The sequence below is a fragment of the Diadema antillarum genome, unplaced genomic scaffold (genome assembly GCF_040938485.1).
Source record: "Diadema antillarum isolate AM-2024a unplaced genomic scaffold, OU_Dant_1.0 seq00002072_RagTag, whole genome shotgun sequence".
In the NCBI taxonomy this organism is placed as follows: Eukaryota; Metazoa; Echinodermata; class Echinoidea; order Diadematoida; family Diadematidae; genus Diadema; species Diadema antillarum.
In genome coordinates, this window is record NW_027272719.1 from 34,003 (window position 1) to 95,719 (window position 61,717).

Consider the following 61,717-nt stretch of genomic DNA (forward strand, 5'->3'; position numbering starts at 1 on the left):
AACTTCTTGCATTCTTACACTGAATATCATGAACGCGACCGAGCCCGAGCGAGGGGAGCGAGCGATGGGGTTGGGGGGGGGGGGGGGGGGAGGGAGTGGGAGGATGGTGTCCCCCCTCCCACTGTGAAAACTTTCTTTTCATTTTGATGTTGTACATGATGCACTTTGATGCATGTTTTTGCGCGTTTTGTCGACTTGAAACAGTTTCACTTGTTTAAGGTAGCAATATATTTTGATGTCGATGATTATTATACAATTTCGGTGCGAAATGATATATTTAAATAAACTTCTTGTATTTATTCTAACACTGAATATGATGAATGCGACCGACCCAGAGCGAACGGAGCGAGCGGGGGGGGGGGGGGGGGGGGGGGGGGGGGGGTGGAGGGGGAGGGTGTGTTCCCCGGCCCTCCCACGGAGAGAACTTTTTGCATTTTGATGTTGAACATGGTGCACTTTGATGCATGTTTTTGCGCGTTTTGTCGACTTGAAACATTTTCACTTGTTTAAGTTAGCAATATATTTTGATGTCGATGATTATTATACAATTTCGGTACAAAATGATATATTTAAATAAACTTCTTGTATTAATTCTAACACTGAATATGATGAATGCGACCGAGCCAGAGCGAGCGGAGCGAGCGGGGGGGGGGGGGGAGGGTGTGTTCCCCGGCCCTCCCACGGAGAGAACTTTTTGCATTTTGATGTTGAACATGGTCCAATTTCATGCATGTTTTTGCGCGTTTTGTCGACTTGAAACATTTTCACTTGTTTAAGGTAGCAATATGTTAAATTATGTTTTGATGTTGATGATTATTATACAATTTCGGTACAAAATGGTATTATTCAAATAAACTTCTTGTATTCATTCTAACACTGAATATCATGAACGCGACCGACGAGGGGGTGTTCCCCCTCCCACGGTGAGAACTTTTTGCATTTTGATGTTGTACATGGTGCAATTTGATGCACGTTTTTGCGCGTTTTGTCGACTTGAAACATTTTCACTTGTTTCAGGTAGCAATATATTTTAATGTCGATTATTTTAAAACAATTTGACTATAAAATGGTATAATTTGAATGATCTTCTCATATTAATTTTTATACTTAATATCATGAACGCGACCGAACCCGGGCGAGCGGAGCGAGCAAGGGGGGGGGGGGGGGGGGGAGGGCGAAATTTTTGGAGGGGGATGTTCCCCCTCCCATGGTGAGAACTTTTTGCAATTTGATGTTATAAATGGAGCAATTTGATGTATGTTTTTGCGTGTTTTATCGACTTGAAACAGTCCTACTTGTTGAAGGTAGCAGAATATTTTCGACGTAGATTATTATTGAACAATGTGCCTTAAATGGTATAATTCAGTTAAACTTCTGGTATTAATTCTTCCACTGAATGTCATGAGCGCGACCGAACCCGAATGAGCGGATGGGGCGAGGGAGGGGGTGGCGAGCGTGTGGGAGAGGGTGTTCCCCCTACCACAGTGAGAACTTTTTGCGTCTTGATGTTGTAAATGGTGCAATTTGATGCATGTTTTTACGTGTTTTATCGACTTGAAACAGTCTCACTTGTTAAGGTAGCAGAATATTTTGATGCAGATTACAATGAACAATTTGCCTATGAAATGGTATTATTTGAATAAACTCAATGTATTAATTTTTACGATGAATAATTATCATGAACGCTGTCTGTTAAGCAATTCAAACAGAAAGATGCAAGCACACGAGGGTGTAGATAACGGGCATTTCTCCTCCCACACGAAGGTGATTTTGCATTTTCAGACCTCAAATTCAGTGATCTTTTGCAAACTTTTGGTGCATTACCTGGAATTTTTTTTCCCAGCGCCCCCCCCCCCCAAAAAAAAAAAATAATTGAAGAAATAAATTAGGGAGTGTTAAAATCATGGAATTTAGCACTAATTCCGAGCGTGCACCATCTTTGTGTTGTACAAAGTCTAGTGAGGTAGAGCTTATACATAGGGCGGATGTGGAAGGGGGAACACAAGACGGAGCTTTTGCGTTATTAGAATTGAAATAAAGCGATCTGAAGCACACTTTTTGTGGAAAATTCGGAAATTGTCATTCCCCAAAGTATACTGAGTACTAAGTCTGTAGAAGGGAACAAGCAATGGGAGGGTGGCAAGATACGTCTCCCATATTCGAGGGAGCTTTTTTTTTTCAGTTTTAGAACTGAAATTCAACAATCTGTGCACACTTTTGTTGGAATATCTGGAAATTTGTCAATCAGAGAAGGTGGGAGGGGATAAGCCCTATTCCCTATTTGTCGTTCCTGCACGAGGGAGATTCTGTATTTTATGATTGCATTTAAACGTTTTGGTGCACACACTTTGTGGCATATTTGGAAAACTGTCTATGTTCAAGTGTAACCACAGTCTACTTGTATGCATAGGGGCGGGGGGGGGGGGGGGGGGGGGGGGGAGTGAGGGGACGGGCAAGCAAGGAGAAGGCGTGAGCGAGTGCTAACACCATCCTTCCAGTTTTCTATCAAAAAAAAAAAAAAAACGCAAGAAAATTTTCCTCATTTCGGGAATCATTGGGAATCATAATGATATGTTTGCCCCTCCCCTCTTCCCCCGTCCGCGCTCTCCGTCCTCCATCAGGATCGACGCCCCTGCATACGAGGGTGCTTTTGCATTTTTAGAATTCAGTTGAAAATATCTCGTAAACACATTTATAATGTAATCTGGGAAAATTTAAATCCCAGAAGTGTATACTATTTTTTTTTTAGGGGGGGGGGACCCTCCGTTAATAAAAGTATATAGATATCTCCTCCCACCAACGGAACATTTGCATTTTTTTGAACTGAAGTAACAGACCTGGTGCACACTTTAGATGAAACATTTTAAAATCTGTCAATCTAAGTGCATTAAAGTAGAAAGGACTGAACGGGGAGGGTATGGAAGGGGTTAGGCATATTCCCCTCTTACGCGAGGGAGATTTTGTATATTCAGAATTGAAATTCAGCCATTTTTGGGTGAAATATTTAGACAGATTTCTATCAAAAAAGTAAAAACATTTCCACATCTCGGGAGTTACGAGGAGGACCAAAATGATGTTTGTCCCCAATACTTTTATGGGGGAACCACCCCCCTCCCCCTCCATCGACACCTCTGCATAATGAGGGAACTTTTGTAAGTGAAAGATCTCTGCTGCACACTCATAAGGGCTTTTTACACTTGTAAATTTTTGCTTAGCCCCGGACCAACGGTGGGGCTAAGGGGGGTGGGGGGGGGGGGGGCCTTAGCCCCACCGTTGGTACGGGACTATCCTTAGCCCACTTTCTGTTTACACTCGTTTTTGCCAAAGTGGGCTAGCCCCACCGATAGTACGGTACTATCTGGCCCTGCAAAATAGCAGGGGTTAGCACCGCAATTGCGGTGCTAGCACCGCAATTGCGGTGCCAAGCAAGTGAGTGTAAACAGAACGAAAAAATAATCCTGGGCTAAGCGACGGAGACGAAGTGCGACCCTCACTGACCAATCAGAAACGAGGTAATCAAGTGCTGCCGGTGCGTGCGTGTACGTGTACAGTACACAGCGTAATTATGAATATTCATGTGGTTTGGAAAGTCCGGGGCTAAGAAATACGAGTGTAAAAAGGTCAGTTTTCTCCTTAGCCCCGGACAAGAGATAGTACGGGACTAATTGGCGAGTGTAAAAAGCTGAAAAAATTGGTACGGGACTAACGATAGTCCTGGGTCAGAGAAAGTCCGGGGTTAAGAAACACAAGTGTAAAAAGCCCTTTTGATAACATGCCCTCAATCCCTCGTTTGAGGCGAGACCCCACTTTAACGAAGCTGATGGGGTGCTATACCCCCCCCCCCCCCCCTAACGATTCTTCGTTTGAGAGTTGGGAGTCGAAGTATTTGTCCATTGCAAATTAACTTTCAGCTCAGGCGTGACAAACCTGGAGGCCAAGCCAGGGTTTAATGACTACAGTAGCTGTCGTATTACGTAAGAGCATGATAAGGATATCTGCCTGTGGCAGACCATTCAAAGTGAACTCAATTTTCTCTATCCTTTCTAAAGTTTTCAAATTTATATTCTATTGAGAAATTCTATGGTCATCTATTTTACATTTCGAACGAAAAAAATTGACCCGTAAATAACGAAAATACAGGAATAAGAAGGAGCTACATACTCCATGCCAAAACCAAAACAATCTCCTCCTCTCGCGGTGCCCCCCCCCTCCCCCCCCCCCCCCCCCCCCTGTGGCGCTGTGGCGATGACTGATGCTTAGATTAGGCCAGGGTCAAGAAACAGGTGTTTTATATCTTTGGTTTTTAAGTCATTGATTGCAAAGATATACACTGGCATTATTTACCGGGGTGTAGCCTCTTCAAACGAGAGATTTGCGTCATGAAATAAGGAAATACGTCAATCTCAAAAGTGTACAAAGTCTATCGAAAGGGACCCAGTAGCGGAGCTTTTGCATTTTTATGATTGCAATTCAACGATCCGGTGCATAGTTCTGGTGGTAGTTGGACAATTTTTCATAAAGAAACTTCGAGATTTGTCCTCATCTCGGGAATTGCTTGGGGGACAAATGATTCGTCTGCCTCAAACATTTCCGTAGGGGCGGGGCAAATGCCCCCCCCCCCCCCTCCGAGATAGATTTGACACCCCTGATCATCCCTGGGTATGCCCATAGATGTATCAGAGTCATCATCGTTTCAGGAATGATTCAGGAAATGGAGGTTCAATCATGCTATGGCGGTATAGTTTTTGTTATTGTTTGTTTGTATTCGTACATAATTTGCAGATGATCCCGAGTTGCTCGCTTCATAGCATGTTTACATGTAGGCCTAGGCTATTTTGACGTTGTCAACGTCTGGACCATACCTTGTGTCGATATTACTTTCTTCGCGAGCGAGCGCTTTAAAAAATGATGTATACATTATCCTACAAGATAGAATACTGTTCAGCTCTGTTACCTGTCTGAAGGCGGGCGTACGAACGTCATGCAATATGCCAACATTGATACAATCACATTTCTGCTTCCTCCATCTTTTTTCTCAAATTTCAGGGAGGATGATGTACAGGCTATCCCCCTCTTCTCCATTTCGGGGGGGGGGGGGGGGATATATCCCCCCATTCCCCGGGATTTACGCCCATGCTCCCATACACTCTTCTGCTGTCACCCTCTTTTTTATACCAGTACCTCTATATCTCGATCTTTTGCATTCATGCATACAGTTATTGCACACACAGACACACACATCCCCTTCTCTCTCTCTCTCCCTCTCTCTCTCTCAATATACATGTACATCTCTTAATTCCATACATCAAATTTTGAGAAATAATGAAAGCATCCACATATTTGATATTTATACCAGAAATATACTTTTTGGTATAAACTTTAATTTCCATTTTCAGCCAGTCCTCATTATTCATGTAACACTGGTAGCTCCTTGAGGACTGCATGATTAAAGGGACGCAGTCCTCACGAAATTAAAAAAAAAAAATTGTTGTTGTTGGTACCTCCAATGAACTACTTTCACCAAAAACAAACTTTCAAATAACCAAATAAGCTCGTACATTTTGGTTGAAAAAGTGTGACTCTGCATGGTGAATATGATAATGAGCAAGTCCTGGCGGAGAGTCAGACGTCACCGAGGCACAACTCTTCCCAGCCGTGTTCTGCTCGTTATCCGTACGCTCCCTAGTTACCCAGATGCATGAAGACGTCGGTGGCTACTAGTACTACTAGTAGTATTTGACATTGTTTCTACATTGTGTGTGTGTGTGTGTGTGTGTGTGTGTGTGTGTATTGGGTATTATATTCGCACAGTACACGTGTGGACGGTACAACTAGATCTACGGTAGATACCCGGTAATCCAAATTTTGGAAAAAAGGTACATTAATCATGATAACACCACGTCTCATCAACGAACACTGAAGCTTTCGAGATGGTTTGATTTTTGGGATGGTAACACTAGAAATTACTGATAAACAACAAAAATAACAGAAAAAAATCCGTCAATGACACCAATACAGTATGTCCCAAAAAAAATTACAACGGGGCTCACCGCAATATCTTCAAAAATAGTGAATCAATCTTAATACAAATTTAGGGTATGAAACTATAACTCATTGCCCACATCTTACAGAAAACCCCATTCGATTTGCTTCAGTGGTCAAAGAGAAATGAGGAATTTTGTAGAGGATGTCGGGAATCTCTTCTGTCCAAATTCTGTCTATATTGTTCGCACACAAGAGCATTGAATTGCTGAAATTGGAAGAATCAGACTCATGACATGCTTTACAACAATCCACTTTTCTCTGTGACCGCTAAACCAAATTGAATGGGGTTTTCTGCAAAATAGAGCTAAGATGTTATATTTCAAGACCCTGAAGTAGCACTTGGACAGGTCGGTCATATTGGGTGTTATCAATTCGAAAATCTAATTGTAATTTTTGGGGCGACTTACTGCAGTATATCCCCCAAAAATTACAATCAGATTTTCGCATTGATAACACCCAATATATAATTCTTTTAAATGCTACTTCAGGGTCTTAAAATATAAAAATTTCACCATCGCGCTTGTGTAGCCTTTTTGAAAAAAAAAAAAAATCCAGGATATTTTTGTAGGGTCAGGAGGTTTTATTACTTATTCCAGGATTGACTTTGGGTCACTAAAAGAGAGACACAGGATCTGGCCTGCTCTTGCTAAGCAACTGACACAATATGCCTAACTGCTAGCGAGTACTAGTATTATGCCTGAATTAAAAAAAAACAAAAACAAAAACAAAAACAAAACAAAACAAAAAAAAAACGATTACCGAATGTGTAATTCTTGATTGAAAAAAAAATTGATCTAAAGAAATCTAAAAGAAAATCATCAACAAGAACCAATCTGAGTCCTCTACATAGCCGCCACAAAGCCTATTCACAGGGCATATTCGAACATTGACTAAGCAAGAAGGGTACTGATTCATTCGAACATTCATGAAGCACGGTGCTCTTTGTAGCCATATGGTCTCGTAGATGTTGGGAATGGGGACACGCATTTGACATGTTTCTAGTTGAGTTGACACAGTGGACTCGTATTATAACAAAGTCCTCAGGACCGGCAATTTTCTCATGGTTTGTCATTCCTTTTACCTGCAACTGTGAGACACTTTGTATTGTATGGATGGATGGAGTTACAAGGGGGAATATCTGTGCCCATTTCATGGTCGGATTTTGCTTTATCACAGTCTCTTGGCACTTTGATTTGCATATAGGATTGCTTGTTCCAGAGACAGAATGCTCATGCCCATTCAGAACAGGGTTTTCTTGTTGTACATATGTAATAAAAAAATTACACAAAACTTGTATCACTAGCACAGAGACATTTGTATGCCAACATTTAAGAGTAAGTGTTAATGGGTTTCTCCACAGCATGATAATCAGTGTTTATACAGTATACCCAGGCTGTTATCCTTACGAAGAGATTATTTACAACTGGAGTAGGTGACATCATCTGATATTTCTATGGGGAGAACCACATGGGTACTAAGCTGAAACAACTCTGCAACGTGTGTGTAATAAAATTCTTTGTGCAGGATTGCTTGCAAAATGCATATGAAAATAGCTACACTGTACATTTCAATACAGCAAAACCTTCTAGGACAGACTACATGTACAATGTACTGTACATGGAATTCACCATGCACGACGTTCACCTCGGTTGAACTAAAGAAAACTTTCATGTCAGAACATCAAAGTGTTCGATTTTATGAGATAGATTCTTTGACATGATACAGTGTAATTACATGTAAGTAATCAATATTGTTCAAACATTTAATTCAAATAGAGTCTTCATAAATGGGTCAGAGTTATCATTCATTTCATGATCAATCACAAACTCTCACTAGATAAAACAACGCTGTCATTATACATGTACACTAGGAAAATGAAATTGATCTGCCACAGCCACAGCACTTTAATGTGGAGATATAAACTGTGTAATCATGAGTTTTGCAGGCTTAACTGGACAGAAGCCTCATACATTGTATGCCACCACTGGCAAGCTAGATATGTGTTGGCACGTGAAGAATAGAAGCGGTAACATTACAGCAACCTTAACAGCCCCATTCTTTTTTTTTCAAGATTCCCCTCAACTGCAAAGAGAATACGTTAAGAATGAAGTTCACCAGGGCAGATTGTCATTTTGTGTGTGTGTGTGTGTGTGTGTGTGTGTGTGTGTGTGTGTGTGTGTTGAAAGACCAGCTGGCAATGTGTTCCATTTGTCCCTCATATATCTAAACAGTCAAAATACCATTACAAGTACATGTATTTGGAAGTCATACACAACAAACAGACATATACACATAGTCCATGGGCCAGGCCAGATATTGGTACCACCTGAGGTGGCAAAACCTTTTTGGTGTCATTTTGTTTGCTGGGCATAGATATGCTTATCAAGCTATGATAGCATTTCCAAATGAGTAGCTTAGTCATAATAAATGAATTTTTAACCAATTTGGTCTCGTTGTTATTTCCTTATACTTCTGAATCGAAACTAACCGCTATACAAAGAAGAGCACTGTCTTCTGTATGTCCACAGGTGTTCTGTTGTTAACGCGGTGCACTTAGTCTTTATTCAAGGCAGCGAAGGGAATATCCAAAGGTTATGATGTCCACAGTGCTTAGTCTAATATTCAAGACGGCGAAGGAAATATCCAAAGCTTATAATACAGTGTATATCCCTTCATCTAAAAACAACAATAACAACAAAAAAGCAATTCCTCGTGAATTTTACCGTATTTTTCTATTATTTATTATTTTCCGGTGAAAACGCTACGGTGAAAACGCTAATACCACGCCAATGTCGATTTATTTCCATCCAAAATGAAAGATAATGCAAAAACAATATACCGGTACACTACAATACATTATAATAAAAATGTTGTAAATGAACAGAGTGATTTTTGTTTAAAACTGATGTATTTGTTGAGAGGGTAGTATAAAAACAGTATAGAATACTATAGATAATCCCTTTTGTTAGGAACTTTAGATATGATAACGGTACATTGTTCTAGATAAAGACTAAGCGCACTGCGTGACAGCTGTTGACATCATAACCCTTTGGATATTCCCTTCGCTGCCTTGAATAAAGACTAAGCGCACCGCATTTACAACAGAACACCTGTGGACATACATTGTACAGAAGACAGTGCTCTTCTTTGTATAGCAGTTAGTTTCGATTCAGAAGTATAGGGATATAAAAACGAGACCAAATTGGTTAAAAATTCATTTATTATGACCAAGCTACTCATTTGGAAATGCTATCATAGCTTGATAAGCATATCTATGTCCAACAAACAAAATGACACCAAAAAGGTTTTGCCACCTCAGGTGGTACCAATAACCCATTTTTCGGGTCTTGGCCAATGGACTAATATCAAGATGAAAGTTAAATCAAACATATTATTTATTACTCAAATTCACAGATGATGTATTCTGAAAAGAAAATGTAACGACTGATAAAGATAATGGAGATACAGCAGGCCTTTTATCAACTACTGCACATAATTTCTTCAGGAAACAAAAGCAGTTCACATTTTCAAACATGTTGTTAAAACTTGTTTTGTTGAAATAAAGATCATTTGAAAGCATGTTTGACCGTTTTCATTACCAGTGTTTCATTATGCTTTCCACCTTTGACATATCTATAGGATGTCCAATTTAAGTCCAACCGTCACATTTCTCCCTTGCCTGTGTCCCACTTTACCCACGGGTGGGTCAAATTCTCCCCAAATGTAAGTTGTTTTTTTTCTTTTCATTAACAGCAGAAAATTTAAAACAGCGCCACCCCCAACTTATATGGCTCCTTATGTAACCTACTACAAATGTATATCAACCTTCATGCAAGCCCGAAAGGAAATGTAATCATTCTCTTCTATAAAAAGATATCAGAAGAAAATCGGCGAACTTGAAATTATGTCCATCTTCTCCCCGCTCTCCCTTACAGATTTCCCGCACACTTTGCACTACTCTCTTACATTAAGTGCTAAGGATTATGCAAAGACATGTGCCGGTTGAGGGAACCTTTCTGTGTGAAGCACCTTGAACAAACTTGACATCGGAATGGCTTCTCCCTGTGTGTACCCTTATATGGACCCTCATATGGTGCTCTAATACAGATTTCCCACAGACTTTGCACTGCTCTCTTAATACATTAACATGCTTAGGATCATGCAAAGACATGTGCCGTTTGAGGGAACTTTTTTTGTGTGAAGCACCTTGAACAAACTTTACATCAGTGGGCTTCTCCATTGTGTGTACCCTCATATGGACCCTAATAGTCCTTTGATACGTGTACAGATTTCCCACAGACTTTGCACTGCTCTCTTACATAAACATGCTTAGGATTATGCAAAGACATGTGTCATGTGAGGGAACCTTTCTGTGCAAAGCACATTGAACAAACTTTACAGCAGAATGGTTTCTCCCCTGTATGTACCCTCATATGGACCCTCATATGGTGCTCTAATACAGATTTCCCACAGACTTTACACTGCTCTCTTAATACATAAACATGCTTAGGATCATGCAAAGACATGTGCCGGTTGAGGGAACCTTGCTGTGTGAAGCACCTTGAACAAACTTTACATCGGAATGGCTTCTCCCCTTTGTGCACCCTATGGTCACGCATAATGTGCTTTACTATAAATTTCTCACACACTGTGCACTTCTCTCTTAGAAATGAGCGCTTGTGTTTCTTAAATTGAGGCTTGCTTTGGTGTTCATATTTTATCCTTTTGACACATCAAGAGAGGTTGCCCTAACTGTCTCCACTAAATGTATTTGGGTTAGTCGTATCACAACTGTGCATGGGACCGTGCAAACATATGTTCCGTTTGAGGGACCATCTGTGTGAGAAGCACCTTGAACAAACTTTAAATTGGAATGGCTTTTTCCCCGTGTGCACCCTCATATGGATCTTCATCCATCTCTTTAATGTGGACTTCCTGCACACTTTGCACTGCCCCTTTTTTCGAAAGAGTGCTTGGATACCTCTCCCTCAGGCTTACTCTGGTGTTCATGTGATTTCACCCTCTTCTTTGACAAATCAAGAGAGGTTGATCTCACTGTCTCACCAAACGAATTTGGGTTAGTTGTATCACATCTGTGCATGTGACCGAGCGAAGACATGTGCTGTTTGAGGGAACTTTTCTGTTTGAAGTACCTTGAACAAACTTTACATTGGAATGGCTTCTCCCCCGTGTGCACCCTCATATGGACCCTCATATAGTCCTTTGATACAGATTTCCCACAGACTTTGCACTGCTCTCTTAATACATAAACATGCTTAGGATCATGCAAATACATGTGCCGTTTGAGGGAACTTTTCTGTGTGAAGCACCTTGAACAAACTTTACATCGGAATGGCTTCTCCCCCTTATGCACCCCCATATGGACCCTCATATAGTCCTTTGATACAGATTTCCCACAGACTTTGCACTGCTCTCTTATTTGTACATAAACATGCTTACATGTAGGATCATGCAAAGACATGTGCCGTTTGAGGGAACTTTTTTGTGAGAAGCACCTTGAACAAACTTTACATTGGAATGGCTTCTCCCCCGTGTGTACCCTCATATGGATCCTCACACATTCCTTTGATATGGACTTCCTGCACACTTTGCACTGCTCTCTTTTTTCAAAAGAGTGCTTGGATACCTCCCCCTCGGGCTTACTCTGGTGTTCCTGTGATTTCATCCTCTTCTTTGACAAATCAAGAGAGGTTGCGCTCACTGTCTCACTAAACGAGTTTGGGTTAATACTTGTATCACTTTTGTGCATGTGACTGAGCAAAGATATGTGCCGTTTGAGGGACCATCGGTGTGAGAAGCACCTTGAACAAACTTTACATTGGAATGGCTTCTCCCCCGTGTGCACCCTCATATGGATCTTCATCCATCTCTTTAATATTGATTTCCTGCACACTTTGCACTGCTCTCTTTTTTCAAAAGAGTGCTTGGATCCCTCCCCCTTGGGCTTATTCTGGTGTTCATGTGATTTCATCCTCTTCTTTGACAAAACAAGAGAGGTTGATCTAACTGTCTCACTTAACGAATTTGGGTAGGTTGTATCACATGTGTGCATGTGACCTTGCAAAGACATGTGCCGTTTGAGGGAACTTTTCTGTGTGAAGCACATTGAACAAACTTTACATTGAAATGGCTTCTCCACCTTATGCACCCTCATGTGGACCCTCATATAGTCCTTTGATACAGATTTCCCACAAACTTTGCACTGCTCTATGGCATAAAAGTGCTTAGAATCATGCAAAGACATGTGCCGTGTGAGGTTACCTTGCTGTGTGAAGCACCTTGAACAGACTTTACATTGGAATGGCTTCTCCCCTGTGTGCACTCTCATGTGTAGTTTGAGGGACCAACTCTTTGCAAAGCACATTGAACAAACTTTACAGCGGAATGGCTTCTCCCCTGTGTGCACTCTCATATGGTCATGCATATTGTGCTTTAATATAAAATTCTCACACACTTTGCACTGTGCTCTTAGATGTGGGCGCTTGCGTTTCTTTAATTGGAACTTGCTTTGGTGCTCATGTTTCATCCTTTCTTGGGACACATCACGATAGGTTGCCCTCATAGTCAAACTAAACAAATCTTTGTTACAGGTATCATATGCCTGCTTGGGACCGTGTACAGACATATGTCGTTTGAGGTACTCACTTCGTGAGAAGCACCTTAAACAAACTTTACATCGGAATGGCTTTCTTGCATAAAAGTGCTTAGGATCATGCAAAGGCATGTGCCGGTTGAGGGAACCTTGCTGTGTGAAGCACCTTGAACAAACTTTACATTGGAATGGCTTCTCGCCCGTGTGCACCCTCATGTGGACCCTCATATCTTTCTTTAATACAGATTTCCTGCACACTTTGCACTGCTCTCTGGCATAAAAGTGCTTAGGATCATGCAAAGACATGTGCCGGTTGAGGGAACCTTGCTGTGTGAAGCACCTTTCTCGTCTAACCAGCCCCTCCTTATCCTCTGCTGATACATCTTGCCCTGTTGAAGCTGATGGGGCTGTATTAGTCTTCTCACTGTCCACTGGTGGTGTGTCATTCATCATCCCTGCAATTGCCAGGCACTTTGCATTAATTGTTGCAGAGTTGCAATGTTGGTCGGATCCTGCTTCATAAAAGCCTCTCTGGATCTCATTTTGATTCAGGGTGCTTGTGCGCAACACAGAATCCTCATCATCATTCAGAACAGGGTTCTTTGTTTCACCTGTTGGTATAAAGAAATGACATGAAACTACGCAGTTTGTATTGCATTATCAAGCTACAATGGTCCCTACCTAATACATAATCAGTGTTATTACATTCATGATTATCAACTTTACAAAGAAAAAAGATTTCAAATTAAAAGAAAAAAGATTTCAAATTAAAAGAAAAAAGATTTCAAATTAAAAGAAAGAGTAGCATGATCTGACATATCATCAAGAAAAGGCAGTAGAACAACCAAATATTGTGTGCATCAACATTCTTTGTGCAGCATTGTGTGGAAAACCTCCTACTTATTAGACCCACGTACTACAAAACCAACAAAAAGTTGTCAGACATAAATTAGTTGAGAGCAAATTCTGAAAGAGGGCAAGTCAAAGATAACCCACATGTTATCTATGGCACATCACTGAGGCCTTTGTGGCCTAAAAATAGTGTAAATGGCCTCTGATTATACTAGAATTCATCATGACGATTGCTACTTGTATCTCGGAGAAGTATAATCATGTCAAAAAGGAGAAAAATTATAAAAATGCCCTTGAAATGCATATTTTAGAAAAGAAAATCTCTGCCATAACACATGAGACCAAAAAAAAAAAAAAAAATGTTTTTGAAACATTTTTTTTGTACCCTGAAAAGTCTCTAAATGTATTTTATTTTTGAAACTTTTATCTCAGTACCATAAAAGTCACAACACCCACAACTATCAGAGGTACAAGTTTTGTGTCCAATGTCATGAGGCAAACAGCTCCAATTACATGTAGATATTTTAATTAAAGGGGATGGCTAGTAACTGATCAGAGGGAATCAGTGGGAATGCTGGGGGATGACCATTCCAATCCTTGTGGGATTCATTTAAGAGTACACTATACAATGTATTTATTGTTGTGTGAAATTTGCTTCAGATTGGTCTCATATTCAAGCAATGTGCAGTTCATTGTTTCCAAGTAAGCATGACTGTACAGTGTCGGGTCGTTAACAATTGCTAACTTGGAATCATGAGATCTTGCACGGGATAGAGTAGGTACCCATGCTGTGTACCGTATCGTATCCCAAGTACAACCAATGTAACTTTCAGGTCCATCTTCATAGACATGAACATTGAGTGAATGTAACAAGAGAATCCATCGTACAGTGGGAGTTTGAGGAAAATTGAGCAATCCGTTCAGAAATTATGAATTTTTGAATTTTCTGCTCAGTCACTGCTGGATGAAAAGACTACTGTAGCTTGTGATGTCACATGTGTATAAAGATAATAAAGAAAATATATAGACAATTTTACATATTTTCACAATTTTTTGAATAATAAAAGAACAATTGACTTGCCTCTGCCAGAAGGTACGGGGAACGATATTAGGTATGATTCGGCATGCGCTTCTTCATTGTGGATGAGCATGTGTTTCTTGAGTCTATAAGGTGTTCCACATGACTTCCGACAAATGTGGCAGACGGAGGTTTTTGAAAACTGCTCTGGCACACCATTCTGTACTTCACCTTTTCTGGGAGCATGTGCATAATCATGTTTGAGAACTTGGCTCTTCCTGTGAGTTTCCAGATTCCAGCCATGTGGAAAGCACCTGGAACTGCACTCACACTTCAACACATTTCTCTGGGCAAGGGTTTCTTGTGAATGCAGTTTATTGTGCTTGTTAAGATTCCATTCGTTGACACACATTTCACACTTGTACATGGATTGCCCAAAATGTAGTTGTACTTCTTCAGGATGCACTACTCTCGCATGTTTGTTCAGGCCCAACTTTGTCCAAAAGTCTTTTGAACACCACTTGCATTGCCATATTTTTCGCCCCTCATGTAGTTGCATATGTCTTGCAAGATTGGCAAAACGGCCTCCACAAACACGACACTCTTCACTACAGGTCAAAGGCACATTCCCATGAGACCCAGAGTTGCATTCCACCGAAGTGTCTGTTCTGGCACACACATTCAGGACCTTGGCCAGTGGTCTAAGTTTCCCCGGTCCAGACTGCATGTGACTGGATGCCTCTGATGCCAAACTTTTCTCAGCATCAGCTCCACATTGGACTCCAGTGTCCAGAGCATCATCTATTTCAAAGGAGTCAAACAATTATATAGACAACATTTGTCACAAATATCACACAAAGTATTAGAGTGTAAGAATATATATATAATATATATATATGTGTGTAGCCCTGTGAAGAAATACGCTGACACTAAGAAGGAGGTCAGTTAAAGGCTATTGCCCATCCCCTCCTACAAGTCAATTGTATGAAGTTTTATTTGTTGATTTATATTTTTTGTTGTTTTCATGATGTGTTTTTTTCAGAATTGCTGAGGTCAGGGATATTGGACAATATGTATAATAAGGAATAAAGAAAAGGAAAGAAAATCTGGACAATATGTATAATAAGGGATAAAGAACAGAAAAGGGATATTTGGATGATGTCCAGAGTAAGGGAATAGAGTGAAAAGAAATAATATAGCATATCGTCGCTGGGGCGACAAGACCTTGTATCTACACAAGAGACCCGCGGGTCTAGCGCTCACCAGAGTATCGCAAGTTCACCTTTCACGCAGTTGCTAATCTAAATTATTCACAGCTCTACCAAAATTTGACTAGGCATTCTCAAGTAGAAGATGAAAATGCACAATAAGGGCCCAAATTTTTTAAGATTCCTTAATTTGGGGGGATTGGGGCCCCCTGGGGCCCTCTGGGTGGGGCATGGTGCCCATTCTTATAAATTGAGATCCTGACCCCCTAGGGATGCTACCTGCCAAGTTTGACGAAAATACATCATGAGGTTTTCAGGAAGGAGATGAAAATGTACAATTCAGGCCTCCATTTAAACCTTCCCAACCAGCCCCCCCCCCCCCTCCCCCAAGAGAGGCTCCCCTGGATCTCCTATGAACAAACTTGAAAATACAGTCATTAATGTACTCACTCATACTATATCTGTATCCAATGGGATAGACATTCCTTTGACATGTTTTGGGGGGGCTTCATTTCTGGGGTAAGAGATCTAGGATTTGTAGAGGACATCACTTAACTGATTAACTGACCATTAATCAAAAAAACTCATTTTCACCAAAATTGCAGATACAAGGTCTTGTCACCCCAGTGGCAATATTTTGTTAACAAAAGGAGAAAAGGAAATTAGGAAGATAGGTCCATGAAAGGTCAGGGTTGGTATCTATGATATAGGCATCAAGGGATCATTTTGGGGGGCGGAAGGCGCGAAAGTAAGGGTTTATTTGACAGGACATGTGAAACTGTTCCATTTGGGGAATGAGATTAAAGGGCCGATGTCAGTAGTATAGGGCAGAGGGGGAGTTGAAACAAACCAGCATGGAGTCGGACTGTCTATCGGACGTTTAATAGGGCCAGAGGGGTTTGGGAACCAATCACAGATTGGTAAAAAGACCACCTGATGCCTCAGAACCAATAGGAAATAAGAAGGTAAGGAATGAAGAAATACATAGATGGTCAGAATATATACAGCTTAGTAGGGTTAGGAAGACAGACACAGACCGAGACAGGGAGAAACAGACAGAGGGAGAAGAGAAGGGGCGAAAGAGAGCGATTCCAGTCACCATTCAAGGGGAGAAGTTGGTTTCAGCCAGCCTAGGGCACCACCACCACATCCAGTTTCAACCGGTCCAGAACTTTGCTATTTTGTCTGCCAGTTTCCGAACTTTGTTAATTTCGTACCAAGCCGAGAGAAAGAAAGAGGCAGAGAGAGGTGCTCTCGTGTCTTAGCTCATTGTCATAGTGTACTACCGAAAGGCCCCTCCCCCCATCCACCATCCATCCAGTCACTTAACTACTAAACTCTGGGAGAGTGCGAACTGAGAACTTTTGTCTGAATCGTGAGGCAGTTCAACGCCCGTAACATTGAGTGGACTCCTTCCTCAGCAGCGGGAACCAGGCTGAGCCTCCCGCACACTGATGCCTAAGCCTCCCGGCATTTTCGACTCAGACTGTCCGTTGAACCCCGAGGCTGTCATCCAGTGACCCGTAGGCGAGACCAGAGGAGAGGAGAGCAGAAGTCGCCCTGCCACCCCAGTCCGCCAGTGCATCAATGGGGGGACCCAGTGCGCCAGAGATGGGAGCCGCCCGGCGACAACCACAACCAGCTCACCGAAAAAGCAATAAGTGGCCACACCCTACTAATTTCATCCTCCCAACTAATAACACCCCCTTCCCTCCGTAGAGTAAGCTATTTGAAACAATTGGCACCACCCCGTTGGGGGTAGCGTTGTGTAGGTTGGCTCAGGCAGAGCAGTATTGATATACGGGTAACACCGAGAAGCTACCTCTATATAAGCTTATGATTCATGTATAGTGATGATCGAAATTTTATGGTTATAATTTGTTAAGCCGACTGCACAAGAGAATTATTATACAAACGGTCACTTGTAATTTTATCGCCCGGAAGTCAAGGCCGGTAAATAAACGTGCGATATTTTCTTTACCCCAAACGCACTCGCTTTTCCTTGTAAATCTGAGTTAAATTGTGTCATATTTTTAATTGTTATAATTCATTAATTGTTGAATGAGTGGTGTGTCCTCTAGCTCCAGGCCGAGTGGACTACTAAGCTAACAGACCCTTTGAAAAATAAACTCCAGTCTACTTGGATTGACCTGTCGATCTACACCTAGTGTCGAGCCCCTTCCCCAAGAGCGGAGGTTGGGGGTGGGCAAGATTATACCGTATGTCCCCCAAAAAATTACAGCGGGGCCCTATGCAATGATATCTTTACTAAATATTGCATCAATCTAAATACAAATTCAGGGTATGAAACTATAACTTATTGCCCACATCTTACAGAAAACCCCATTCGATTTGCTTCAGTGGTCAAAGAGAAATGAAGAATTTTGTAGAGGATGTCGGGAATCTCTTTTGTCCAAGTTCTGTCTATTGTTCACACACAACATCATCAAAGTGCTAAACTTGGAAGAATCAGACTCATGACATGCTTTACTACAATCTACATTTCTCTGTGACCGCTTAACCAAATCGAATGGGGATTTCTGCAAAATAGACCTAAGATGTTACATTTTAAGACACTGAAGTAGCATTGAAAACTAGAAATGTCGCTACAGCGACTGGTTATACCCCCGCCAAACAACATTTCATAAGCTTTGGTCAAAACAACATTTCATAAGCTTTGGTCAAAAAACTGAGGAAGTAGTTAAATCCGCAAGATCTTTCCTTGATCTTCTGCCATTAATATGCCGTTACCATGGCAACGTACTTTCGGGTACTGTCGAAAAATGCGTCTTGCACATCTACAACCAAAGGCACACATCTATACCAAGTTTCATGGAAATTGGGCAAAAACTGAGGAAGTAGTTTGCAACACAAAATTTTCCATCATTTTGGCTCATAATATGTGAGCTGTTACCATGGCAACATACTTTTTGTCACTGTCAAGAAATGTGTCATGCTGACCTATATCCTAAGACAAACATTCAATATGAATTCCATGAGAATTGGAAGAACACTGATGAAGCAGTTTTGCCATGAAGCATTTTGCCCTATATTTTACCAATAACATGCCGTTACCATGGCAACGCACTTTTTGCCACTGCGGAAATATGTGTCTTGCACATTAACATATTCAGATGAACATCTGTACCTAATTTCATAAAAATTGATCAAAAACTGTGGGAGGAGTTCGCGACGCAAGATTTGTACCCATTTTTGCCCATAATATGCCGTTACCATGGCAACGTACTTTTGGGTACTGTAAAAAAATATGTCTTGCACATCTACAACCCAAGGCACACATCTGTGCCAAGTTTTATGGGAATCGGTTGAAAACTGAGGAAGTAGTTCGCGACGCAAGATTTGCAACGGACCGACCGCCCGCCCGACCGCCCGCCCGACCGCCCGACCGACCGCCTGACCGACCGCCCGACCGACCGTCCGCTGATTCCTATAAGCCTTTTCGCAGTTGTAACTGCGCATGCGCGAGAAAATCGGGTTTGGAGATAAATTAACCAAACAGTCAATGCGTGCGCGGCTCGGGCCGGGCGATCGAATCGACAGGTGATTCGTGAATGCATTGTGGATGTTGGCGGACCAACGAACGGTAATTTTTGCCGACATTCTGTGAATCTTGACTCTAGGCCTTTGATAATCTGTTTATCTATATATTCCTATATTAATGAATCATGTATTTTTTTTTTTTTTTTTTATTTTTTTTATTTTTTTGCGTTTTGAGATTTTAGACGATCTTCAATCATAGTCAGTTTTAGACTAGGTCCAGGCTAACTGCGACAGCCGTCGCACGAAGCGGCGCGGTCCCCGGGGCTAGGTCCAGGCTAGGACAGGTAGGCCGGATAACGTGGCTTTCAGACAAAACATCACATATTAAAGATAATGGATGGGACTGTTAGTGTTGTTAAGAATGAGGTTCTAACTTCTATAAATGGCATAGATTTCTAGGCCTAATGTTGAATATGTTTTCAGGTGCAATATTTATTCATGGTTACGTACAGGCCAGGAACTGATGTTTGAGATTGCATTAATTGGATTTTTGACAAAAATACTCTTATGTTTGAATTCTGAATTCTGTCGATTTGATTGTTATGTAGACTGTTAGGTCTAGAGCACTCATAGAGCACTTACTATACCCAGTAATGGTAAATGACACCACCTTTTCTTCATGAATATTTGCTTCAAATATTTACTCTTTTAAATTACTTTTTGCAAATTCAAATTCATTGTTAGTTTACATCAATATCAAACATCCAGAAAGTGCTGAAAACATAAGCTAACAGTAACATCCAAATGTTAAAAGAAAAAAAAATTATACCTACTTTAATTCCATAGTCACCAAAATGATCCCGTACGGTTTTGGGACTTTTGTACACGAGTGTGCACTCAAACAAATGCCACTGTATTTTACGTTCGTGCCCGTATAAGGTCATATTACTTGTAATTTGACCTTGTACTTGTAGAAGTGGTCTAGAGAAGACTATAGATCTACGTGTAAACTCAGCCTATAGTATGAGTATGACATGTTATTGTAAAACCTTAATTAAATGGGAGTCTTTGGATGAGAGAGCACATTTTTTTGTCACTGTGAGAAAGATGTTGAAGGTGTGAGTGTAAAGTTGTTATGTTTAATATTGTGTACGGTGTGCGTGTATGTCTTAGCATCTTGTTTACATTTGTGGAGAGTGAGTCATCAGATCTATGTCTAGCGTCAGAGCATGAAAGAGGCTTGCAAGTAATATTGCATAACCATGCACAGTGCCTGATTCCCCCATTCTGCGGGGAGCAGTCGATTTGGTTCACAATTCCAATTGTTCTAACTTCTCCGCAGGATGGTGGTGGTGGATTTGACAAGCACCGGCATGGTACTGTGCACTGTTTCTTTATGCAACCTACTTTTTGGTCTTTGCTTCCTTCATTTTTTTTTTAATTGACAGAACCCTTTCCGGTGTAACTATCGAAAATCCTTACATGTTGGTCTATATTGCTATATATTTTTTTGTGTATCGTTATATTTCTTTCATGTTCAATGCCCAACTAGCTATGCATTAATTCAGTTGGGCCTAGAAGATGATTAATTATGCCTACTTTTGTGTGCTGGGCAGTAGAGCCAGCACATTTTAGTTTTTACACATAAAGATGGTTTGGATAGATAGTATCGTAAATTATTTTGTTTCCTTTTCTTCCACTTCAGCTCGAATCACCATGAAGCTGTGTGCAGTTGTCGGCTGTAGCAATGGATCTTATCAGCTGGATAAGTGGAAGCAGGGAAAATGCTCCAAGCATCAAACTTTCAATGGACTAGGGTGTTGTGATTGTGATCCTCCATTTCATCTCTTCCCATTTCCCACTGAGAAGCAAGATCAAGATGGCAGAAGGCGATGGAATAAGCTTATGAACCAAAAGGATCAATCAACTGGTAAAAACTGGATAAACAAACCTCATGATAGAGTGTGTTCGAAACATTTCCCGGATGGGAAACCAACCTTGGCGCATCCTGATCCTGTACTTCATCTTGGATACAAACTTTCACCGCAAATAGCACCAAAGCGTGCACCACCAAGAGATCGTGAAGAGCCAACCAAATCTAGGAAAAGAGTTTGCCGTACTCCCACTACATCTTCAACACCAAGTCCATCTATTGGCATGGCTGCTTCAGTGAAGGTTGAAGAGGATCACAGGTACACTTACAAGTGTGATTGCAAGCCTAGTTGTGATTGTGTAGGCTGCATCCAAAAACAGGCAAAAATTATTTCTCTTGAACACAGAGTCAAGGAGTTACAACACAAATTAATTTCAAGACAAACTGAAAACAAAGGACCAAAGAGCTGCAGAAAGAAACTTATATGTGCAGAGAACATAAGTACTGACAAAGATGTTAACCATTGTACAGGTATCAGCTCCAAACAAGCATTTGAGGACATGTACAAATTTGTAGAGCCTCATGCAAAGACAATGAGCTACTGGAAGAGTGCTAAATGTAGCAGGAAAGGCCGTCCATTCAAGGGTACCCCAAAGAAATCTGGTCCAAGGAGAAAATTGCAACTCAAGGATGAATTTCTACTTGTTCTGATGCGTCTTCGATTAGACTTGACTGTCCAGTTTCTAGCATTGCTGTTTGGAATTGTATCCAGCACATGCTCCCAGATAATTACAACTTGGTTAAGGTTCCTTGCAATGACCCTAAAACCTCTGATTGTGTGGCCAAACAGATCATCCATCTCTCTTAATATGCCCATACAATTTAGGAAGCACTGCCGGAACATTAGATCCATAATTGACTGCACGGAAATATTCATTGAGAGGCCACGATCACTTGACCTGCAGGCATCAACTTGGTCAGATTATAAGAAACATAATACCATTAAAGTATTAGTTGGGATCACGCCAAATGGGCATATTTCCTTCTTGTCAAAAGCCTACGGAGGAAGAGCATCTGATGTTGCAATCTTCAGAGAAAGTGGGTTTCTAAGCCTCCTAGACCCAAATGATGTTGTAATGGCCGATAGGGGATTTCCAATACAGGAAGAATTACTCTTGCACCATGCTACGCTTGAAATACCACCAGCTGCACAAGGCAAGCGTCAGATGACAAGGAGTAAAGTGCAAAAGACAAAAGTTATTGCCAATCTTAGAATTCATGTGGAGAGAGCAATTAATCGTTTGAAAGATTTTAAAATCTTAAACAACACAATGCCTCTCACACTTGTACCCAGCGCAGATGATATATTGATTGTATGTGCAGCTCTAGTTAATCTGCAACCAGATCTTATTAAGTGATGTTCAGGTGGACTACAAACTTTTGTGGTAGTTTTATGTCATGACTATGATTCAAAATATTTTTGTGAGGTCAAATAACTGAAAAAAAATTGTAATGGAAAAGATGTACATATATATCCAAAACAGAGTAAAGTTTCAATTCTTCAAAGTGATGTCTTACTGCTTTTGTACTTAAAAAAAAAAAATTACATATACTACAAAGTATTTCTTCGAAAATATTTTCTTTCATATCCTTTTCCCCCCTCTCGTGCTTTGAAAGAGACAGCAAAACAACACAGTGGTGGATCCAGGCAGGGGACAAAGTTGATGCGCGCTCCCTCTGTAATTTTAAGCCACAAGATAGTTATGGTAAATTGCAAAAATTGAATGAAATCAAATTTTTTTATAAATGTGCTATTTTGTGGTGCTGGGTGAATAATTTTAATGCTTTGTTAAATCATTTTCAAAAGAAAATACCGAAAACTTTGGAAATATTGAATTGTTCCCATATAGGTATTGTATGTACTACATGTAGGGTCCTATAGTGATATTTTGCCATTTGTCATAATTATAAATGAAAATATGTTGTACAAAATGATTGCAAGTACTAGTAGGTTTAATTGTGTTTTGGGACAAAATCCAGCACTTTCTGTAGATCAAGTAAAAAATTTTTGAATTCACCAAAACATTGAATGTGTACACTAATATAGCTAAATCTAATTGTCATTTTGTGCCAATTTTATATTTGCTCTTTGTGCCCCCACTCATTCCAAATCCTGGCTTGTGTAATAGAATCAATGCTCAATCCATTCTAAATTTCATCTCACATTGTCTTAGGTGCTGTTGATGTAATGCACCTAACATTGCTTTTAGGTGCTAAATGGTTTCTAATGTGTTTATCATTTAACTTTGACCAATTGTTATACAGGGTGGCCCAGAAAAAATGGCCTAACCTATTTCCCACGGATTGTTTTTGCAATGAATGGTATCAGTGGATGAGGTAACGTCTTCTGAGAAAAATGACACCAAGATCAGAAAATTTGGTTCAGCAGTTTTCATTTAATAGTACATTGTGTGGGGCAAAGTCACGCCTTAGAATTGTTCTCTTGTCGGCTACCCCTGAACTGAAAATGGTGGAAATCCGGGCGTACCACAGCTAGAAAGAGTAATCAGATTAAGTTGATCAATTCTTACGAGTAGTCTCTAGTCAATACAATTTATCAACTGAATCAGATTACCCTAAACAACTGTGGTACGCTCAAATATCCACTATTTTCAGTTTAGGGTTAGCCGACGAGAAAATTTTTAGGGCTCGACATTACCTGACAAAATGTACTAGAAAATGAAAACTACTCAACCAAATTTGCTCATCTTGGTGTCACTTTTCTAATCAGATGTTACCTTATCCACTGATACCATTCATTGCAAAAACAATCCGTGGAAAATAGGTTAGGCCGTTTTTTTCTGGGCCGCCCTGTATAGTAAATAAAGAAGCTTTAATAGGAGTGAACTGTAATTTGTTAAACAAATTTCGGCATTACTCTCATGTGGTGAAGGTCGCATGTTCGATCTGTAATGAATATCGCAAGTCACCAAGTCACAAAAAAACTGGAAGTGGGATTCAAACCTGCCATCTACTGCATGCAGGGCAGGAACTTGCCCACCAGGCTGTTCTGGTTCAAGGCCAAGTCACAATCTTCGGCACGTGGGAGTAATGCTGAACACTTGTTTGAAAATTATTGTAATATTCAGGCGCGGTTCTACGGGGAAGAGGGGGGCTTAATTGTACATTATATGTCAGTATACAGGGAAACCCCGTTATAACGAGCTCGGATATAGCGAGATATCGCTTTCAACGAGGAGATTTTACTGGTCCCATTTTCATTTGCACATATCAAAATGGTACAAAAATGCATACGTTTATAACGAGGTACCGGTTATAACGAGGAAAAATTGGCGGTCCCTTGGACCTCGTTATAACGGGGTTTCCCTGTATAATGATTATAATCTTTGGCTCTAGGTCCGCACTTGGTAATACATGTATGTATCTTGTGATTCCATGACTACTGAGAGTCTGTACAGAAATTTATACAAATGAAACAAAATGTAATTCAGTTACATGTTCAGGTGTTTTGTTTTATTAGAAGTGAGCCAGTCTTCAATGCATTGAAGCTCAGACATTGAGGAGGTAGATCTTTTTCTGTATACATAAGTACACCCGATAAAATTTAGTAAAACACATAACCTTAATGCCCGCTGAACACTACACGATGGTCTTCAGCCATGAAGTAACATGAAATTGCATACATTTTCTGCACAGTGGGTCAATGGCCAGTCTTAAAAAATTTGACATGTCAAATCCTTAAGACTGGTCTTAAGACCGAGTCTTAAGACTGGAGACTGACAAGGTTGTGACGTCACACTTCTGGTCTTAAGACCGGTGAATCTTGGCAATAGTACGCGGTGGGCTTTAGTTACAATTTGATGAAAAACCTGATAACCTTTACCATCATTTTAAAGGTTTTAAACTTTGTTACAGGCTACTAGTCTTGTACATTAAAGTTTGTTGCTTTAATTATATCTAGGGAGCACACAGGTCTAGTACTGATACTGGATGGAAATAAATTAAGAATGAAGAATACACACACATTTACCTACATGTACATGTAGGTGTAATACTGACATTGTATTGAAACAGCTATCAAGAATGCAGAGAAATTACATGTACATGTAACCTCATAGATCACTCATGATTTTCCCAGTCTACTTGTTTTGTCACGTTTATCCCACCATCACTTGTGCTTGCACATTGAGTAATTCCCTTTAAAAATGGTTACATGAATGATGAATTTGAATGTAAAGAACTATTTGAAAGATGTTTTTTTTAATATGGCCATGTCATTAAAAGAGAAAGATGCATGTAATGAATATGCACCTGTATTTGAGTCTTCAAATTCTTATGTGCTGTACTTACACAAGTTATCTTTTAAAGTCATAAGTAGCTGCCTGCAGTAATAGAGTGAAAGGGTTGAGAGGGTGAAGAATGCATGAGAGAGATTGAGAGAGCACTAAAAAAAAGTGAGAAAAGGGGGAGGTGGGGGGGGGGGGAGAGGTAGAACAGTACACGAATACGTGCAGTCAACCTCGCTGAAATTGAATACAAATGAACAAGAAAAAAATCCTTTCACAAATGTTGCTTTACACAATAAAATAAATACTGGTTTACACCTATCTGAACCAGAATTTTTCTTTGACTTATACGATTATTCGAGTTGTGTGAAGATTCGGAGTAGCATCTCTTAAATTCCATATCTCAGACTAGCGTCTATTAAATTCCATATTAAAGCAAATACATCGTTCTCATCAGGGTCATTGTGAATAACTCTTGAAGCATAAAAAATGGCAAGCATAATTGCATTTTGATATTAATAATCTATGAGAAAAGAGTGTGAATCTGTATGCAGTCATTTAGGCAAGGCACAGGTATTTCCCAGTGATGTACATGTACATGTATGTAAGTACATGTACATGTAGTAGCAGGTATAGCAATGACGATTTTTGTTTCCTTGAACAGTGCAAACTCACAATATGCTTACGACCAATAAAATTACCTCGATATTTCAAGTTCACGTATCTTTTCATTTCATCTATGAATAAAATCAGAAAATTAATGATACTAGCAAAAATATCTTAAAGATAGAGACATTTGCAGCCTAAAACCTGATATGTTCATACACCTTGAAAAGTCACAAAACTTTGCATGAATAAATGTTAACTCTTCTCAAAATGTGTGTGAAATCTTAGAATCATACCTTTAATACAATATTTGTAAAGTATGAAAACTAATCAACTAGTGTCGCCTGATATCGCAATATACATTTTAACCAGATAAAATTTAAAATGATGAGACTTTGTCATGTCCCCTTGAACTAGCTCAGACAAAATATTACAAAGTACTAATTCAAGGTTCTAGATTGATAACTGCTTTATGTGAAAGACATAAATAACCGAAGAAATCTCACATTTTAGGCTGCAAATGTCTCTGTCTGCCATTAACCCTTTATGCGTTACGTTCGCAATTTTGCACAATTGTCATGAAATTCAAAGGCAGGAAGTACTGCTCATTGTTCTGGGAATGAACAATCGAAAAAATCAATACCTTTCTCCCAAGGTGCTGGGTCTGTTGGGGGACCAATTCAATGCACTATTAACCCTCTCATTACCATAGGCATGTAGATGTCTAGTAAGTCAATGGAGTTTGCAAGGTCTGGTACTGAGAGGGTTAATGTGCTCAGAAAAGTATTTAAGTTCATTTTCTTGGATATCACTCTTTAAGTAATCTTAAAGTAACGCATAAAGAGTTAAGGGGTAAAAGGTAGTGTGAATGATAAATATTTTCCAGATATTTTAAGTTATATTCCATTCATAGTACTGTCAATATTCAATACAGTTGCTGCACACACTATGCTACGGTTCATGGCTTTTACTGACAAGTTCAGGGGCAATGTGTTGGCAGAAGAATTTCTCGGCCACATCCATCGCTTTGTTCCACATTTCTCTATTAAAAAAAATGCGCTCTAGATGGAATCCTGATTGGGTGTATACAAAGAAGTCACACCACGTGCGTCCAGTGATCCCCATTTGGCACTGAACTTGATAATAGTACTGGTGATTGTTTTTCAGTTTTGTTTCTCCATCTACCATGGTGAGATAGTCGAGATTCTCAGCTGTTGGTTCCTCAAAGGCAATGGTCCGAGGACACTTTATCTCTAGGACTCCAGGCTCATCACAGCACTTACAAGAAACCAATCCATCAGGTGAAGCTCCAAGAAACACCTTGATTGGATGGACGAATAGACCACACTCCTTTACCTGTACACTTTGGTGGCCATTTTCTTTTTGGATTGTTTCATATGCATTCCTTGCGATTGGCTCCATTATCCGTCCATACTTCAGATTCGGTAAATTTCGATCAATAGTAGAACGACCCATCAGTCTTTCTATGATAGGTTTTGTGTCCTGACTTTTGGAAGAACATGGATCATCGAGCGTAGCTTGCCTTGTAATGGCTGATTTCAAGTTAGATGCTGTTATCATTCCTGCACGAAATTTTGCCCACTGTATATTTTCTGCTTGGCCTCTTGTATGTTCTTCCACGACATTAACTTCCTCCTGTGTATACGTAGGCAAACCATTCAGGAACGACTCTACAGTCTCATACCTGCCACCTAAAGTTGTCAGACAGTCGGGATCGACTGAATTCTTTGTTTCAACTTCTACCTCTTGTCCCAGATTGAAGTCTACTTCAGGAGAGTAGTTCACAGATGGTGACACATTGTGGCTTTCTTCATCCTGTAAATACTTAAATACTGTTGATCTCTCACAAGTTGGGTACATGGCATTCGCAAGTTGTCTTGCTGGTGGTATTGCCTTGCTTCCCATTGGGTTGAATAGCCTCTTTACTGCTGTGTTGACTGGCTGTTTGCGTTTCCCTGTATTAGAGAAAAAAAAATGGAATCAACATTGAACCCCAAAATACATAATAAATAATTTTGATAATTTCCTTCAGAGGCCTTTCAACCTAAATATACTTTTTTAAAGTTCATTAAATATCAGAAGTTATTAAACAAGTAGTAAAAATTTACATCCTAGATTCATACTTTATTGTAGTTTTTTGTTTTCCAATTCTTTTGATAAAACACACGGCTTAAAGCCACTGTTTAACATCGTAACTGATCGATTTAAAAAATTCTAAAACTGTGTAGCCTGACCTCTCTAATCATGTTCAGATGGATGAAAAAACAGCCAAGAATGCAAAAATAATGAAAGAAAACCAGTCATTATCAAGATATCTATGAAAGTTGTAGTTATTATCGCTAGCTATAATAACTCCAGTACTGTAGTCTATGGGGTGATCTTTTAGGTTTTCACTCTTTTGAAGCACTAAATAATAACATTGAAGCCTAATTTTTTCACAGGTGCATTTTTACACCCCATCACATACTCTGATAGCATGTAGGACCATGCAGCTCAGATTTTTTAAATCTAGAAACTGTTAAACTATGCCTTTAATATACATGTACAATAACAAAATATTGGCCTATTTATCGAGGGAGAAAGATAATTCAATTCTAAACAAAAAAGTTACCTTCTATTACTCCTCTCCTTTATCATAAATTTGGGGTCTAAATCAATTCTTGATCATGCTAACCATCAGGCATCAGGCACTGGCATATTTTCCACTTTTGGTCATATTTCCCGAACCCTGTCCAAACAATAGAAAGTCAATGGGAGAAATTTATATTTCCCGGACAATTAGGTGGGAAATAAGATTCTGATCGGGAAATATGCCATCCCTCCTAACCATTACTCATAATCCATGGATGAATTAATGTAATGATTAAAAAAAAAAGAAAAAAAAGGGGGGGGGGGGGGTATTGAAAATAGGAAGTAAAGTATGCTTACTTTTGTTTCCATAGCTTGGTTTCACCCACTGCATCTCACACACTGGCTTGCCATGAAGAACTGCAGCTGCACCCCCACTGTACACATTCCAACTGCAGACTTTCGATGTGCATGGTAGATGTCGATTTTGCGACACTCCAGTCATGAAGGCATGATCCAACTTGAAAACCAGTGCAGCAACATGGTTGCATGAAGATCCCAGACTGTAGAAAGTAGAATACAAATCATAATGTAATTAACATATATAGACAACAATATAATAATAGTTTTAAACTTCAAAACGGAGGTATCATCCTACTCTTACCCAGTCGGGGAGCCATTGGTATGAGCTGTGCAAATTTACGTGTCATGCAGTTTCTATAGTTGGAGACAGAAATGAACATTATCGAACTTGTGGAAAATATTGTCCTGTACACCCTAGTGATAAAATATCCTTTTTTTCATCCCACTCCTTCAATTGGATACATGTTACATGTAGACTCTATATCTTGATGATGTGCTTCACATCATGCTGATCACTGATCTTGTTCATATTTTATTAAAATATACTAGATCTCGACTCGAGGGATTAGCACTGGCGGACCCCCCCCCCCCCAAATTAAATAAATCAATCTGTCAGATAGAGGGCAGTGCTGAAATTTGTGTTGGCCATAGAGTTACATGGTGTTTGCAGGAGTGTGTGTAAGTTGCTTATTCAATTGGATAGGAGAAAAAAATACAGTGCGCTCATCAAAACCTAAATTTTCCACAACTGGACGCAAGAAGAGACAAGGTAAGTATTTTGGGTTTTTAAATCAAACGGTTCATTTAGATGCCCATTTGTACGGCACATAGATCTAGACCTAAGTCACCTAGTCCCAAACAATATAGTCTACCTTCGTATTAACTATTATTCAGCAATTTACTAGAGTCTAAGTGCAAGTTTATCTGGCAACAACATCATTGCATAATTTGTGTGATTCTTACCCAGCAAAGCAACTACAGTAGGCACTGTAGATTTTTCCGGAGGACTTGTCAATGGCAACCCACACGCTGTGAGGTATGTTTTTTACTGCCAATGAGGGAGTACATTGTGCTTTCAACACAGAAACTTCACTTTCCGCTGAAATTGGGTGGTAGAATATTTCGTGGAGCCACTTGCTGTTGAAGTAAGAGAAGGCCTTTCCCTCTTTGTAGTCTGAGAGTAATCTTTCTTGCAACGTTTTTGGTCTAGTACCACGCGATTTCCGTTCCATCTTACTTGCTTCACTGGGGCAGGGCGCCTCGCTTAACAACCACTCGGCTATTTCAAAATAACTAACGGGTGGCCAAAACTTCACTCCTTCTTTTTCTGGCAACCAGTCATCTTTCAGGTCCGCCAACGGATCTGGAATTTGTTTTCCGTTTATGAACAACAATTCTGCATACTGTTTTGACCGCGATCGTTCTTCTTCAACTTCGCTTGGTTTCACACTGTATCCAAATCGCACTGCGCTGTAGACTAACGCTTGCAGCTCCGCTTTCAAACCCGTCGTTTTTAGTCCTCTTATGCGAAGAAAATCCTTTAAAGCGTCCACTTTCCAAAATTTGATTTCTTCCAAGGTTAGCTGACGTTCATTTTCCGTCCCATTTGCCTCCATTTTCGATAAATAGTTAAATATTCATTTCTGAATTCTAATCGTCACTGTACACACGTACGATTCAAGTGCAGACTACGATTATTATAAGTTTGTTTATCTCCAATGACCTTTGACATAAACCCACAATGCAATGCGCGCCGAGATTGCGAATCGGCTTATACATATATGACTTTTTTCTACTGTAATCATTGCAAACAATAATGGGTTCAATCTATGGCACTGGAAACTGAAGACTGATAGTCGGAGGGAGTTAAAAACAAAAGAGGAAATTAATGCAGACGTTCCACCTATTTTTTTTTTCTATGCAGCTTTGGGTAGAAATCTTTTGCTGGTCGCTGTTTCAGTGCCAAGGAACAAATCAAATCTGATGTAGTTTCCTTGAGACTTCACCGCCCATGCAGGGTTTGAACATCCTTTAACTACAGTGTATTGATTACACTGCTCGAAAAATTGGAGCATGACATGGCCGACATGAAAACACTATAATGATTGACAGATAATTTAGCAATTGATTTTGCACTCGATCTCGGATCCGTACATCCGTGCGTCCATGAAGTTGCAGAATTTATGTAGAATTGCATCAGAAATTGTTTTATGAAAGATTGTGCGCATTAACAATCTGTATGTCTAGAGAGTAAAGTTAGCACGATACAAGTCGTCAGAAATAATGATAATAACAAAAACACAGGAATACGTCAAATGCAAAGTATAAAAGAACAACGTTAAAGACTTTTATAAGACGTAAGTTACAGACAACAGAAATGCAATTTTAAGTGCATAAAGGTATTATCAGCTTACTGATTAGGCTAGGCTTACTGTTCCTGTCATAAATTTCCAAAATTATAACATATCAGAGAATACTTCAGGGTACATTAATATGATTGACTTTTCTCGATGCTGTTGATAGTCTTTCCCCTGATCCTCAGTCTTGCGGAAATCGACATGAACAAGAACTCAGTCAAACTGAAAGTACACGATGGTTGTAACCATTTGACTCTGAATGAAATTGTGAAAACTGACCAATATATACAAAAGGAAATGAAGGTAACTCTGTAAACGAGATGACATGGAAGCGCCGAACATAATATACCTGTTTGTAATTTCATAGTTAATATGAAATTAATTCAAGGTTAGCAATGATCAAACTCTTCACATATCTAACTAACCGTTTAATTGGCAAAAGCTACCAAGGCAAAGGGGGGGGGGGAAAGACTTCAAGAAATTATGAATAATTTCTTGACTTTGATTAAAAGATGGTTGGATCTGATTGGAACCTGTTCAACAATTAAAAGAGGAAGTGTAACGTAGATAATTAACGAGGAAGTGTTGTTTTTTTATTAAATCATACACACAAACTCTAAGACGAACCAGTTATCCAATACCATTATTTCGACGTTATTATGATTGAATATTACACGTACACATGCTGAGGTATATGCTGTTTTTTTCTCATGGTTAATCTCACACAGTTCCGACCTCCGTTTCTACCTTTTGATTGTAAACTGAGTCTCTAATATTGTTCTTCATTTCAGTACCATCGGCCTGTAATCCCTTGCAATCGACTCTTACTATTTCAACGTTGTCTTCAGTATTCTCTCCGTTTCCTTCCCGCATAAAAGTATTGTGTGCCGCACACCTGTATAATCCGACCAGTATAAGAGGCTCAACATGGAGGGCAACTGTGTAGAGAATTGGATAGAAGAGCATATCCAGGAAGAGTGGGGAATTGGCGAAAGAGAGCAGGGTCAATGTATAGGCAAGTCCCACGTTCTGCGAGCCGGTCTCGAAGGCGATAGCACGGCACTTGGCGTGAGGCTGTCGGAGCAAGAGGGCGAACCCGTAGCCTATGGCGAAGCCCAGGGCAGGAAGAACGATGGAGCACAGCCATAGTCTCCATCCAGCTTTGTAGAAATACGGATTCAGAACTATGCTGATGGCAACCGTTGTACTCGATGTAATGACCGCTAAAATCAAGCAGATCTGATGGCGTAAGTGAGATTATATATATATATATATATATATATATATATATATATATATTTGTAAATCTGCTGTTCAGATAATTTGACTAAGAAACGAGAAAACCACGTAACAGAAAAAACAAAAACAAAATCAAAACACCCAAAACAAAAGCTGACTCGTTCAAGACAAACTCGACATCTATATTTTCAAATACAACACCACCAATCACGAAAGTATTGATTCTCTTTACAACACAGTTTGAACTACATATAGGATAGCTCTGTTATCTCATGAATTATGTCTTTCTACAGAAGCAGTACAAGTATATCTTTTTGACTATAAGGATAAACAATAACTACATGTGCGTGTACATCTCATGACCTTACCTTGTAAAACTGCAATATCATATTTGTAATGACTACAGAAGTCAGATCTTTACTTTTGCAAAAGGAATGATACAGTAACAATGCATGAAAATCGTGATACTTGAGAATGCAACCAAATCAAATCCATGTGGGATGCAAATTATATTTATTAGTAAGCATGTGGATCTTACAATCTCATATCTGCAAAGTGCAAACGCTGATTGGACCAATCAACTCACACGTGTAATCCAAGTCGTCCATTCCTTCTTCCACCAGCGCAAGAACATTCCAAAACAAACTGGAATCAGAATAGTGATGAGCGTTGTAAACACGTTCAGGTAAGGAATAACAGTTGACTCACTGGTCCACACCCGGGAGTATATAAAGAGATTCAGGGGCATCAGCCCTACAGCGACGGCCGTGGAAACTGTCGTCATGGTAACACTGGTACGGTTAGATGAGAGAGAGAAAAAAAACCCGAATGCGCTTGTGTGTGCGCAGAAATTCAAAGACACTATTTGTGGTTTTTATCTGAGAGTCCTTGATACTTCTCCTTCCTGCCCATCCCTTCTTCAAAAATCAGGAGAGATTATCATACTCCTTCATATTCATTTTTGTTTAAAAGATTCCTTATGATGACATTGCTTCTATTGTTGAAATCATTTTCGTTAATTTTCTTTCAGACGACAAAAAAACAAGAATCTGTAAGGAAAGTGTTGATAAACTAAAAGTCATAATGATAAAAGTTGAATTTGAAATAATCGCACAGAAGTTACAACGTTGAAATAAAGAGTAGATCGTCGAACAAGGTTATCTCGAGAATAAATTTACTTAGAAGTAATTTTTTGAAGAGATTGCTAAGGTAAGATTAACGTGAAAAAAAAAAAATCTTTCAGAGAGTAATGTTACCTCAGACACACGTCCCCGTCAGTCCAGTATGTAAAAACATTAGAGAGGGTTCCACCAGGACAGCAAGCAAGTATGAGGACCGATATGGCGCCGGCTGCTTCAAGTTTCAAGGCCAGGCCGAGGCAGAACCCGATGAGAGGCAGCAGTACAAACTGTGACGCCATGCCGATAAAAAATGCGGCAGGATGATGAAACTGTGAAATAGAAGAACATCGGCGAGCAAGATAATTAGGTAGCGTAAGACAGTAAGAATTGCGATGCGGAATCAAGCTGGAGACGACAATGACGGTGGCCGTTCTCCTCTCTCCCCCTGCGTCGTGTTGCAAAGTAGCTTAAGGTTACTGGTAAGCTAGGACGTAACCTTTAAAAGATGAAGGGATGCCCCCATAGGATCAGTACATCAAATAGCTCTCTGCGTCGTGAATTGAGCGGACGTAAAAATAGCCCAGAACGTGTAATGAAAACTCAGACGACGCGAGATATAAATACATCGGTTTTGATCAGCGACTTTGCGCTTGCGCAGAGCCGCTTTTTCCCCCTCTGAACGTCACCGTCGCGAAAATCTAAAGCTCTCTATCAAAGGGAAGAAGGAATGCTTCAAGATGTGATAATGAAAACAGAATGAAAACGAGCCAGCCTCGTTCACGTTAGGCTTCCAGGTACAACATCATTGCACTTAGTTTGATTTTATTTGGCTAATACAATTCTTTTTTGGACCATAAAATGCAGTTGTCAACGTTATCTTCTAAAAGTCATACAATTCGTAAGTGAAACATACCTTCAAAATTACTAGAGTTCTCTATAACATCCGAAAGAGAAGATACCGAATTTGCCCTCTTTTTATGTATATTTCAAGTCCAACAAGATAGTATCCGGATTTACTGCTTTACGCCAGCCTTTTAAAATTTCATTAGTGTTCTCTTTACAAATCTGTCCTAATCATAAATATATATAAAAATATGTTTGTTATTTATATAATGTATATAATACATGGCCGGCGTAAGGGGGGGGGGGGGGGGGGTGGGTAGTGCGTAAGTTCCACTAGAAAGAAATAGATATAAACCCTGAAGTGTGACCGCGGTAGGGTTATGATTTTGCGCTGAAGACCTGTTTTGTTTTTGTTTTTTTTTTTGCTTGTCAGCTGAAAAAACTCAAAAGAGGCTCCAGAAATGCGCTGAAGGACATTTTTATTAGGTTTTGACAATGTTTCTCAAAGCCTTATCAATGATCTGGGGCCTTAGGACTACTCCACAGTAGGGCACAGTGTGTATAGATTGAGGACTGTACCATCAATATAAAAATTACGGGAGATTGGCAGGGATGCAAGAAAAAAATGGATGTATATATTGGATGCGCATAGAAAACGGGTCATGGGGGAATTTAGGTATATCTGCCTTTTCTAAATAAAAATTGTATTTTTTTTCCAATAAAATACAGAATTTAGTATAAGATGCATTTTGTGCTCTTTTCAGTTCAATTCTGCATTAAGCATATCAATGCATAATTTTTCAAAAAGGGCAATATTTACATTTTTTCGGAACATTTTAATGCTTTTCATCAACATTCCCTCAAACTATCTTATTCCGCATTTCCTCTCATGGCTGGAAATAACGTTTTATGTATATACATAATTATATAATATATATATATATATATATATATATATATATATATCATATTAAAAAGAACAAAATGAATAAATAATATATATTGACAAACCGTTTCTTTAATGTCCTTGAAATTAATGGTCACACCCATGGACAGCATCAGCAGTACCAAAACAGTAGTTGCCAAGATTTGTGACGCCAAGGTCAGATTCACCCCAACATTTGGAGGGCTCATAGTGGTGCCATTGCCAGTGATATTTGTTGTAGATGGCACAGTCGACTCGGTGATCACGATCTCAGTCACATCCGTTGCATACCTTCCAAAATCCATTTTGCGTAGGAGGGAATAGGCGGCAACGTGATATTCTAAACACCCTTTGCCTATTAAGCAAAAGATAAGAAGAGTACATGTAGTTCAAGGAGCTGAAGATAATAGCATCAATTCTCATCATTTTCTACAAGGGACCCTCACATCAGTCAAATTAATATTCATGAGAATTAATCAGTCTGCGTTTTCACGATTATTACGAACTGCGCAAATGAAAATTAGTTATATAATTCATTATTATTTTCCTCACAAAACTTACATACCGCCTAAAATGATGATGCCGACATTTTAGACTGAATGCTTTTCATAAAACGCCGCATTGAATGTGGAACGATATAAGCAGGACATTACAAATGGTATCATAATAATAATACATGTCTCCGTATGGGAGATGGAATGAAAGGGAGCATATAAGGAAAGGGGTATGAAAGAAAAGAAAAAAAAATGGGGGTCTCCAGGCGGGAACTCATAAAACGCCCATAGGATTGTGAAATGGATTCATATAACATAACAAAATTGTGACACAGTCTCCACAGTGATGGATTACTAGCAGACTAGTATATACCTTCGTCATCCAAATGCGAATAATTACTAAAATGGAATCAATTACACACACACATACACACACATACACACACACACACAACTGACACAAATAACAACAACTAAAACTAAAACAACAACAACACAAATCTAATCAAATCAAAACAATACAAATCGGCAAAGAATAGTATATTGAAAAAACAGCATTAGTGATAATCAACTTTCACAAGAATATGTTGTAAATCAACATTTTCACCAAAAATATCTTGACCATTACATGGTGGTCATGCGAATCATGCAATAATCATTGATGATCAATTCCACAAGGAAATTAGGTCGAATTTCATGTATCTCACCAAATTTGAAAACACAATAGAAGAGTTTTTTCGCAAAAACCGATAAGTCCATTTTTGAAGATTTTGAAGTACGGTCTCTGTCATATAGTACAAAATAATACACATTATATTGGTCACTACATATAAAGGTACATGTTTGAAGTTATGGTCAAAAGAAGCAAAAATTTTCTTATTATCCTTTTTATTTGTCTTGACCTTTAATCGCAAATATCTCCATTTGGCAAATATGGACTTATCGGTTTTTGCGAACAAACTCTTCATGATAGTTCCCGAATTCAAACATTGCAGAATTCCTGAGGGAGCTTTGGTTCGAGGAAAAATCTGATGTAGTTTCTACGTCATAGCAGCTACGGTGGGTATGAACAGCAGAGTGGGCAAAGAAACCTGAACGTGTATAGTGCTTTAGGTCTTGTATTCTACTTCATAAATACTAGCAAAGATATATTAGATTTTGGTTCTGATGATGACCAGGTGATGATAAAAGAAAATGATGATAAGGAAGACGATAGTGATTGGGGTGATGATGAAAGTGTTGGTGACAGAATGAAACGGTGGGTACAAAAACATTGCGTACATTCAATTGCAGGAGTTGGAATACAATTTACAAAGTATAAGAGAGAGCCTGTTCATTGCAAAACAAATGATGTTCAAAGATTACACAGTCTGATAGTAACATATATCCCAATCTAGCCTAAAAAAAAAAAAAAAAAAAAAAAAATTAGCATGGCTTAACATAATCTAGAAGTGCGTTGCAAAGGTCTGGCACATTATGTCTTATGGATTTTTGTGCAATATACAGTAGCTCGGTGTTTACTAAATGAAAGTTAAGCAAATTGGGAGTAGAATAAGAATGAACGGTATTACACAATTTGAAAGAAACTAAAGGTAAATTAGTCCAATGTTTTAAACAATATTTAAAATAAATATTATGCACATTTTATATATCGAATATATTCAGCGATTTTAATTTTGCCACGATAGCTGCACCAAAACTAAATTTGTAGAATTCTTTTTTAAAACCATATTGATTTTGATTCGAAATTTTGTGATGATGCAAAAAATTGTAAAGTTCATCATATACATTTTTTTTTCAAAAAATGATAAATTTCTTGCTTAAGATTTCAGAGCATACAATTTTCATGGAAATCGAAAGTTTATTTCATAAAAACTGAGTATATGAATATAAGAACGACCCAAGTCCATTGATGACCATTTCGAGTAAACTAAAAAAAAAAGTCATATCTTTTTTATTTGTCCAATAATATTCTATTTAACTGTGATGGGAAGGCAACATTGCATATACAAATTAGAACATATATTATTATGACAATTAACATTTACATTAATTGTGGAGAGGCCATTTTGTGTGGTGGACTTGGGTCGTTCTTTGATTCATATGGACTTGGGTCGTTCTTTGATTCATATACTAGTACATGATATTCTGCTATAGAGATGAGAGAAGGATGAGAGAGGGCGCTATTATATGAATGTAAGAATGACCCAGGTCCTTCATTCTTACATTAATATAAGATTTAACTCATTCATTTCAGGCACTTCCGGGGGTAATTAGGATTTATCATTTATACACAAGATGAGTCCATGCATAAGCTACAATTTCCCATGTCAAACTGAATTTGGCCAAAATTGGACTTGGGTCGTTCTTATATATTCAGGTCTTCAATTGATTATGAAATAACTGAGATATCAAAAAACAAAAGGGTCCTAATAGAAGCTGAGACCTATCTTTTATTAGGATCACTTTGTTTTTCTTTGCTTTTTGATTTCCATTTCAAAACCAATTTTCGTCAAACAAACTTTGAATTAATTCCTCTTGGAATTCGTCTTTTAGAATTTTTCTTTCGAATCGTATGGTCTTTGATATTTCCTAGGAGGTTTGTAATTATCTCACAATGAGTCAAAATCTGAATTCCCCATCTCAACCAAAAATATCCATCCCCGTAAGATTACATTTCAGAGGGGTCGATTTAAGATGACAAAACAAATAAAAGCTCCTTACAAAGGATACAAGTCATTTCATGTAGCATAGCATCCGACAGCTTTTCATCAACTAGTATTCCTGCGACACCCCCCCCCCCCCCATGTAAATTTGCTAGTGAAATCAGGAAAAGAGATGACTAAACAGCTATGGGTTTTTGTTCCTCGCTGTGTCACTTTCAATACCATCTATTTTTGTGAGCCCTTTTCCTCCGTGGTGTTAACGGTACATCAGAACAGGGTACACCAGCAGAATCAGTGGTACACATTCTGCGCAATTTCCAAAACATTTACAACGAAATGTACGGCGACAAAGATAAAAAGATAAAATGTTATCTATTCAGTGAAAAAAAAAATGTATGATATAAACCACAAAGGACATGCGGAGGACTTTCCCGGCTGTCTTCGCGAAATGCTCTGAAAGATAGGGACTTTGGTTGAAAGGGGTTGTAATCTGAACAGATATTGCTATACTTCACGCCTCAGAAATGTTTTACCTGGTGAATCATAATGACAGTTATCTTTCGTCTCTGTGATCATAAACATTAACCCTACTATCCTATCATGCGGCTACTGGACAGCTTCAAAAGGTTTCTGTTGATCCTTATTTAACATTATTTACTGGTATAATCAAAAGATACCAGTTATTTTGATAGTTTGCTTATAAATACATGACGTAAGATATGTCTCACCTCAAAGAGTTGCACAGAAAAGATAAGATTCTTTAACCCTTTGTAGAATACACTGCTTCAGCTGTAAATGAAATGAACTTGTTTCGTGTACGGTCCACGTCCACGAGCAAAGACCGGTTCTACAACCTCTGAAATCACTGGTCGGCAGTTTGTTTTGAGAGGTCGTCAAAAGGTGTCTTTTTTTTAAAGCCGTAAATTCTTGTCAGCGTTCGAGAACGTTGTTGATTCTGCAAGAGTATTTAGAGGTTGCATCGAAAACTTTTGCTGACCAAAGTAATAGTCGACAAAATTTAGAAATTCCGGTCTCCAATTGGTTGTCAATGATCGTCATTGGTTTTGGCTGCTAGAGGTTGGCAACGAGTCTTTATGTGCGTGTGTGGCTATGTGGGCCTAAGTATTTGATATCAAATTGGATGATAAGGGGTCACAGCTCTGGCAGTCACGTGTGAATAAGGTCCTCCAAACAAGGTGCACCATGCAATACACACAAATATTGAGTGTATGATGTATACATACCGCGACAATATATTCATACAACACATGGATAGATGCTTGCCATCTGATTGGATGAATGCGAGTCACGTGACATTCAGAAGAATCAGCTATCCCACGCTCACTCTTATCGGCAGTGCAATAGACGTCTATAGAACGGTAAATCAAGAAGAGCCAGCCGATTGACTATATTGACTCACGATTGACTACTCACTGCGCATGTTGCGTAGGACATGTAAGATATGATCATAATAATGCACTTGTGTGTACGCATGATTATGCAGTATTATATACATATGATTTCTATGTGTGTGTGTGTGTGTGTGTGTGTGTGCGTGTGTTTGTACGTATGTTTGACATTATCGCATTCGCTTTCTTGATAGCATAACAAAACACAATCTATGCCACGAATCACACAAGCCTCATTCCAAAGCAAATGACACTGCCCATGGTCTACTTTAAATAGAGGCCGTCTCGCTTTAACGGAGATGACCCCAGCTGGTACTCAGCAAAAACAACAACAACAACAACAACAACATCAACAACAACAACCACCACAACAACAACACAAGATACAAACACAAAAAACTAGGCCTAAGCCTCATGTCGTAACACTGAACAAGTTAAAACTTCAGCAGATAAACACCAACCTCAACCATCGCGAGAATGAACTACGTCCTCGAAAACTCAGAATCATCAAAACCCCCAAAGCATAGAAACATCATGGGCAAGCTGATGTAGGCATTTTTTTTACCATCTAATCTGAAACAATGTGCGTCGAGAAATATTTTGAGACGAAAACTAGAAAATTCTCAGAGTCGAAAGTTCTTCCGATACGTTAATGAATAATCAATACACGTACCAAGTGCCTCTACTTACTGTAAACAAGGAATTTAACGGTCATTTCTCCACTGGGGCCTTGGAATGGGCGGGGCGAACCACATTTTGAATACGATTTCCACATCAGCTGACATATAACATGCACTCCGTACGTTATACAATTATGATAATAATTATTTACTTCTAGTAAAGATCATCATCGTCATCATCCGAGCACAACCACGACGACATTTGTACTCTTCACTGATGTCCACTCAGCAAGTCCTAGAGTTATGATGTACGTTGCAAAAGTTTCTTTCATGATGCAACATTACATGTCTGTATGGGGCCATTTACCTAGTCAAGCCTTGCTTATGAATTCCCCTCTACTTTCCTTACACTGTGTTTTCTGTACTTCCTTTCTTAGTGTGTATTTAATGTAGAAGTGTTCATATCCTTACTTTTTTCTATGTATTCGATATAATGTATGATCAATTTTGCATGAACTATGCAGACACTTGATATATTTTGCGACAATATATGACATCTAATGCAGAAATAAATACAAACTGAATAGAAATGAACAACATGCCCCTCCCCTGCGATTACAAGAACTGTCTAGTATGGCAGAAGTTATCGCAACCAATAGTTTCTTTTGTCCGTTATCCATCACTTATTTTACCTGTTCAGATAAGTGGTGAAAATCTTGTCAATCATGAATCAGTTAAACGTTTTAAGTATTTGGCTAGGGCTTCAGCGCTTGCGACTGTTGTAACAGATTTGATGTGCGGGGTATATCGTCTGTCTTTGCTGGATGGTCGTAACCATGTTTGGCAATTCATTAATAAAAGATGGGCCGTGACGCGAGAAAAGGGCCCTTAGCTCTGACGCGCACAAACGCCAGAAAACGGCGCGGAAGTTTGACAAAGCAATACGCGCAATCCAAAAGATTCCAGCTCGTTGTTCACCTTTCCTTCACGTGGAGTCAGCTCGAATCAACCTTATCAACCCGTCCACAACGTCTTTTTCTACGGCGCCTGCAGTATTTTGATTATCTGTCTAAAGGTGAACATCAACATATTGGATCCCCAATGATAAAATGGTAAGAACATACATTGAATTTGATGTTAAATTCATGGAAAAAATGTTTGAATTTCGTGCTCGGCCCGGTCAGGCCTGTGCTCAGCGCAGTCCCAATCTTTCAATTTTTTGTTGGGGATCTGCTGACGCTATCAAACGTTTCCGTAGTAGTAACGTGTTAAGCCTACATTGTGTCTGACGATGCGTAGATGTATGACATCGTTACATTTAATAATCTTAACGCTCCTTTCATATAAAATGTCGAAATAAGCTACAGCCAGTGTTCACACTGTCCTTAGCAATCCTGTGTTTTAGCAGTAAGGATAATTTCGGAGTGCTTTAGTTCAGGCAACAACGTAAACTGCATCATGCATGTGGTTCAGCTTTGTCTGACTTGTTCAATTGTATTCCAAACGTTAGGTTTCTGCACCCAAAGGCAAACAAGGTTGGGCCTACTTACTTGAGATTGTGACATTTGTGTAATGTCATTGTCAGCAAGATAGTTCTACAACTAACGTTGCATTCTTTTTTTTCCTTGACAGTTATACTGCATGACTGAATTCTACATTGGTAAATCAAACTAGGTCTTAATACTTATTAATAGTCTTAATTAGATACCGGGTTCTTCTACTATGTATCAACTTTTTAAAAAAAATCTGAAAAACAATAATGGGACTAGCGTACTAACCAGTTAGAACCTTAATGAGGCTGAAGTATCAAAGGGCAAGCCCAAAAGACAAAATCAGTTCTCTCATATTTTCCACAAAAGACTCTAACGCTAAGTGCTAAACTTTGGTTACAAAGACATCTCATCGACACACTATTAGAAGTATTACCATTACATTTGTTATTCTGGTACCGGCACTGTAGAATTAGGCCTATTCATAATAAGTGTTCATTGTCAACATATGTTTCATAGCATTGTTATAGGAGTTTTTGGGTAGGTACTCACTGTCTAAATGCCAAGGGGAGATTATTCTCCAGATTTCATGTAATGATTTAGTGACTGTGAAGGTTCTTTCACCTGTCATATCTCTGATCATTGGGTGTAGTACCGGTATTCATTTCTTCTTTTTCTTTCCGATTGAAATAAATAATTGTTGTAATACATCACTGGCAGAACACAACAACAGTCCACACAGTTGGCATCTATACCACTATATTGATTTTTAAAATCCCACTGTACAGTCCACCTTTCAAACCCACATTAATCAGACTAAGCATTTTGTTCTCATATTTCAGGGCAGAATAAAAAATTGGCTGTGCTAGTATTCCTGAACAAGCAGACAACCCTGGGCTGCACACAGAACTGGAACAGAACCGTCAGATGGAGAGGAGACGTACTTGGTGTCTGGTAGATAAAGGATTTGGCAGGAGCAAACAACTAATTGCAGGTTTGTACTGTGCTGTGCATCAGCTAATTGCATTAATAGTATCGAATGTTGAGTTTAGTAACAACCTTATGACTGTAAAAGTAGAACTATATGTATAACTATAATTTGAATTTTAAAAAAAGATATCATTTGTTGTTATGGCCTAATCTTTTCATTTACTATGAATACCTGGATCTATGAACCAAATCAGAAGACGTAATCATACAGTCATAATGTATTTTTGGTAATTGCATAATATGCTTTGTATTAAGATGCATCTTGCACTGGCTGATGAGGTATAGAACTAATTCATTGAGTTTACATTTCAAATCTGATTTAATCTGTTTTAATCACTCCATTTCTGGAACCTGCATGGTTCCTTTTCTTCTGCAATGACACTCTAGTATTGAGTATGACCTTAAACCTTCGAAGAAATAGAATAATAAATTGTACGTATCAACATTCAAAATTTTCATGATTTTCAGGTCTGACTGTGACAGCCTTGAGGAGCTTTCAACAGTTTCAAAAGTCGTGGAGAAGACATCTTCCTTCACGATTCTGGTGGGGTTGGCAATTGTAAGACTGGAAGGCGTACCTGTCCCGTTTACAGGGAGCTGTCTGAGATCAGAAAGTTTTCGTACTTTCACTTCTACCATGTTCAGCCAGGAATTGTTTGTGTGAGGGAACACCTCTGGGATAACGAAAAAGAAAGAAAAACTATAATTGGGTTTACTCAAGACAGTTGGAGTGGTTCCTCAAAACAAACATTTACCCATCCAGGCTGAGATCTACTGGATCAACACTCGACAGAGCGCTATGAATATCTTCAAGCACATCAGGGGGGCATTTCATGAAGCATTTTTGTCTGACAACTTGTCGGACAAATTTGCTCTCAGCCAATCAGATGCAAGGATTTCAGTAGCTTTTAACATTTTGTCAGACGAAATATCTGACAAAATGCTTCATGAAATGCCCCCCAGACCTTTCCTCTTCCAAGATGTCACCTGCCCCCAGTCCGAGAGACTGAGGCCTCATGATAGAGCTATGAAGTGTCATCCTCAACTTATTGGCATACTTGTCCAATTTATGTTTCCTACTGTATTTCACTCTTAGAGCAGATACTGGTATTGCCCTTTGGTTTGGAAACTTGGATCATGGTTGACAATATGTTTCGCCCCATGCATGTATGCAGCATATATGCTGCACATTATCATAACCTACAAATGTACTCGAGTACAGCTGGTTTAGCTAAAAAAATTCCACCCTATACTGAATGTCGTTGGCGAGAAGGCAGGTGTGATTATCATGCCCTCAAGACACTGCTAGCTGTGGAAGACTACAGTATTAATACTCATGGCATATCAGTACTCTGCTATGAATTTACGGGTAACAATTTCAAATGCATGTTTAGATAACTTAACATTCTTAGGTTTTCTTCCAGTAGTTACCATATCCTTTATGTATTGTCTTTTGTTGACATGTGTTTATAAATGGCACTATGCAATTGCAAGTATTCATAGTTGACTTGTTCAAAAAAGTTATAAGCATAGAAGTTTCCTCTTCACCTCCACTGTTTTGCTATCAGCTTACCAATAATGTGCAAATGATATTGTGATTTAATCAGCTCATGTATTAGTAGACTGTGGTCGATATCAATTTGAAAGTCAGTCTTTTTAGTGAGCCCAAGAGAGAAAAACTTGTATGTAGGTAGCCTCATCCTGAAGCAGTTGACATACATGTTTCTTCTATTCTGTTTTTCTGTGTCTAATACCAGGGGGACAAGGATACATATGATGACTTACTATTCTTCACATGTAGCTGAGTTTGGGCTGATATTAATGTAACTTGATTACTGTAATTTCATGAGGGAATTGGAAGCATGGAAACCAACAGAAATCTCACTTAAAACTTTCCACTTGAGAATCACTGGATCTTTTTCGTGAGTACAACTGTAGATGTTACTCTTTCTTCGGGGGTATGGCAAGTATTTCATAACATTTTTCTTTGAGTGGTTGACAATACACAAGCTTGCTTTTTCGTGGACCTCTCAATTCTTTTTTTTTTTCTCAATTGAAACATAACTGTATTTTTTTTGCCAGTATGCATACATATATCTTTATCTGTATCATTTATCCTCTGCGAAGTTGAATGTATACGTTTATGATATAGTTCCTGATTCATTCTGTGTTGTGTTTTGTTGGAAAAAGAAGAATGAAGAAAGAGGAATTGAATTGAATTATCTACACTTCATCATGCATTGTCTTTGATGGAGTTGAGATCCATGAAGTGGTATGAGAAGAGATTAAAGTGTTGCAAGTGCAATAACTCTTTACTCCAACAAATTCCATATGGAGCATGTTTGCCTACAATTCTATATGTATTCTTTTTCATTTTCATTTTGATATTGTCTTGGAAGTATGAGTGAATACGTATGTTACAGTTTTGTTTGCATAGTGCATGCTGTGTACCGGTACTTCTTTGTACATATGTGTGTATGCGTATGTGTTTTTGCACATGGAGGCCTATGTTGAATGAATGAATGTATATTGGAGTACTCTTACCCCAGTGACATAATTCTAGTTTACTTTTGTAATGTAATTGTAAAAGAAGGGTTTATATAGGCCATGATTAATTCCATCCTACATTGCAAGTATAAAATCCGCACATTTGCTACATCTAGATTGTATATTTTGCAAAAACACATTACATCTTGTAACAGTGCCGGGATGTTCCGTTAGGCCTGCACAAACATGGCTGCATTCATTTTTAACCATGGCCCTGTTCGTAGCATTTCAGCTATATCACACACCCAGCCAAACACTCATGCATGCAACTTTTTAGATTATAAAGTTTGTTTATAGACCTTTTCACATGCAGAGGAACACAATAATGGCAAATACATTCAAACACATTCAAACGTTATTTACATGTGTACAAACATGCAAGACAAACGACATGGTCCCTTATCCTCTTCCAGTCTCAGCACACACATACACTCAAACACAGACAGACAGACACATAAACATACAATATACATATGCACAAGCTCACACAGAAGTACACACATACATACACACACCCACTTTCACATGCAGGAGAACACAATGATGGCTTAACATACAATCCAACACAAGCGTTAAACTTGCATGACTGTATAGTTTACGTTAGACACTCACGACAAAAACATGGTCTGTTATCATCTTCCTGTCTCACTCACACACAAGCCTACACACACTCAAACACAAACAGACAGACACACAAATCTTCAATGTACATACACGTAAGTAACACACAAGTACACACTCATGCACACATCCACTTCTCAATCGGATACATTTTGTTACCATATCCAACGACATGTTTCTCTATGCGTGTTTTGTTATAAAAGCCCAAATTCGTTTAGAATTTGAAATGCAACTCTTATTTTTGTGGTTGTCATGGTAACGATGATTTCATAAGAATACTTAATTTTTACATCATATCATCCATGACAAGACTTGGGGGAAAGATTCCAACTTTGATGAATAACGGACCCAAACTGTGGGACTATGAGCTGTTAAAGGGGCACAGTGTTCCCCGTCCATGACTTACGCGCGCGCATGCATAAACGCGTTAAAAAGTGGCAGGATTTGGGCAAAACATGCTTTTTTAAATTTCATAATTGGGGCACTTAGGAGTGGAATTTCAGAAAACGGTTTGCACATTTAGATACATCAGAACTCGCTCTTCAATGTGGCGGTGAAAACTCAATTTCGGTATTTTACGGCCTAAGGGCCCTTTTCTCGCGTCACGGCCCATATATATATATGTATTATATATATTATATCGGAGCAAATCATTGCAAATAACAGTTTTTGGGATAGATCTGGCTCTCTAAGAGTAGAGCTTTTGATTTCAGTTTTAACATACTGTCACGCATTTTGGTTAAGATGTTTGATGTAATATTATGTATATAGCATTACTTGTTTTTCATTGTTTTCATGATTACTGTACAAGTCTATGTAAAGGATGTCTCGCTAGCGCTATCACAAATTACTAGTTTAGCAAGCCCAATCCCAATTGCTTTACATACAGCGGAGTACGCTCTTTGGCCATCTTCTTTGTTCTTCTGACCTTCACATGTCATGCTGTGCCTCCCTCGCTCTGACTTTGCTTTCACCTTCAGTACTTTCGCTTTGTCCCATCTCACTTGACTTTGCCTTGTCTTTCAGCCTGCTCCCTACGTCCTTGACTCTCACTGTCCTTCAGCCTTTTCAGCTTGCTTCCTTTCCCCCTTGACTTTCACTGTCCTTCAGCCCTTTGTGCTTGCTTCCTATCTTGACTTTCTCCTGTCCTTGTATCCTCTCCTTGCCTATGACTTTCAGCTCTTCATCTATGCGCTCAAAGACGTCCTTCTCCTATATTCTCCGCAGAGCGATAAGCGTCTTTCTCGTGACTTTCATGACTGGTCCTCTCTATCTCTCTCGAACAAGAGGAGCTTGTTTGACAGCGGTACAAAAGACAGACTTTGCGCTTATCTCGAGGGGAATTGACCTAGAGGAAAGTGTGTCCGCAAAGAGTGAAACCCGTGTTTGAACAGCGAGAGAGTAACCTATACGAAAGAGATAAAGAGTCAACCAGTCCAGAAACGGTCTCCAGTCATGTTAACTTTTCGTATTAATTAGTCTAAGTCTTTCACTGCATCGCACCTCTCATGCCAGGCGAGACATCCTCACAATCCATCCTTGTAAATGTGTTCGAGTGATTCTCCACAATAAACTTCTTTAACCGTGATTTCTGCCTGGCAACTGTAATTTCTACGTGTCCCTCGGCATCCTTCGACAATGAACTTCAACATATAGCGGGACTATATTCTGGGACATTTACAGAATTGGAATTATATTCTGCCCTTCTTTGACAAATATAGGTCGCCGTTACAATACATATGTGGCTACTGTAGGGTGTGTAGCTGTGCTTTGTCTTTTGTCATCATTGAACGATGTATTGCCATGATGGCAGTATTTTCTTTTCTTTTCCTTTTCTCTCTTTTGGTGAAGATATTACAAATTGCTAGCTGATGTGGCTGACTCTCTCAATTTTTTGAGCAGTGGATTGGACGTTTTCCGTGTGGGATTGGTATAGTTTATTGTTCTATCTCTTTCAGTGATTGTTACAAATTGCTAGCTGATCTGGCTGACTCCCTCATTTTCTTTTTTTTTTTTTTTTGAGCGGTGGATTCGAAGTTTTGAGTGTGGGATAGGTATATTTTTGGCATCTGTTTTTCGTGCAAAGCACTTTTTTTGAGTAAACAATATATACAGTCAAACTCGGATACCTCGACGTCGGATAAGCCGAATATCACTTACCTCGGGGGCAAAATGAAAGTCCCGATTGTTCCTATGGAGTTTCCGTGTATTAAAATTCGCGTAGCTCGAAAAAGATAACTCGAAGTTCGGTTACCTCGAAGGGAAATCTAATGTCCCGATCTTAATTAACTTATTGTTTTTCCCAGCATGTTGCTCGAATCGAAATTGCAAACATCACTCAGCAACTCCGATTAAGCGCGCGTGGACAGCGAAGACATGTCCAAATGTTTTCACACTCGATTGTAAATATTCTGAGACCAGAACAATCGCGCGCCCAAGAAGAAATACCCGATACACAGCTGACAAGGAAAATCCCCAACACCTACCAACACACGTACATGGTATGCACATAGCACCCGTGCCAATGGAGTGCTTTACGATAGCACTACGCGCTGCCTCATCATTTGCTTTTCTTTAACCACGCATGTGTTTTGATTTTTGATGGAGACAGTCATACCGTGCGCGTAGATTTCCCAACCGTCGGGGCGCACCTGCTTACGTTGACAGTTATATCTTTGCCATTAATCACGCTCCACTGTCAAAACATCAATCTCCCTCGTAGTGCCTTTTCTTAAACTATATATATTTTTTTGCCTTTCACGAAGTTTACTTCCCCGAGAACGCAAGCACTGAAACTTTTTTTTTTTTTTCCAGCAATGCGATTATGAAAATCTGGAAGTATAGGCCGATCACAATGAAGAATAGAATACACAGGGCTCCGCACTAAGTTTTATCGGGCCACCATTATCATTGATTTTTATTTTCTGGTGGTCGAAAGTAAAATCTGGTGACAAAAAAAAATCAGGAAAAACATTAGAAAAACTAAATCGGTCCTACTAAATATAGACAAATTAATATTAAGCATTATTGAAGTGATACAGATGCCCATGTCTAAAACAAATGAATGGAAAATTCAATCATCTTACTCTGTGTTTAAAGATTTGACAAATAGGTGTAGAGATTATTATAAAAGTTGATGCCCATATATTGAGGAGGTCAAAACTTACGTTTGAAATGAGAAAATGGGAGGATTTGCTGACATTTCTTAGCATCCGACATTTGTTTTAGCATTGTAAAAAGCCGAAAGTTACCGTCATTCATTTTTAAATGTAAAAGCAAACAACCGACATTCATTTTAGAATCTTACGGAGCTGAATACTATCCTAATCCATTTCCAAACGTGAAAGCAAACATCCGCTATTTGTTTTAGCATCTAACTGAGCGGATTAATACCATTAATCATTTCCAAATGATAAAGCAACAATCTGTTATTTATTTTTGCATCGTACGGAGCAGAATATTACCGTTATTCATTTCAAACATCCGACATTTATTTCATTATCGAACGGAGCCGAATGTTACTGCTGTCCACTTCCGAAAGTGAAATGAATCATCTGACAATTATTTTATCATCGCACGGAGCCGAATGTTACTGTTTTTCATTTTTGAACGTCAAGGCAGACATCAGACATTTTGGACCATGAAACGTATAGCTGAATGTTAGTGATATTTATTTCGAAATGTACCGTAGCAAATATCCAATATTTTTTTATCATCGTATGGGGCAGAATGTTACTGCAGTTCACTTCCAAATATGCCAAACGTAAAAGCAATCATTCGACATGTATTTTAGCATCTTCCGGAGCTGAATGCTATTGACATTTACTTTCAAACGTAAAAGTACATATCCGGCATTTATTTTATCAGCGTACGGAGTTGAATATTATTGTTATTCACTTCAGAACATCAAAGCAAACATTCAACATTTATTTTAGCATCTTCCGGAGCTAAATGTTATTGCAAATTAGTTTCGAGCGTAAAAGCAAACATCCAGCATTTATTTCATCATTGTCAGGAGTTGAATATTATTGTTACTCTTTTCCGAACGTCAAAGCAAACATCAAACATTAATTGTACCATTAAAGGCAGCTGAATGTTACTGTTATTTATTTCGAAATTTAAAAGCAAACATCATACAGTTATTTTAGCATCATATGGACATGATAGAGCAGAATATTACTGCTATTTTCTTCCGAACATAACAACGATCATCTGACATCTATTTTAGCATCTTCCGGAGCCGAATGCTATTGCTATTTACTTTCGAAAGTATAAGGAAACATCCGACATTAATTTAACCATCGTACGGAGTTGAATGTTATTGTTTTTCATTTCCGAACGTCATAGCAAAAATTCGACATTTATTTCAGCGTCTTCCGGAGCCGAATGTTATCCTTATTCATTTCCGAACGCAAAACCAAATATCTAACATTAGTTTTAGCACCATACGGAGCTGAGTCTTATCGTTATTCATTTCCAAAAGTATGAGCAAACATCCGACATTTATTTTAGTATCATACCGAGTCGAATATTACCGTCATTCATTTCTACAATTAAACGCAAACCTCTGACCTTTATTTTAGCATCTTACGTAGCCGATTGTTACCGCTGTTCATTTTCAAAAGTAAAGGCAAACATCCGACTTTTTTTTCTTTTTTTGGTGGCGCGATCGGGCCACCAAAATCTTTATTTCTGAAATTAATTTCCGATTTTCACTCAATTCATTCATATAAAAGTTGATTCAATTCAAATTGACAAGCATGCAAATAATCAATAGGCACTATAACAGACACCATGTTGAACATCGATAAACGTCGAACATCGATAAACATTGGATAAGTCGAAGAAAATTCGACGTACGCGTACCTCGAAATTCGCGTACGTCGAACCATTTTCTTCAGTCCCGACGAATTCGAGGTATCCGAGTTTGACTGTAGATATATTGTAGTTTTTGAGTATTTGACTTGAAATTTCCTACACATTATCATCATAGTCGGTTGGCGTGCATGTACAATGTATATTGTGTATATACATTTATTCATATGTACGTGTAAACACAACTGTAAGTATGTTAATGTATCTCTTCATATTCTAAATCAGTTTATTCTATTTTCAGCTGTGATTATTATTGTATAATCAGTTTCTGATGGAATATTGTATTTGGAAAGCGAATTGTATTTATAGTATATGTAAAAAGGCTCAATTTTTGTATCTGTTCTACAAATTGTCAGATGTGAATGATTATTGTATTGTATTGTGTTGCCTTGTTTGTACATTTAAATCAAGAAGACGCAATTCAGCCTCTACCTGGGCTGCTATGTTGTTTCCTTTTGATGAAATAAACCAATATTTTATCTGTCTATATCTATCTATCCCCAACACCTATCATTAAACGATGTGCAAATTGATCAATCTTTTGGCATGTTTCGTTTAAAACCAACAAGACAAATAAAACCAAATATTAGGAACCAAAATGAAAGTACAAACATTCACCAAATAGATGAGTACCATTTGCCCCTTATATACAGTACTTAAGCTCCCTTCAATAAAGCATTGTACAAATGCATTGTATTAATGTATCGTCGTGAGATGGACTGCGTATACAAGCTCGCACTTTTAGCAGCCCCTCAATTTCCATTTCCTGCAGTCTTCAGTGAAACAAGGTGGTGGGTGATAGTTTGTTAACTGACATACACTATTATTTTAACGTTTGCAATATTCAGATACATTTTTTTTTTCAAATTATGATATGGCAGAAATGAAATGAATTGCGTAGGGTCGACAGACCAGTTCTTTGTTCTTCGACGAGCAGTTTATTTCCAGAAAGAAGAACGCGCATTGATTTTCAAAATAAACTTTTGGGCATTACTGTTGCGTGTACCACTCTCTAAGAGTAACTGGCAACATGTGTATGCTTAATATCAATAGCATCACTTTGAAGATGGTTGTTTTCAAAGGATGATTAATTTTCATAGTTTCAGGTTTGTCATAAATTCAAGGTAGTTGCGAAAATACACACACAAAAAAAAAACAACGATGACTATTACACGGCTGATGATGAATTGAGTATGTGAAAGAATTTCGGAAAACAGACAAGAAAATGATTGCTCCTCCTGCCTTGAATTAAATTTAGTTACGTTTTACTCTTTTTTGTAGAGTATGAGCTCGACTTTTCTTCTGTTTTGCCATACCATTCAACAAGAAATGATCATCATAATAGTCTTTTCAAGAGTCGCGTACTTTAAAATAGGTCTGTGAACATATTTAAAGAAGTTATTAAACAAGTCATCAACGAAAAAAAAAATCCAAGTTTTTCAAATACTTACTGTTCATAATACCGACGTGCAATTCAGCACATTGTTTAAAATGATCTCTTGGTGTATTACCTTATTATGTTATATCACAAATAAACACACACGCACATGCGCGCACAAACACAAACACACAAACACACACACATAGGTACACACGCACACATAGGCACACATGCACACACACACACTCACACACAGAGAATTTGACGTTTCTTGTAACCTGAACGCTTGTAATATCAGTCATTCATACGTCGTACCGACGTTTGTGGTCTTCTGTGAGTTCAACAGTATATCCACATTCACTAATGACGAGTATTGATATGCACACATGCAAATGGTGTAGACGTAACAAGTTTGAGGTTGTCTCTCTCTCTCTCTCTCTCTGTGGGCGTGTGAGCGTTTCTGTCTTTGTGTGTTGTAAGCAGGTAGAAACTTTAGCTGAAATAACAATATTGTAATTTCACTGCACAACCTTAGAGCAAAGAGTCAATTGCTCTTTTTTCATATTTCTTTCTTTCTTTTAACGTTTTTATTCGACCTATCGTAAATATACACCAGCTCTCTAAAGATTATTCTACGTGGCTTTTGGCTTCAACAAGTTCCTAACAGCTAACAGATATTCGAAATACCTTTTTGTTGCTTTTCTTCAGTCTACATTATAACGTAAACCTATTAAATGATTTAATTAGGATCGCAAGAGCTCTGCTAGCCATAGCATGGGGAAAAACAGTCCACCCCAAATTTATCAAGTGGACATTTTCTTCAATGGACCTTTCAGTTGCAAATGAGAGGAGATGGAGATGGACAGATTCAGTCGACTTACTTTTTACTCGCCTAGAAGGATCAATAGTAGACGGTCAAACGGTCCATTGTTGCTGTCCTTTATGAATGCCATTACACGCTAGTCAGGATTAGCAGATCAACGATTAGGGAGAGGTACAGCCATTATCAGTGAAGATGTATCACTTATTTTGTTATTATTTGAAAATTAACGCTTTCAAGTTGGAAATACGAGCACTCGAACAGTGTTATGAAATAATGATAGAGTTATGGTAATTTTCTCTATTCTGTAATTCATATCACTGTGTGTGTGTGCTTTATCTAAATACTGTACATTATTTTGGGCTGACCCCTGATATTAGTATGTGTGTGCGTGGTTGGAGGTGTGTATGTGTGCGTGTCTGAATATAATGTGCGTGGGTGAGTTAGTGTGCGGTACACGAGCGCGTGTATTGTATAGTTATGTGACTGCCTGAAGAATATGAGGTATTCATCAACTTAGATATTATTGTCACTTTTGTATTGAGCTCAATTTTAGACATGATTAATATTTTTGATATTGGATAATAATATTTCAATAAATGATATTTTAATAGTTGTATTTACTATAATTATGAGCTCCCTTGTGGGACATGGTATATTTAATATTCTTGTCTAGTGTCTCTAAGATTTACAATGTTTGTTTTCTGTTACTATTGACTGGGGCAAATTATTTGTTTTATAGGGCCCCAATTTTCTTTCCCTCTCTCTTCTCTCTCTCTCTCTCTCTTCTTTCTTTAAACAACAACAACGAGCATTCTCATGAAAGAGTAAATAAAATCATGTCTTATGCGTCAAGATCAATGAAATAATGAATTCAAAAGACAAGCAACCACACACACGAGCACACACACATAATACATGCATATCTTCAAAATTGCGGGTTCATGCACATACTAAAAGCTCGTGATAGTAGTCGCTTAATTGTAATGCTGCAACTATTACGAGTAGCAAAATGAAATAACGAATATCTAAAGTATAGGAGGCAGTCACAACACAGGTTCAGAGCAGAATAAGATTTGGCATTTACCGACGGACTAATATAAATGTTACATTTAAGCATGCACTGATTATGAAACTCAAGCAGAAAAAAAAACACATAAAAAAACAACATTGTATGTTGGAGGACTGCTTATTAAGCAATATGGGAGATCAACGCAATGAACAAATGAGAACAAAATCGAGAATTATCTTCCACCCTCACCGATGTCCGACTATTAAGGCCACCAGTTGAAACCATGAATCATACTGAGCAGCTAAATTTGTCACTTTATATTCAGCAGAAGAAATAAGGTGTTAATATACACTGGCTATCTTCATCTCAACTTAAGTTTTATTTATTTATTCATCTATTTATTTATTTATTTATTCATTTATTTATTTATATACGTGTAAATATTCATTTGTTTATTTATCTGTTTATTCATTTTGGTTGCCATTGTGACATTTTATTACTTTACAAATCTAATTTTGACAACCCTCTCCGAAAACCGGACGATTAATTTGATAATACTCTAGTTCTTTACAACAAAATTAAGACACTAAGAGCCTGCGATATAAACACTTTGCACGTCTCAAAGTCATTAGATTTTATTTGAATGCTGCAAAAATCTACTATACAAACAGCTTTTTTATTGTTGTTTTGATCCTCGAAATTAGTTAGTTTTAGCATGATAAATTTGAGTATAAATAAATCTATACACTTACATGATTTATATTGTGTTATATTGGAAAGATGTCTATTACACACACACACACACACACAAACACACACACACACAAAATAAATAAGTAAATATAATTATATATAAAATTTATATCAAATGCGTACGTACTGCAAATATTTCTATATTTACACATCTTCCCATAACAGAGCTTTGTTTTTAGTACCTCATTCTCCTTTATTTGTCATGATTTTGTTAGTTATCTGCTTATTACTTTTGTGTACATCTTCTATCAGATTGGGAACAAAGCATTCCATCTCTACTTTCAAAACATGGAGAGAGATTGTATGACTCTTTTGCGTTTTCTTCTCTTTCCTTGTATACCTGTACTTATCAAGTTTTACATTTCACTGTCAATGAAAGAGAAAAATACAACGAACTGAAAATAATTATCCGTATGAAACTGATACAATCAAAGCTACAGTATTGATGGTGCATTAACAGTATTGATTGAAAATCTAAAGAGACGATAGAAAACACTGTGAAAAGATTGTGGAATGCAATATAATATAGGTTTTCCCGGCCAATTTCGCACTTGTGTCAGTCCAATTCCTAATTGCTGCATTCAATTTAGCAAAATTTAGCGTAGATGACATGTTCGGTAGTTCAATTTTATGATCTCTTCATTCAAATTCATTTTGGAGCATTCAAATTACCTTTAGCGTCATTCTAATTAACACTTTTTCAATTGAAATTCGTAAAACTAGCACCATTTCGTTATTCGTTCATTCAATTTAGAATGATATAGTCACGTGATCACGGACATGCCGCACTCGTTCATTCAAATTCATTTTTGGGCATCCAATTTAACATCTTTTGCAGTCAATTTAGCACGCATGTTTATGCTTTGGTTCTTTCTTTATTTTTTATTTTTTTGTCAACACAGTTGCTGTTTTGCAAGCGTCATTACATTTCATATTTTCGTACTTATTTGAAAGATTTTGGCAACAGGTTTTTTTTTTTCTTCAATGTGCTTAGTGATTCTTCCAGTCCGAAGATTTAGTGCATCATGTGGCCACAACTTATTTGGCCGTTGAGTGCTTTATTCCGAGTGTGTCGGCCAGTTCTAGGAAGTCAAGGTTATGATCATCAAATGTTTCTATAATTCTTTTTCTGTCTTCTTGAGAAATACGTCTGTATCTAATTTGTGCTGTCATGACTGTAAGAAGATGAAGTTAGTATTGGTACATGTAGGCCTAAAATGACATGTATGAAAGAAAAGGGGCGTTACAGAACAACAAACCCGAGTTATGTATGGTAAAAAATATGATACTTTTACTGCTTAACAGTGCGTGGATGAAACAAAAAGTCACATAGAAATACGCGTTTAAATGTTATCACCTTTTCAAAAGAGAAATAACATGACGTTAATTTGAATGAACATGTTAGGAATTTGACTGCCCATACGCGAAATTGAATGACTGAAATACCCCTTTCGGCCAGTGTTGGCGAATTTGAATGACTGAAGAGCACGTGCCAATTTGAATGCTCGTTTTACGAATTCGAATGGCACATGTGCAAATTTCATTGATCGAAATGCTAAATTGAACGACCAACTTGCAATTTTGAATGACAGAATGGGCAGTGACGAGGATTTTCGCTAAATTGAATGAACCTTTTATCAAATGGACTGACAAAAGTGCGAAATTGGCCGGGAAAACCTATAAAAACGAAATAAGAACGGAGAAACCTTTTGAAAGGAACAAATTTTTATCATATAAAAAGGTGGAAGAAGCTAACTCTTTTCGTCTCCTTTCTTGGCAACAAAACTGCGAGTTTCTTGAATTGCAGATAAATATGTTTCTAGATTTCTACGATAAGATTTGCTCGAGGCTTTAGAAAGAAAATGAAGACGAAGAAAGAATTGAATGAAAACCTGCCAGTTGCCCTTTGTGGTGATATTTTATCGAACCACAGGAAATAAGGATTGTCCTGCCGTTTTTACATCCACAGTCAAAATTACCGACGGCAATCAAAAGCGAATGCGAAATGTATGGCATTTCAGTCTCCCGCCTTTCCCTGATGACAATCGTAATGTGACATTTAGCTCCATGGCCACAGATATTTGCACCGCTTTTGTCCACTTTCACCGTCGGATTTCTATTCAGCACCAAGTAACTGCGTGTGAACCGTTACCATTCATCCATAATTTCTATACCATCTTCCGTCTCAAAGTTTTCCTTACAATGGCATCATAATAGTACCAATTAGTAGTCTCTCTTTATTTCACTGAAATCTGCTCTTTCTAGGTCATTGCTAGGTGACTTATCTATGTCTTCTTAAATTCTCCCTTCTTGATAAGAAGGCATACACTATAGAGGCATAAAAATGATTATAGACGTAGCACCGTGCATCGCGAAGCGCATGCGCATCTCACCAGTATTTCAAGTTTTCAAATCACAACTGAAGTACTTATTGACGGATTTTTGTGGGATTGCGATATTTGCTGTGCCACAAGCGATTACGAGAATACCTACAGCGTCTGGAAAGAGCAACGCTGTAAGTGAAACCCTTTATTTTGTTCTTTTCTCCCTGTCAAAAACCGTGAAAACTGTAGAAGCAATCTGTGTATACTTAATAATATTTGAATTAGTTCTTATATTACCTGTTTTTCTTTTCAAAGAATAATTGTATATACATATATATATATATATATATATATATATATATATATATAGTGACTCAGAGAGAGGGAGAGAGAGAGAGACAGACAGATAGATAGACAGACAGACATACAGAGAGACAAAGCTAGAGAGATTTTATTCAGGGAATTTTGAATTCCCCTTGGCAGGAGAAATGAAATGCCTGCTACAAATGATCCTCAAACATTATGTAGAAAATTCTTCTGATTAACAAATAAACGCGCCCCTTTTCCAAAATTTGATTTTAATTTGATACTTTATTCAATACAACTCAAATCGTCTTAATGTTTGCAGAAAATAAAACGAATCAAGTGTCAATCTTGTTATCAATGCGTTACACCTACATCAATATCGAAATGTGAACCCTGTTCGTTGATTCTTCCTTCAGTTAAAAATGAAATAAAGCATTTTCATTAACATTACTTGTCACAATCTTCGCTTTTATTTCATTTGCGATATTGGAGTTACTCTTTGAAATATTTCTGTCTTGATAGTACCTGTCTCACAACTGTAGATCATAACTACCTATTAGAAGGAAAAGGTTTTTTTTTTATATTAAAAATCTCATGTCTAAGCATGCATATCTTAATGCACCTGTTGCTCTCACTTCTTCGTTTGGATTTATCAAGTCTGACATGTGTAAATTTTATGAACGATTATTTTAGTGGCAATGTGTTTTTATTATAGCTAACTTTGTATCGTTATGTTTTGCTCATTAAGGAATCACTACATTGCAACTGCCAACTCTAAAAATTATAAATTTCTACATGCGTAACATGTGATTACACTTTTGATATCTACACGCTGACGAAGAAAAGTTCTGCATTTTGTTGAGCCCTCTTCTTATCGTTCTCACTCTTGATACACAACAAATTTTGTCCATTCAAGGTCTGTGCTGACATGGACAGAAATCCTTATTATTACTCTCCTGATGTTGTAAATTCTCCCTAATATCAAATCTCTTTTTTATAATAGAGGAGTACCAATTCACGTTAGTTATTAAAGGATTTTGACAATATCCACGAATACTCTAGAAATCCTCAATACTCTAGAAATCCTCAATGATGTAAGTAATAAAAGGATAATATCTTAGTTTGTTAGTGTATTCGCCGGTGTGCTGCGATATAGTTATTGAATAATATCGCAGAAAGTGAAATTACGTCGCCCGTGGTCAAACATAAAATCAAACCAAATTTCCAATCTAAACCACACAGAAGAAGCACAGTCAAGATGAGCATCCGTTATGACTTCGGTTTCTGTTGCTGGACAATAGCAGTCGGTATTCTTGTCCACGGAGAACACGACCCGCCAACACCCTTCTTCACATCGTTTGACGCAACGACTGTTGATATTGTCAGTGACATTGGAGTGTCCACCAAAGTTGACGCAGCCTCTCCCGGTGATTTCCCGCAGAACATATCAGCAGGAACTGACATCGGAACGCTTCAATTAAACGACACTCAGCAGGGGTCATCGTCCGAGTGGGTATTGAGGCTGGAATGGTCTCTTGTTCATACTCTGGACGCAGTGTGTTCTTGCGTTGGCACGGTTGGAAACATGCTCGTGATCCTAGCCCTGGGAATGCAAGTGCCAGTCCTGAAACATTCCACTGACGTCTTCATTGGAGCTCTGGCAGCGGCCGATCTCTTGACTTCAGTCTTCATTGTACCCATCCCTGTTGCCGTGCGCGTGCCGTACACACCACTTGGCAAATTCTACTGCAAATTCATTTACAGCAGCTATTTCGTGTGGGTCGCCGTACACGCTTCGATCTTCACCCTGGTAGGTATGGCTATTGAACGCACCATTGCTGTTGTCAGTCCACTGCACTTCAAAGCTATCGTCACTCCGCGAAAAGTTTACATCTACCTCTCCATGGTTTGGCTTCTGTCGTTCACCACTGGCCTTTACCAGGTTGACCTAGAGATCATTAACAACACCTGCACGATTCTGCACCCTCCAGTCGTCCGCAAAGCCGTCGTGTTTTTCTTACTGATTTTCCGATTTGGCGTACCCGTTGTTGTGATGATCAGTACCCAGGTCGTAACGGCCTGTTCACTCCACCGACAATTTCGCCTTTCACAGAAAGCATTTCATGTAACCAATGCCGCATCATCCGTTCACATAAGAGCTCGAAATCGCATCACTTGGATGACTTTTCTCATCGTAATGGCGTACATCCTTACATTCGCTCCACATCATATTGCCGCAGGGATCTACGTCATAAAGGGGAAACTGTTCTCGTCCTACCTGTTCAGTCCTCTACATAATGTTCTGTCAGGTTTGACCTTCTCCAACTCCTGCGCTAACCCATTTATCTACGCATCCCAGTACCCGAGATTCCGCTCCGCGATCAGAGATACATTTATGTGCAGATGTGCTGGAAAAAAAATCAACGCCCCTCTCTTTACGGTAGAATCGACTTCTTGTAAGCGTTAGAAAAAAAAAAAACCCAAGTCAATCAGAATCTTATGGTCAACTACGAAAACCTTTTGGGATTTAGGTGAGTGTAGTCATTTTGCTAAACGAAAAAGACAGGCCATCAGGTTAATGAGCAACTGCTGTTAATCCGGTATCGGACGAATATCACGTTTTTACAGTAATCATTGAAACAGCGTGCTACTTCGGGTGCTACACCCCTATAGGCTAAGCAGGGAGGTCCCTGGGCTAAGAGAGCGTTTATACAATTTTCGAGTGTCCCTGCAGGCAGTCTTCAAAGTGTGACATAAAAGTAATTCTTCCCAAATGGTTTATTTTACGGACATGCCTCTAATCCAGCAAATTTACAGTGCAATGAAATTTGGCACCGAAACAATTATCGGTACTTCTTTTGAAACACCCTTTGATCCTTTCTAGGGACCCTATAATTGCACTTTTTTATCAAACCCTCTTGACATAGTCATATATTTTATCTCAGTAATTGATGGTGTGTTTATGTTCTTTGCAAAGTTAAAAGTATATTCTTTGAAACAAAACATACAAATTCCTTCCTTTTCCAAGATGTTGGCTGTAATGATTAGTAATAGTACCGCAATGAATGACCTTTAATCTACAAATTGAAAACAAATGTTACTTTTTAAATTTTTTTCACAACAGAGTGGCATGATTTAGACTAGGAGTGTGTACTTTCATTCTAATGGCTAATTCCGGGGGAGCTAGAAGAATCTCACATATTACTTTCGTTATGTCTACGAAAGTTCTACGTCATTTATGTAATGTGAATTATAAATTATGGCAAATTATCTTTTTTCAAGATACTCCTTATATTGTATTAGTAAACCGTAGAGTATGATAGCGCGAACATGCGCACAATATACTAATGTGGACTATGAGCACATTACGAGCGCAAAACGCGATGTTCTCGATCAGCTGTTGGCATGCATCTTCAGGTATGAAATTGATACGCTATACATGTAGTGAAGCACTTATTCATCTTATGATAAACTTTGCTATCAAAACAATAATGATACGCCTGCTGTTATTTTTTTCTTGTAGGAGAGTTTGCACATTATACAAAAAGTCTCGAGCACACACACACACACACACACACACGTACACTAGGAGATACAATACATACGCACAATGTAGCAACACAACACACATGTAGTATTCTAAAATTTGAGTGTGAAATAGTATCTTGTTCAAAATAAAGGTACATAGACGTGATACTCTTGTACTCAAATTGTAAATATTTTCATTGTGGTAATGGTAATTAATGTTTCATGAATGACGTTGCCCGGGGGAAGTAATTTATACGTCATACCAAATAAGAGCACGAAACCAATCATTTTGATCAACGAATTGTTATTACAAGTGGAAGATAGAACTTGAGACCAAAGTAGAGGTACTCTCTAAAGTAGCATCATTGAAGAAAAAAATACATGCTATCTACAGTCATGACAGTTTCTATTCACATTCACC

General features: G+C 38.5%; 4 protein-coding genes across 4 annotated transcripts; 1 reads left to right on the forward strand and 3 right to left on the reverse strand.

The window, feature by feature from the left end:
* Positions 1-10,676: 10,676 nt before the first annotated feature.
* Positions 10,677-13,277, reverse strand: LOC139713829 (uncharacterized). The gene has a single exon (XM_071625534.1). The coding sequence runs from the start codon at positions 13,109-13,111 to the stop codon at positions 10,967-10,969; it is 2,145 nt and encodes a 714-aa protein (XP_071481635.1). The 5' UTR covers positions 13,112-13,277; the 3' UTR covers positions 10,677-10,966.
* A 10,697-nt stretch (positions 13,278-23,974) lies between these two features.
* On the reverse strand, positions 23,975-30,730 carry LOC139713817 (uncharacterized). The gene is made up of 3 exons (XM_071625523.1): positions 29,939-30,730; positions 28,973-29,175; positions 23,975-27,999 (listed from the first exon to the last, which is right to left on the reverse strand). The coding sequence occupies exons 1-3, from the start codon at positions 30,589-30,591 to the stop codon at positions 26,975-26,977; spliced, it is 1,881 nt and encodes a 626-aa protein (XP_071481624.1). The 5' UTR covers positions 30,592-30,730; the 3' UTR covers positions 23,975-26,974.
* A 1,322-nt stretch (positions 30,731-32,052) lies between these two features.
* On the reverse strand, positions 32,053-35,765 carry LOC139713820 (ileal sodium/bile acid cotransporter-like). Its single transcript, XM_071625525.1, has 4 exons — positions 35,547-35,765; positions 33,828-34,021; positions 33,158-33,362; positions 32,053-32,571 (listed from the first exon to the last, which is right to left on the reverse strand). The coding sequence occupies exons 1-4, from the start codon at positions 35,763-35,765 to the stop codon at positions 32,053-32,055; spliced, it is 1,137 nt and encodes a 378-aa protein (XP_071481626.1).
* A 23,261-nt stretch (positions 35,766-59,026) lies between these two features.
* LOC139713821 (galanin receptor 2a-like) lies at positions 59,027-60,235 on the forward strand. The gene has a single exon (XM_071625527.1). The coding sequence runs from the start codon at positions 59,027-59,029 to the stop codon at positions 60,233-60,235; it is 1,209 nt and encodes a 402-aa protein (XP_071481628.1).
* Positions 60,236-61,717: the final 1,482 nt, after the last annotated feature.

Coding starts and splice junctions, on each gene's coding strand:
- LOC139713829 (XM_071625534.1), bottom strand. CDS start 13,111: ATGATGAATGACACACCACCAGTGGACAGTGAGAAGACTAATACAGCC.
- LOC139713817 (XM_071625523.1), bottom strand. CDS start 30,591: ATGGAGGCAAATGGGACGGAAAATGAACGTCAGCTAACCTTGGAAGAA. Junction 29,176..29,938: donor TACTGTAGTTGCTTTGCTGG/GTAAGAATCACA, acceptor TACTTTCTACAG/TCTGGGATCTTCATGCAACC. Junction 28,000..28,972: donor ACCAAGCTATGGAAACAAAA/GTAAGCATACTT, acceptor TCTCTAATACAG/GGAAACGCAAACAGCCAGTC.
- LOC139713820 (XM_071625525.1), bottom strand. CDS start 35,765: ATGGATTTTGGAAGGTATGCAACGGATGTGACTGAGATCGTGATCACC. Junction 34,022..35,546: donor TCAAGGACATTAAAGAAACG/GTTTGTCAATAT, acceptor TCTATTTCACAG/TTTCATCATCCTGCCGCATT. Junction 33,363..33,827: donor GACGGGGACGTGTGTCTGAG/GTAACATTACTC, acceptor TAACCGTACCAG/TGTTACCATGACGACAGTTT.
- LOC139713821 (XM_071625527.1), top strand. CDS start 59,027: ATGAGCATCCGTTATGACTTCGGTTTCTGTTGCTGGACAATAGCAGTC.